Source organism: Haemaphysalis longicornis, unplaced genomic scaffold (assembly GCF_048455015.1).
Source record: "Haemaphysalis longicornis isolate Haplotype H1 unplaced genomic scaffold, Haemaphysalis longicornis Haplotype H1 scaffold_15, whole genome shotgun sequence".
Taxonomy (NCBI): Eukaryota; Metazoa; Arthropoda; class Arachnida; order Ixodida; family Ixodidae; genus Haemaphysalis; species Haemaphysalis longicornis.
The window spans coordinates 9,025,751-9,097,839 of record NW_027526257.1 but is presented as its reverse complement, the minus strand read 5'-3'; the positions used below and the strand labels follow the sequence as shown (position 1 = coordinate 9,097,839).

Genomic DNA, 72,089 nt, shown 5'->3' with positions numbered 1-72,089 from the left:
AACTCGTAAATTACAAAACGGTATTCTTAGCGATACAGACCTTCTCTATCAGCTAGCGCAGCCGGGGTCAGAAATTTAAAGTGTATAATATATAGCCAAATTAATTTTTTATTTATTTTAGCATTCTAGGCAGCTTACATTACCATTTCTTGAATAGCGCTCGTGCAGTGAGTGTCACCTAAGTTTCCACAAATATCTCACCTTTATATCGACTGCATTCTTTAGGCGGAAAAGCGTTCGCTGATGTGTGGTTATGCTGTTGACCACTTTGCTAGTCCCCGCACTTTGATTTTAGGTTGCACAATAAATGTTTTGGTTGATTTTAGTTCTTGGTATCTGTAATAACTTCACTTACTCTCCCGCCGCCTGCGATTGCCCTTACATGTTTCTACTAGCGTACGTGTCAGTAAAGTGTCGCATGTGCGCTTGTGGGGAGCGACTTGGACTTAAAGCTTGATACGGTCTGATAACTGACAAACTAAAGGTGCATGCTTCCAATCAAAAACATGTTATGGCTTAGTTTCAAAAGAGCGAACGAATTGGGACGACCCGGTGGTGGCAGGCTAAATAAACTCTGGGCTCACTGATTCTGTCGGAGGGACGGCGAGCAGTGCACTAGCCCAGTCAAGAAAAGCCTTCTCGTCTTGACGTCATACAAAACGTCGCAATATTAGAGCAAGGATGATGCAGAGAAGAGGACTGCATTTCGAATAGATTTTGCTACTGAATAAAATCGCCTAAACGCCACGAGAACAGTCGAAACATGGCCTCGATACTCCAGACTACAGTTTGTGCTTGTAATCCCGCAATGTTAAAAATCAATTCAGTGTCCGTTTAAAGCGCAACTGTCGTAAGGTGTCGAGGAGAAGATGGTTGTCGTGTCACACAGCCATCAGAATAACCACTTTAGGGGAAAATGTGCATAGGCACTTTGTAAGGGGGGTTAAGCCGTGGAGCTTTAAAGTGTGGTTGGCGGTTATTTGTGGCCTACTAATTTCTGTGTAATAGGAGGCCGGTGTTTGCCTCTTCGCCATTGCCACGTTAACCCTTCCCCGCTTGAGCCGCCGCCGCTCCGCCCCGCAGTTGTTGTTTCAGCTATGCTTCAATCAATATCTCGCGGCGCACGCTGTCTGATGCGACAGATTCATTTTCACTCCCTTCAACGTGCCGTTCCCACTTACCTGTATCGGTCAATGTGAGAGCGTAAAGCAGAAATGTGATGCATTGCAACGTCATGTACATAAACTCTGCCGATCTCTCTCCCCGTACTTGTGCCTCCGGTCCAAGCATGGTTTTTTGTGCATGCGCATGGGGTTATGCTAAAGGAGTTTTCGGCGTATCCGGGACAGTAGTAGTTTTCTTTGCCTAGCCATATAAAGGTTCGACGTACCGGTGATATGGAAATATTCATCTTACAACTGAAAGCCTCAGGTTTCCTATTTTACTGTGTGCTAAGCAATTTGTTATGGCAGTGCTTTCAGAAACGTGATTTGGTTTCATCCAACGTAATGTCTTTTTTTTTCTTTCTTTGTTGCAGGGTTCGTGGTTTGAAAGCGCTGCGCGTTGTGGATGCTTCCGTCATGCCACACATTGTAACCGCCAACTTAAACGCGGCCGTGTATATGATCGCGGAGAAGGCAGCTGCCATGATTATTGAAGACAACACCGTGCTGAAAAATGGCGGCTCGAAAATTCCAATTTTTTAAGCTTTCCGACCCTTGGCAACAAGACTACCTCCAACCAAGCGTGTCATGCTAAAAGTGCTACGAGATAGCACCTGTCACCCTAAAACAAATGAAAACGAATTAGTTGCTTCGCTGCAAGCGAAGACGATAGCGTTTCTGGCACCTGGGCAAAGAAAAGCCCATGCTCACCCTCCGTCTCGTTTATCACTTCTCGTACAAGTTTCGTCCGCACGTTTCCCTCCGCACTAACTGCTTAGTGAAGCCCACTCCGTCCCTGCGCGAGAGGCCACACACTGCTCGGTCGCTTTTCTCCTCAACAAAAACCGACATTTTTGCTGGATTAGGTGCTAGTTTCGGCTACACTGGACGCACAAGCTGATAACTAAGGTTCTCATTTATTTGATTTCATTCACCTCATTTATTTCATGTCCTTTATTATATGAAAGGCAAGAGGAAAAGCCACCCGGCGGCAGCTTGACACAGCGGCACCTCTACCGTAACATGGGCAACACTGAAGACAACATACACAACTGCGTTTACCTGTTAACTACAGTAAGCATGGCAGGTTTGTGTCCTTGGATACAAGGATCGCACCAACTGCACCCTAACCAATGTTTAGCAGCAACTGCTGCCTGGAAACACCTATTCTGGTGCGTTACGACCTGGATTAGGTCCTGCTGAGAAAAAGGACAACTGTTCACAAAGTACGTTTCAAAATATTTGGGATTAGGCTCCCAGGAAGTATAGCATCAGTACACAGCTGTCAGTCCCAAAAACGCAGTTTTTGTAGGGTATTTTCTTTAAATTGACAATAATGCAGGTCACACTTTGATCTAGCACGTAAGGATGTGCGAAAAGCACGAACTGTACTTCTTCGATTGCATCTGAATTTGATGCTGATTGCGGATTCTTCATTTTCTTACGTTTGTTGTTTCTGAAGTGACGAATTGGTGTTAATAGTTACGTACTTATGTGTTGCTTAATAAAAAATACGGAAGCTCTCTTTTTTGTACGTTTATGCCTTTCGAAAGACAACTTGCCCGTGGGACCAATTTCCCACACGCAGCTGTCTGTTCACCTCTTCGCATGATATTCCTGTTTCGGATAGACAATGACGGTATTTAGAAGCAGAGACAAGACGAACACAATTCTTCTCGGTTGCAATACAGTCACTAGAAAATTTGCGATTTTCTTTTTCTTCCTCGGGACAAAGGAAGGTATATGTCAAATTTAGATGTAATGCTAGCGGGTGGGGACCATAATAACCCTATTTTTAATGGTAAAGGCATTCACTTTTCTCCTTCTTGGAGCGTGCTTTGAGCTGCACAAAAAGGAGCGGGAGCCCAGGAACGCAAGCCTGAATGTGGAAACAGCAGTGCCAGAGAAGGGTTCTGACGAAAAGAAAAAAAACATGATAAAGCACGAACTGGGAAAGGGAAACAGGAGCGTCGCAGGAGGCTACGCCACTGCCGAACAAGCATTACGTTATGCCTTGAGATAGGGGAAAGGGTACCGGCGGTTGCGAAGAGGAGGCTCCCCCCCCCCCGCAATGGTGAGTGAGCACAGGAAGCTTCGCGACCGCTAAGCTGACCAGAACATTCAACAGAAGAACCAACAGTAGATGCAACGGGTCTTTCGGTTACACCTGAACCGTATACCTGTAATGGTTTTTCTTGGAAGGTGCACAAGAACTTCTTTGTTATGTGCTCAATTCGGTGTATGCAAATTAGATACTCAAACCGTAAACACTGATTTTGAAGAACATAAGTTCTTGTTGCGATACAACCGAATTATTATTAGCGCAGTAATTAGGCTAAACTATAAATTGGTGAACGAAAACAGGGCAAAATAAAAGCATGCATCTGGAATCCCGTCAACAGTAATACATAAGTTTTCATTGAGAAACTATGTCCTACACGAGGCCTCCATGCCCACCATGAAACGCACAGTAATAAAACAAACTTCCTCTGGTGATAAGGATGATCGTGAAAGCGCTTCGATAAACAGAACGCTTCCCGTGGATGGAATTCAACCTCGGTCACTCGCGTTATGAAGCGAAGGTCTATCCGGTTGAGCCATTCCCACACGTTGTTCTCTGTATTTCTATACATTGACAGAACAGATAACCAACAAATGGTATAACGATAAAACTGCAAGTCAAATCTTGCTCGCAGAAAGCAGTAATTTTGTTTGAAATTCATCAGGCCCTCTTTTACGGGCAGCCATTTTAGGACGGTCCGACTCAGCCCTCAAACTTCAGTCATGTTCGCATGGGATCAGAGAAGTATTTTTTAGTGCTTTTTGCCTCAGCATTACGATGGCGTATAACCATACGTGACTTCAAAATACCGTGCATGGCCAGAACCCTCACAACCTGTATGACACCCCGTCATCACTATCAAAGGGCAGGAACCGGATCCCATGTGCGCCCAGAGAGAAATTCATTTCCAAAGTTGTTAAGCATATTTCAGACAAAACACAGTCCGAAAAATCAAAGAAAACTTGTTCAACTGTGTGGTTTTCACATCGTTTGCAATTAACACCCCATAGGAGGTACAGAACTTTACCTTTTTGACAAGTTTCCGCTGGTACGACGCCCACGTGAAATTTTTTGAAAAACACCTTCACGTACGGTGGAACCGCAATTCGTTTAACTCTTTCAGTACATGTTTTCCTGGCACTGCACGTTACACAGATCTGTTAAGCGATACAGGTAATGTGCTGTCAAAAAGGTTATGATACATTCTTTTCCAGCTCATTCGGAATAAATACTATAGCGTGAACCTTGTAGGTGTAATCCTGGTGGTTTGCGACACTTTTCTTGTATAGCCTCTGGGTGCTCCACAGGGGAAAAAAACGTAGACGTAAGAAAAAAGCCAGGGAGCGCCCTAGACAACTTCTTTTGAAAAACAGTGCGCAAGAAAGGTCCATTCACGTCGCAGAGTAAAACAACTATTGACAATTGGTTGCAGAGACAAATGTCAACATTTAAGGTCCTCCAGGCGCACGTGCTGAAACGCTGACTCACAAGTATTCACGGCAAACACGCGATGTAGAACTAGCAATTTCTAACGCGAAAACCGTAGTACCTGAGGAACGTACCATAGTACACTCACAAAAAGATGTTACTCACTGAGGACCCAGCACACATTTAAATTCCACTGCTGTTCAATTTTTGCGCTTATACTCGCAGTTAAACAGCCTGCCTGCGCGACTGAGGATACTGTTGATTTTGTTTTCTAGCAGCACTCCCTAGCCTACGCTCGCATTGTCGGCCAGCTGGTACACTCGAACACATCCGTTGTACTATTTCACTGCCCATGCCAAAAACCCAACCTATTTGCCTGTTTACGCAACTGGCGCAGTATTTACACATAAACTTTAACATAAAGAGCAAAGCTGCACGCCATTGCAACTTACAACATCGTCAAAGTACTTGGATTTGGAGAGGGATGCGTGGACGCGTCAAATTATATAAAAGATAAGGAACTCCTGCCCCTACCACGACAAAGGTTGAACCGAAGTTTTCTTGGTGCGAAATCGACTGGAGAAGGGTTAAACTCAGAGCCGCTGCGATCAAAAGTCCAAACTGCGTGCGAGTCAACGTTATAGCTTAATGATTCAAAGACCAAACTCCGACGACCACCAAGGAATCCCTTACGAGAAACATCCGCTTTCAACCGCCCTCGTTGTAACACGAAAGAGTTATTAATTTTTCAGTTGTAGCATTTTGCAATGCAACATTCTAGGAAAGAAGCGCCATTATAACTCCTTTTTATTTAATGAAATTGAGTGTTTCACAAGCAAAAATATTTTAAAATGTTTTGTACGTTATACCCATCTGCTAGGAAAGGGTTGATAAATAACAGTAACTGCTTTAATAATATGCTAAATCAGAGGCATGATGGGAACCGACTTGATGCAACGCTTCCCTTGAAATAACATTCATTAGTCGCACACTAATTACTTTTCGCGGTTATTGTTTTTGGCACATTGCTCTCACAGGGAATCGAGACGTTGGCTTCGGTCGGTGACGAAACAATGGTCGTGGCTCGTGCGTCGGTGCTCTGACCGATCATTTAGTAACCGATGCGTGCCGGTGGTGCTTCCGTAGCTTCCGCGATACCGCAGGAAGTACTTTCTTCACCAGGCTTAATTTAAAGGCCAGTAAGACGCTACTGGGTGTTTCCTGGGATTTTAACACGAATAAAAATCTTAACCAAAGTATCATGAAGCATTTTACTTTGTGAAGGCGAAGCTTTCGTTCAAACTATACACAGCTAGTTCATTACGATGACCGAGGACAAGAGAAATTAAAAATGGTGAACAGAAGTATGTCTAGACGACAGGCATGGAGGAAGAAAAAATTAAGCAGAGACATGACATCGCAGAAGCAGCCTTCGCAAAGTCGTCTCTGTTGACGCCGTTCTCTGGCTGTTTCCCTTTCGAGAGCTGCCACAGTCGACCGAGCAGGTGTACTAAAAATGTATTTCTTGTATCGTAATCCCAGTGGTCGTTTTACGTGTATTAGGAGGAAAATAATCATACCTCATGCTCTCATATGGGGGTGGGGCAACGGGGTATAGTGGCGTCTGAAATGACTGTGATTGTACTTTTATCAATACAATTCAAGCTTGTGATTGTACTTTTATCAATACAATTCAAGCTTCTCAAGTTGCGGCATCTCCTAATAGTTTACTTCCCCCACGATGACGTGACGGGTGTTCCAAGGAGACGAAGGAGACTTGACGCGAAGCATTTGCAACGCCGACAAAAAGAGGGCGAGCGACCAAAGGGCATGACAACGATGCGCAGGCAGGCCGCCGAAGCTTGCAGTTCGGGGCACCAAGCGATGCTATTTAAGCACTACCGCTGGCCGGCTGGCCCTTGAGGGGCCACGAGGTTTCTGAAAATCGCATTGTCCAGTGTCAGGAGAGTTCCCCGCGAAAACAACAAGGACATACTTGGCTGTCGAACATTGATGAGGGAAGGCACGCGGCCGACGGCAGGCTTTGGAGCTCGACCCTAAAAATATCTAACAAGGGTTTCACAACAGCACCCCTGTCTCCAGACAATGAATAAGGTTGACGAGCGGCTCATGGCGGCTCGGCTGGAATGATGCGGGTAACCAACAGGTCCATACAGGGCTTGAGGCGGAGTTCTCCGAAGTGCGGCTTCCTTTCCGAGGCCTCCTGCATTAACCCACAGGAGGCACGTACACGTGGCTCTTGCATAAATGACGCGAACTCGACAGGACAACCATTGTCGATTCACACTCGATGAGGAAAGCGCCTTCTCAACACCTGAGAATAACCTACTCTTTCCTCAAAAAACCCTTCCGGATGCAGTTTGCGGAAATGCAGCTGCCACTTATGCCAACCTGCTCTCCTCATATGTTGCAAAGTACACTGCACAGTGTTAGGGGGAGGTCTTTGACACTGAAAAGGGAAACACGCGCATAGCGTGGGAACAGTACTCAACTGAAGAGAAGCATTGGACGCCGCACCATGACGAACGCGTCGGTCGTGAACACTCTCTCCCGTAAACGCCTTTCCCCTAACTCTCCGAGAATTCTAGCGGAACCTAGTCACCTCCTTCTCCCCTTTCTGACATAGTGCCTCTCGGCCTTTCTCACGGCTAGGACGCGGCCTCTTTCTTTTCCTCAGAAGTCTGAGTTTTCGTTTTGCTCTGCCGATTCTGGCCACCTTAGCCTTGAATGCTGCAAAGAGTGGCGGTTCACCTTCTTTCTTTGGCTTTTCAGCCTGATATTTTCTCGGTAGCCTCCCTTTCTTTCTTTAGGGAATCACGGCTCATTCGAACGGCAATGCACCGATCACAGGCGACTTGCAATCAAACTTCTGTGGAATGTAGCCATCACTGCTACTCTGTCTACCCGTGCCTACAAACCCTTCTAAGCGGGCATCGCCAAGTGTCATTTGCTGGGCCGCTGTTAGCGCTGTGTACTCTTGCGGGTCCGCCTGTGATCATGCGGGTCCGCCTCTTTTCCGCGTCTTTCTGCGGAAAACAACGAGCCTGGCAATAGCCCCTCTTGGTGATATGAGTCATCCCCAGCTTCTTCTGCCTCTAAAGTGAGGCCGTTGCCCATAACAATCAGGTGTGACCTAGGTTGCTTCGTGAACGCCCCGAGATCTACGGCTTCACTGGCCTTCCACTTCGGCAAACAGAGAGGGGTGCCAGTGGCATTTGTTTTGAATTGAGAGTGGCCATATCATCTTTTCCGGCCGGATTAGGTTAGAATAGCGAACGATTTTCGATTATCGCCGTTGTTCCGGGCGCGTCCAGCAGTCTGTCGCGCAATATTAACGCACATATTTCGTTCCTTTCATTGATGTAACACTTAATTTGCGTAAATAAATACATGGTAACGAGTGGTTGCGCGTCGTTGATGCCGCTGGCTGGCGCTTGTCGAGGACCACTGATTAGCCATGTTTATCACCGGGGAGAGTAAAAGGGAGCTGTTCGTGAAGGAGAAACCCATGCGGCTGAGGGACCAACTAGTTGTTCCGAGGCGTGGCCACCGCGATCGGCTACCTGCGGCACGCTGTTGCTCCAGCCGTCCCAATCGCCCGGAGGAAGCGCAAGTGGAAAACGGGGCGTGGCCGCATTTTTCGTCGCACTGCGGTGCGCGTACCCTAAGGTCATTTTCCCTGGCGCGGGCGGGTGCAGAGGACGAAAACTCGGCCTTCGCAGACTGTGTGCGACATTTAATAAAAATATTTACCCCACACCAATGCAAGAGAAAGATAGAAATAAGAAATAGTTACTGGTGCCTTTAGGGTAGTTACTGGTGCCTTTGAATTTTCGACGTAGACTATGCCCGGGGTGACGCATAAGTGAATTCGTTGCACAGCAGTTATTTTTTGTAGTCACACATGGTTCCAAAACGCAACACGTTTTCCGGTTTTATTTCTGAAAATCTCCTCATGTTGTTTGGAAGACACGGAACACATATACCTTGCGTTCCGAGCAAGAACCAAATTATGGGTATTCAACCGACCGAAATGCAACCATTAGTAAACACGAAAATACCCCGTATGTCGTTTCCTTTTTTCTCCTTTCAACGTGCGCTCTTTGACAGATAAAGTAGATGACATGGCAATACTACTTGAAACGTTTGGTACAACTTTAACCGCGATACTATTAACAGAGACGTGGTATACTTCAGCATCACAAGTGTATACTGTGCAAATGGTTATCGCTATATCTTCCGCAATAGGAAGGGTGAACGTGCTGGTTCCGTTTTTTGGGATGCATGCTTGCATATACAAACACACAGACGGACTTCCAGGCAAGCATAAATGGACGTGGTCTACGTAATGTCATAACAATCTTTACCTGAGTTACGATTGGTAGTTCTCCACATGATGTGTTTATTCACTAATATCCCGAGCAACTTACTTACAGCCGATGTGGTGCATACAGATATTTGTGATCACCTTAACTGCTCACTGAAAAAAATAATACCCTTAATATATTATGCAATAAATTATGTGCAGAATATTACCCCAGCATATTAAGAAATTCAGAAACAGTCTTTAGAAAAAATATGCATGTAGAGTCGATAGCAGGGTAAACGGCATCACGGAAAACCCGGATTTTTTCACTCACCGGAACTAATCTGGTAGTGAGATTGCAGTAGGTACTTAAATCCCCAAGCATATTAAAATAAAACGAAAAAAAATTGATTCATTCGTGCCTGTGGAAGGCTAACAGAATATGTGACTATCATAGTCGGCCGCCTGTAAACAATACACGAGAGCTTATCGGTATTAAGCTGTTTTCGCGCACGTGCGCGCTGTCGCACGCACGCATGCACACACACACACACACAAGCGCGCGCGCGTGCACTTACGTACGCTCACACACGCACGCGCACACAGGCTCCCACGCACAAACACACACACGCACACACAACGGGTACCTAAAGCGTTCGAAACAACTTAAAAGCAAAGAAGCATATTTTCGCGCTTCGATATCCCGCGAAAATAGTGTAACAGCGAAAGAAGAATTCACCACGCTGGCGTTCACTCTGCCCGAGATGACGAACCCCGGGCTATGGCATTCGCGTTTCAAACAAACGACCACTAAATCTGCGTGCAAAGGCAATCGTGTGTGTTAAACAACGTACGTTAAACAAGTTTGTACTTATAGGATCCAGTCAAAATCACGACCAACTTTTCTTTGGACCTGCCCAGCTAGCGGCGTTCTATGGGAGTGCTTGAGCCGAGTCTCGTTTCGCGCCAGGCCGCTACGGGCGCTTTTACGCACTGTTTGCCACTCTGGGCCGTTTTCTCCGCCACAAAATTTGTGAAAAAAGGTAGGCTGAACTTCTTCAGCCCGAGCTCAACCACTGGCCCCGCATGACTATCCGTTGAGCCGTCGTTGCTGAAAAGCTTGTTTTCCAGTGCAGCTGGTAGCATCGTCCTCACAAACAGTGCCATCGATGTTTTTGTAGAATATCGTAAGTTTTGCGAATGCTTGGGCCACTCTTTCCAGTGCACAGACAAATTCCAGGAACCGAAGCCTCGGATAAGATAGCCCACCCCGTCCAAATTGAAGATCACCGCAGTGGAAGGTCCGGATGAGCGAGGCGCCTTTAGCCGCTCCACGCAGAGTGAGCACCTAATGTGTTCCTCGACGGTTCTCTTACGAAAGCCCGCAATGAGGCCCAGTGTGCTGGCCTTGATGATTGGAACTGGATAACCTAAAAAACACCCATAAATTCGGTGTGAACATGAGAGGTATGCTCAGATGTAAAGCAGCGCACCGCTGCTCGTTCTATTTAACACCAATCGACCATATTAAAATACGATATGTATGCGCAGCGAAGCATGCTAGCTGCAACTTGTCGTGATCGGTTGAGCGATAAAGGGGATAATTACAAAATCAAGGACAATTGTGAAGAGGTAAAAATAAAAATAAAACAAAATAAAACAAAGAGTGTTCTCATTTTGTCATGACATTGTCTTCATCCATTTGTCTCAAACTTTGGTGACGGGGAACTCGTGAAAGGAAACATTTCTCACCTTACCTTCTTGAGATCTAGAATAAGGTACGAAAAAGTATACGATCGTGCTCCTTCCAAAAATAAACTCGCCTCAGAGCACTGAATTAGATACAGCAGACGCGACTTACGCTCCACGCCGCGTCTTCAATAGCGCGTTCTGCACGGCTGCGCCCACGCTTCTTGCGGCCGCGAGGAACGACATGGGGTAAGTAGCGCCACTCCCCTAGCAGCGGCGAAAATTATCCCTGCGAAGGCGGTGCTGGGGCCGCGCTCGCTGGGCAAGTCCGAAGTATAGTTGGTCGGGGTCAAAATACACAGACCACATATTTAGAGTTTTCTGGCACGAAGACGCGACAACGAAGGCTAATTTACAATCCAAAGCGCATGGAGTGTCGGCCAGACGAGCGTATCTTCAGCGTTAGGCTAAGGCCGCCACCTCGCGGAGGGAACAGGAGTTAATAAAATTACACCTCTCCGCCTGGCTCCGCGCCGAATGGGACGGCCGGAGCTACGGCGCGCCGCCGGCAGCCGATCGCGGAGGCCATGTCCGAGGGAGAAAGGCTCGAGGTACGAACAGTGAAAGTTGCTCGCTTTTAGGACTTTTTTTCTTAGAGTGCACAAGTGTGAAGATACATGCAGAGAGAGAGAGAGAGAGAGAGAGAGAGAGAGAGAGGTGTGTGTGTGTGTGTGTGTTTAAAACCTGATTCAAACAAAATAACGTAATTGTGTTACAGTCAAATAAACAGTTGGTCTCGAAATTGTGTGTACCTGTCCAAGAATTTATAAAAAGCGAATATGAAATGATTAAAATCGAATTCCAGCACGAAGGAAACAGATGTGTGCGTTAAATTAAACTTGCGCCCAATCGTCTCAAAACACTTTGCGTGGTGATCCTACAGAAGCTCGTCAGTAGACAAACGTCAGCATACATTAGATAGACTTTTAGAGTTTCTAGCTGCAATCGTAAACAGAAAAAGGTCAACATAAATTAAGTAGACTTTCTATATCCAACAGTCAATGGACGACTGCCAACAAACATTAAACCGACTTTTTACAGAAAACTATCAATAGGATGTGAGAGTTTGTAGGTTAGCAATAAAGTTGGTGGCATGGGAACAGAACGTCTACCGAATGTAAAGAAGCATTTATAAGGTTTATCATCGTTGGCATTTCGGCGCGATGTTGAAAAGCTATTGATAACATCATCCCTGGTGGTGGCGGCGCGCTGCGAGATAGCGGAAGAGGAGCGCACGCCGCCATGCGTTCACTCATCAAGCGATCACTTCCTAATATGCAGGACCAATGCTCATCGTGACCGAGAAGAGTGCACTTCGCGCTGCGCACAATTTTCGCATTTGGAAGTAAAGGAATCTCCAGAGTTTTTTATTTAACGTATACCTGCCAATGTTTCCATTCCGTGTTTTACGAGTAACAAGTTGAAATGTGAGGGATTAAGTTCGAGCGGCTATGCTTTATTTCATTGTTGCTTTTTCGCGCTGGTAAACGTAATAAAAGGCACCATTACCACCACGCAAGGGTATTTTTACCTACTCCGAAAGGAGGATCGCTTACTCGTCCCATTTACTAGCCCGGTTGGCCCTGATTACCAAGTGCTTTCTCTTAAATACAATTATTAAATGCCAATGAAGTAAACACTGTCGGAATCAGCAGTTGGATCAACCATTTATATTCGGACGCCTTGCAAGCTTTATGCCACAATGGTGTTATGTGTGCAGCCTCCTTGAGTTATTCCATTTTCAGCTACCTAATGCGGGCGACATTGTTCACATAGCTTGGGTAGTCCTCCTTGAGCTAGGCGGATTACCTAACAGAGTTATCTGAGGTATGATTATTGGACATTAGAAAAAACTTTGAGCAACAGCAACAATGAGTAATACTTGTCTTGATCGTTCAACAGTTAGGACTAACAATAGGAAGGCAGTTGGTGGGATATTGTAATTTAAAATCAATAAAATCCCTAATCTGAGTAGTGGTCGTATTCCGTACACCGTTTATTTTTTGTAAACAAAATAAAAAGGAATATTGTTTCGCAGCACCAAGGAGGTTTAGGGAGTTCATTCTTCCAAAAAGAGCAAAAACAGTGGTTTTTCTGCTCGTTGTAACAGAAACACATAAAAGTCGCAAAATTCGGTATGGAAATAAAAACGGTAAATGTTATCGCTGGAAGGTGTACTTTTGTGTTCTTCTTCCAGCCTCCCAGTACAAGGAATTACATCATCCAAACAAGGGTGACTGTAATTGTTTTTTGCTTGATCCCTATGACTGATGTGCTCAATGAGAACAAATTGTGGGTTAAGACGGTGGGAAGAAGCAGGCAAAGGTTACGATTGCCAAGTGGGTCTCCGTGTTGACCTCGACGTTTTTACTCCTCGCACGTGGCCGGTAATGTCGGAAGTGCTGTTTGAAACGTTACGGAGAGTGATGTCATTTATGCTGAGGTGCGTTTAGTAAATAGGCACAAATATGGTACTGCACAGTCACAATTATATACAAGCAAGGGCATACACCATACACACAAGGGCACCTTTTTACCAGTTTTCCGCACAACGACCGCACTTCCTTTCGTAATGCGTACTATGGGGTCACACCCTGCAAGGGATATAAGGCGCAGACGATGGAACGGGGTGAAAGTGCGGGGAAGTGAAGCGAGATCAGCAATTTATCATTGAAAGCAAAGATTAACGCCGCGGAGTTGAGCAAGGAAACGAAGCATAGGCCGAGTTACAATAGGGTGTTTTAAAGCAGTACAGATAATACCATAATAAAGAAACCAGCTTTAAGAAAGAGAGTATGTATGTACGCTGTATATTTTTATACCTAGTAGTAAGTCAGATATCCAAGGCGCGCCTCAACATTTCAGTTAGATTCAAGCGACCTAATTCGTCTATAGTGTGTTGAACCTTGTCCATGCTATCCCAAACAAGATTTTTGAATGGAACTGCGAAAAGGGGTCAAGTTGCGAATTCAGCCCCTTTCACCATTTTTTAAAATAAATACCAAGACATTCACGACCGTTATCACTCGGCGCCAACAGCGTGTATTGTTTATATGTCTGTGTTGTACGAAAGTTCACGAACAACAATTGTGAACATGGTCATTTCTCTAAACCGGGTTATTACTTAATAGACCGTGTTGTGCAGTGGTATTTCTGCGTCCAGTCATACCTCTCGCAGGAGCAGCAATTCTTTTAGGCTTTGGCTGATACTTCCCTGTGTGGTAACCGCAAATAAGGAAAACACCATTTCGCAGAATTGGAATAAATATTGTAACGCTACATAACTTGTTGAATTTTGTGCACAGTAGATGGCATTGACTATGTCACAGGCCAATCCCGCCGGCAAAAACGGCGGGGCGACGAAGAGAAGAACGAGGTGCTGGTTCGCGTATCCAGGGCTCGGACACAACGCTCAGCGACGGTCCTCACCCAGGTTTTTTAAATAAACCCTCAGCTCACCCCTCAGTGCCTGAGCGTCACCGTAACAGTTTTTGGTGAGAGGTGCGGGGTACGACGCCGCGGACAACAGAGTCCCTGGATCTGCGCCGAAGCCGTCGCGTTGCTGGCCTCCCGCCCATCCAAGAAACGATGGCTCCGCCTGCAGGCAGTTCCCAGACACCACCGACGGGCAGCTGGCAGCCCCATCGGGAACCCCGGTCATTTTCAGGGAAGGCCGGAGAAGACGTGGATGAATGGCTCGCTCATTATGAAAGAGTGAGTAAATATAACCGCTGGGACGCTGTGGCCCGACGCGCGAACGCCGAAATCTACTTGGACGAGACAGCAATGACGTGGTTTGAAAACCACGAGGCAGCGTTGACCACATGGGAACGGTTTGTTGAAGAAATTAGGAAGCAATTTGGTGACTCGATAGCGAAGAAGAAGAGGGCCGAGCAGACGCTTCTCCAGAGAGCGCAAGTGCCCGGGGAAACATGTACAACTTACATTGAGGAAATCCTCAAGCTGTGCCGGATCGTTGACGCCAGCATGCCAGAAGATGACAGAGTTGGGCATGTCCTCAAGGGGATCGCAGAAGACGTATATAATTTCCTTATCGGCAAGGACAACTTGAATACGGTCACCGATGTGATTCGCCACTGCCGTACGTTTGAAACTTTGAAGGCGCGTCGGATTACGCCCAAGTTTGGCCGACTGGCCAACGTCACAACGGTGGCCAGCGTGGATGCCAGCTCGTTTGCCGACCTTTCTGCGACTATCCGACAAATCGTTCGCGAGGAGCTCCTGCGGCATGGAGACGTAACTCGTTGCTGGACACCCTCCTCTCGCGACGGAAGCTTCCTCCGCGATGCTTCACCTACTTGTTGCTATTCAACAACACATTTTGGCTCCTCACGACCGTCGGTCAACGTTGCTGACATGGACGACTACCAGCGAAGGGGCGTGTACACTATGGCGCCCCACTACCAGCAACAGAAAGATTTTCGTCGTAATTCCCATCGTACACAGGGCGCCTACTACCCAGAAGAGCACCATCGCTCGAGTTTTCCAAGAAGGCCATTCTCGCCTGGTCAGCAGTATCCTCGTCGCGAACCACCCACGTGCTATCGATGTGGACTAGTCGGCCATATTTCGCGGTTTTGTCGCCGTCGGCGCCAAGGACCCAACGACGATCCCACGTTCACGTTTCCTCGGCCCAATAACTTCAACCCTGGCACTCGATGGTATCCACCACTGTCGTCAACACGTAACGACCAGCCGACCGGTCCACGCAATGGCTCCCCCGCTTCGGACAGAAGTTTGACTCCACCGCCTCTACGCCAGCGCCATTCTCCATCACCTCGGCGCCGTCCAATGTCGCCACCGCCGGGAAACTAGCCGGCGCGGCCGATGGAGGTGAGGTCGCCGGACAGCCTTTACGAAATATACCTCTGCCCGTTTACATGGTCAAAAATAAGATTGAAGTTTTAATTGATGGTGTGCCAACGATGGCTTTGGTTGACACTGGGGCAACAGTTTCTGTGATGAGTAAGGCATTTAAAGACAGCCTTGGGACTAAAGTAATGTTCAGCTGGGATCGAAGTGCCACATTTCGAGGCGTTGGTGGTGAACCGCTGTGGCCCCTTGGTACTTGTACAGTGGATGTGTCATTAGGGGGCAAAAGCTTCAAAGCAGAATTTGCGGTACTTCAGAAGTCTACACACGAAGTTATTCTCGGTATTGACTTCTTGCAAGAATGTGGTGCTAAGTTAGATTGTGCGACTGGCGAACTCTGTGTAAGCAGTGTTCTTTACTCTGCACTTGCCGAAGAACCTTCACGTTCGAGCGAACACGCTTTGGTTGTTTCGGAAGACATGGTTCTACCTCCCCGATCGGCGTCCTTTGAACCTGTCATGGCCTGCGGTGCTGTGGAGCCTTCCTTTTGTGCAATTGTTGAGCCCATTCTACCAAACTGCGTCAAGAAGGATGTTTTGTTGCCGCACTGTTTGATTTCCGTACACGGTGGGCGCAGTTCCATATGCACAGTTAACTGCTCAGCAGCTAGTACCGTTCTGCCGCTAGGGATGAAGCTTGCGCTATTTGAAAAGGATACCAGAGTACCCCTTGCAACAGTGAGTGACGAAACTTGCGATTCGAAGGGTGACTGCGCTACGCGTGACGAGCAGCTTTTGAAGATGATAAACAAAGGTCTTCCTTCTGCCGAGAGGGAGGCGTTAGCCCATGTCCTTTCAAGGCATGCGACAGTGTTTGACTTTTCCACCAGCCCCGGCAACAAGACCGAAATCCCGCCTTCTCGAACGCGGCACAGCATAGACACCGGAACCGCCCGCCCGCTCCGGCAAAAACCCTATCGGGTTTCTCCTGGCGAGAGGAAGGTCATCGCAGACAAGGTCAACGAGATGCTACGGAAGGGAGTGGTACAGGAATCAGCTAGCCCTTGGGCAGCGCCGGTAATCCTGGTGAAGAAGAAGGATGGTTCCTGGCGATTCTGTGTTGACTACAGACGCCTGAACGCAATTACAAAGAAGGACGTGTACCCTCTTCCTCGCATAGATGATGTCATTGACTGTCTGCACTCAGCCTCCTACTTTTCGTCAGTTGACTTAAGATCTGGTTACTGGCAAATTCCGATGGATCCGGCCCACAAAGAGAAGACGGCTTTTGTGACTCCTGACGGGCTATTTGAGTTTAACGTCATGCCGTTTGGCCTTTGTAACGCCACAGCTACATTTAAAACGTTCATGGACACAATTTTGCGCGGTTTAAAGTGGGAGATTTGTCTGTGCTACCTCGACGACGTAGTAATTTTTGGACGCACTTTTCAAGAGCACAACACCCGCCTTGACATGGTCCTGAACTGCCTGGAAAAAGCCGGCCTTGTGCTAAATTCAAAAAAATGCCGTTTCGGCGAGCGCCAGACCTTAGTGTTGGGGCATCTAGTCGACAAAGATGGCGTTAGACCTGATCCACAAAAGATTGAAGCCGTGAGTCAGTTTAAGCAGCCAAAGTCTGTGCGCGACCTACGAAGTTTCCTGGGGCTATGCTCCTACTTTCGTCGGTTTGTACCAAACTTTGCAGAGCTCACTTATTAGTGATCGTGGCCGCCAATTTATTGCGGATGTTGTAGAGGAGCTACTTCGCCTTTGCACCTCACAGTTTCGTCATGCTACACCATATCATCCGCAGACCAACGGACTTGTTGAACGCACAAATCGAACACTTCTCAACATGATTTCAATGTACGTGGCATCAGACCACAAAAACTGGGATGAAGTATTGCCTTTCATAACTTACGCATACAACACGGCCAAGCACGAAACAACCGGCTACAGTCCCTTCTACCTCGTCTACGCACGCAATCCTCGTACTCCTCTGGACACTATCCTGCCATTCTCGTTGCACGACGAGGAGTCAGTTGCCAAGACTCTGTGCCTGGCCGAAGAGTCCCGCCAATTAGCTCGCCTGCGCACCCTTGCATCACAGTCCCGGTCTAAACAGAGATACGACGTTCGCCACCGCAGTGTATCATTCTGTAAAGGTGATTTGGTGTGGTTATGGACTCCCTTTAGGAAACGCGGACTGTGTAGCAAGTTTTTGTCGCGTTACACTGGCCCATTCGTTATTCTCGACCGTGTAAGCGACGTGACCTACGTCATTTCGCGTCTCACAACACATGGTCGCCGGTCCAGCAAGACACTACTTGTGCACGTCGCGCGGCTAAAGACTTATCACCCTCGTGCTACTGAGTGACTCACCCGGCGGGTTTCGTCTGCGGAGGGGGGAAATGTAACGCTACATAACTTGTTGAATTTTGTGCACAGTAGATGGCATTGACTATGTCACAGGCCAATCCCGCCGGCAAAAACGGCGGGGCGACGAAGAGAAGAACGAGGTGCTGGTTCGCGTATCCAGGGCTCGGACACAACGCTCAGCGACGGTCCTCACCCAGGTTTTTTAAATAAACCCTCAGCTCACCGCTCAGTGCCTGAGCGTCACCGTAACAATATGATATTTTAACCTAATGAGACCCTACCCTGGCTGTCTTGGTTCAACAGGACAAATAGCTGATCCTAAAGACACGATAATTTTTTCCTCACCGTTCTTTCTTCCGTACCATTCAACCCAACTGCACAGTTAGTCACTTTCACAATTTCATTTTACCACAGTGGGGTCTAATGCTTCATAGACATCTGAGAATTGGTCTTGGTGTAGAGAAATATCACACCTAGGTGGTTAGATTTTAGGCGAGTTTTTAAAAAAAATCGCACCTAGTTCTGGTAGTTTTGCCACAATTAAGGTATAGAGGCTTGCAGCTTCTATTCTTAAATATATCAGGTAATTCACATGGTGATTTGTCGTCAGGACCTTAGTAAAGTCTTTATTTCCTAAACGTGAAAAATCGTCCCCTCGCAATTTTTCCTAATGTCCTAACAAAGTTCCGGTTATCATCAATTAATACACATTGTTTAGAGCACTTACTGTCGAAAATAATCCAGATAATGCGAAGGCAAAATATTAGTTTGAATTAGGTGTTTGTGAGGGCACGCGACGAACGTCTTCTCGAGATGTAGATTATATTGCTAACCAGATGGAATTACTTAAAAATACTGAATTTTTTTTTAAATTATGGGTTTGATCCGGTGAAATAAGTGGATAAGTGGGCTGTATATCAAAGGTGTAGTGGGAACAGACAAATAAAATTCGTCGTGGAAAAAAGAATGGTTCTAATCCACGCTGTGAAGGTGGTTGGAGAGCAAAGCTTGAAACGACACCCACAAAAATTGCCCATGCGACATCCCTTGATTTCACACAACGTGGCTCTACAAAGAGGGAAACCGGAGATTCCGCAAGCCGTTACCTCGATTTTGCGGGGGCGGCATCCCGCACGCAGCCGCAGCGTCTGCCATGGCCGGGCTAGAGCGGCGGACGCCGCCGCTCCAGCCAGGCCGTGAGTCGGGAGCAAGAAAACGGAGGGGAGCGTCTTTCAAAGGGTGAGACAGCATAACCTAGCCATCCTGATGTGCTAGCTTAGGGCTACACCTCCGCGCGAAACAAGCACAGACACGGAAACAATTCGGCATGTAAGGTTAGTGATTCCGATTTATACAGATTTGGACTAGTTTGTTTAGTAAGATTGAGAATTCTGAGAAAGCTGAGGCAACTTTAGAATCGCTATTTATAAGGACCAGTTGCTACTTTCGCCTGTTGTAATACCCCTTAAAGCCCAAACGAATCAACGTATGTTTGCCGTATGGCCACTTAATTCCGTCGGGTGCGGGTTACCCTGGAGGGGCTGCAGAACAAGTTAAACAAGCTGTGCGATGGCAGCGCGCAGTTGACGCTATTGTGCTAGAGCGCCGGGCCCCAAATTCATTGCACGGGGTTGCGCGCCAACAGCGGGGCCGATTCACGCCTCGTGCAAACCGGACTAAACCAACCGCTGCCGACGGGCCCAGACTTTGAGTGCTGCAGAGACGCCTCTTTTTTTTGCGCCGCGTCGGCGCTGCCGAATGGTGCATGGGGTGAGCGACCGGCAACCGACAGGCCACCAACCGCCTCGAGGCGGCATCGCGGAGACAGCGTGGGTGTCGCCCTCCCTTTCGCCATCATGGCGGCTCGGCTGACGCAGCCCCCTCACCTCCAATCGTCGGATTTCAAACATCGGCCAGCGAGTGCCTGATTGGAGCGCTTCGAATTTCTCGGGGCGAGAGCGGACTTCCGGGGGTAGAAGACAAGCCCGGAGGCACCTATCGTTGGCATTCTGCGGTGGCATTCTTCGGCGGCACTTTTCAGAGGCACCGAGTGGAGATGTGCTGGTTTGAATGAAGATTTTATTACTGCAAAACATACATATATACAAAGAATAAACGCCACAGTCATCACTTCAAATTTCACAATCTACCATCTGAAAAGATCAAGGCGCACCGACAACCAAACATTTTATAGATATTCACACCGCACGTGTGCTGACCCGAAAGGCGCCACACACTTTATCAACCCTGATTTAAAAAGGCATACTCAGTGTCAGACAGCAGGACCGATGGTTGGCTGACACATACATTCCCTTCCTTCTTTATACGGAAAGCTTCTATTATTTCTCTTGTCAGCCGTGTTTTGTGTTTATCAACAATTATCGTATCTCGCAGTTTTGGGTGGCATTTGCAGTCTTTGCAATGAACGGCTAAATGTGAATACGGTGACCCTTTTAACGAGTTCTGATGTTCGCGAAGGCGTACGTTCAGGCATCGGCCGGTCTGCCCTACGTATTTCTTTCCACACGTTAATGGAATACTGTATACTACGTCTTTTTTGCACTCCAAAAACTTTGTGCCGTGTTTCCTACCACAACCCTTCTTCCTTGTTGGTTTCTTTTCTGCCACCCTTTGCACCGCTGGGCAAATTTTCGCCAGTTTGTTTTTAGCTGAAAACACCACGCGCACCCCATATCTCGACGCTATCTTCTTTAGGCGATTAGACGTGCCATGAAGGTACGGAATCACCGCTATCTTCTCTTTGCTGGAATCCGCTTCTTTTGCCCTGCTCTGATCGGTGCTCCCTGGCCTTTTAACCTCTCGGCGATTCCTCTCGCACGCCAACAGAACACACTCATCTGGAAACCCGGCCGCTCTTAACCGGTCTACCTGAGCGGCGACACTTTGTTCCACCAAATGTTCGCAGGATTTTGTTAACGCAGATCTGATGCAGGAAATGGCGACGCCATTTTTTACTAGCTTTGAATGGGCCGATTCGTAGCTTATCAAACTCTTGGTGGACCTAGGGTGGTACATCCAGCAAGTGTGGGTGGGGAAAAACCTAATCAAGATGTCTAAAAATTGAAGCTCGCGTTGCTTTGTTACCTCGAACGTGTACTCAAGGCCAAGCCCTTTTTTCTTGAAAATCTTCATGACATCTATGAGCGTATTTGTAACCGCGGTGTTTCTGAGCAAAACAAGATAATCGTCAACAAACCTAAACAACTTCAGATTCATGCCCTCCAGTTCAGTTTCAATTGTTCTGTCAACTTTGCTCAGAAAAATATTGCAAAGGACTGGGGCAACACGAGAACCAATGCAAATGCCTGCTTTCTGTACGTATATTTTCCCTCCCCACGCGACCAGTGTCGATCTTAGGTATAGCGCAAGCAACTCTAGGAAACCTTCGACAGAAATCCCACAAGCATTACGGAACGCAACTTCGTCATTATCATTGGTGATGCACTCTTTCACACTTTGTAGCAAAGGTGCATGCGGAATGGAATAGTACAGGTCAACAACATCTACACTGAAGGCATCAGAAACCCTCACACCATCGGTTCGCAGGTAATCTACAACATCGGTGGAATTGCGAACCAGAAACGGATCCGACAGGCGAAGCGAATCTAAATGCCTCTGCAGATAACCCGAAACAATGTGCGGCCATGAACCCTTTTCCGAGACAATTGTGCGGAACGGGTACTCGGGCTTATGGGTTTTTACGGTGAAGAACGCTTCTAACGTCAGGCCTTTCTCACTTTTAACTGCAGAGGACAACCGGCCCAAATTCAAATCGCCAAGCAATTTCACCGCGCGCCGCTTAACGACAGTGGCCTTTTCCTTTACCTCACGAAAATTCTTCTTGATGGCGCTCTTAGCCTTCTCAACGAACATTCCTTCTGGCAAAACAACAAAAAAACCCTCCTTATCGGAAACTGCCACACGAGAGCCACTGTTTGCCAGAAACCTTATCAATGGCCCGAAACTACCGGTTACCGTTTGTCTTACATTACGAGAGGCAAACACCTTAACGCATTCCGTAACACACCTTGGTTTTTCTTCCTCCTTCACTTGGCGGGCCACCCTCCTGGACAGCTCTACCTTTTCGGCGGGCATCAAAACAGGTTCGACGCAGAACTTGGGTCCACGTTGCAGAAGGTCCCTATGTCCGTCTGGCAGCTGAAGATCCCCTAGGACCAATACTGTGCCATCCTTTTTCCTTTGTCTCTTCTTCTTCGGTAAATTCGGTCGTACCTGGTTCCACAAGGTTTCCGTAGCACTCTCCGATATCCTTGTCCATTCCTGGAAGCAGCGGTAGCCGTTCCCACCTTGTCCGTGGCAGGCCACACGCAGGCGATCCTTGAGGAATCGAACGTGAAAGCCCCACTCCGAGGCCAGCTTTTGGCATATCCGCCTACTGTTTCCACGTGTGGGAGCGAAAAGCCCGCACAAAGCCTGCACCTCAGGAGGGCAAAGCGAGGCTCGATTGTACCACGATGCTACCCGGATCTTGCAGATGTAGATGGCAATCAACGTAGTGATGGTGGCGGGGTTAGAGAAGAAGGTGTTGTTGACACACGGAGAAAGGCCCTTTGTACTAGAGATGACATTCAGAAGAACTGCGAGCTGGGCGTGTTGGTACATGTTCCAGGTGGGATAAGCGCTACAGTAACAAGGACAAGTGAGTACACGGGACAAAGCGCTACTAGCAAATCTCATGAGTTGGAGATGTGCTGTCGACTTTGTGCGAGTCATGTAACGTTTGCTTACCCTTGCACATACTGTATATAAATGTTACTTCTACTTTTCGTCGGCTCGATAACTTCACCACTCTGCTCTGCGCTGTGTCGATAGCGGACGGAGCAAGGCAGCGACACGACACCGGTGGCTGCGCTCGGATGGCCAGTCGCAATAGTGGTGGCTGCGGTGAGTGGGCCCAGTCCCACGAGTGGTGACCGCGTCGGGATGGCTGATTCCCAACATTGGCGACAAGCTGGGTGCGAATCACAACATTGGTACCGGCGTTGGGAAGGTCATTCCCAAAAGTGGTAGCAACGATGAGATCAACAGGCAAAGGCTACTACCTAGTGTTGTAAGCGCTCAACGTTTTCTCTCGGTTCACTAGACTTATCTAGCACAGGTTATGGTAGTTTAGATCAGGGCTGTGTGAATCACTGTGAAAGCTTTGATTAATTAAAGACTGGAGAAAGTTTGTTGAAACCAGAGGTAGTGCCGAGAGTGTAAACAAAGTAGCGTAAAGAAATAGTTGCTCGTGCTTTACTAGTAGCTCGATTGTATAGGAACGGCAAGGGAATTCTAACTTGTGCAAGCAGGACGAGACCACTGCAAACGATGGAGGACCTTACAGTGAAGGAAGTAATCAAAATTTGCGAGGAGCTGGGCCTTGACCTAGGCCGTGCGAAATGAAAGCATGCGATCTTTGAGATAATGCGGAACGAGAACGTAACTGCTGAAGAAGACAATGAGGCCAGGGCTGAAATCAAACAGCGCCGTTCGCGCGAGGAAGCCGAAAAGTAAAAGCGCCGTGCGCGCGATGAAGCTGAAAGAAAAGAGCGACGTGACCGAGAAGCTGCAGAATGGCAGAAGCGGACGCAGGAAGCGGAAAGGCAGGAAGGGAGGGAGAAAGCCTAAAGGTAGAAACGGAGGGAGGAAGCCGAAAGGCAGCAACGGAGAGAGCTGCCGAAATACAGCTTGAGTTGATGACGCTAGAGATGAAGCTTCAGGAGCGCTCTCCGATGTATAGCCTGACTTCTCCAATACTTCAGGCGAGCGATCAGAGAAGTCGGGACCAACGGCTGCCGTTCGTTGTTGAGAGGTCAGGGCTGGAAGACGGAGCGTCCCAGGGCAAACGCGAAGCGACCGCACTGGTATTCTAGAACAGAAAAGCGAGCCAGGAAAACGAGAAGGAAGCAGAGGGCTCGCAATATTTGCTTTAATATTGAGTGCATTAGCTTCACTTGGTTAGAATACAGATGAAAGTTAGAACTATGCACTACCTGGATTGCATGCCACTATCAAGGACTGGGGACAATGTCGAGTTCGCCTCGCACGGCGCGACCAGCTTATTTTGTTCGCCGATGGGGATAACGCAACCAGCTTCGGCCGTCGGCGGCTCCACTAAGCTACTGCCAGAGCGTTCGGTACTCTCGCCACACGGGCTTCATTGCTCGCGCGTCTTTCGTGTCCCGCTCACAGGCTATGCCACAACCTCGCCCCAGTTAGAGCTCCCACCCGAAGGAACGCCTCTTTCGCGGGGCTCATTCGGCTTCGTCTGGCTAGCCTCCCCGATCTCTTTTGCGAAACCTGGTTACCGCGAGCACTGTGTGCGCTCCGTTTGGAAGCAGTTTCCAAGGCCTCTAATTCTGAGCATTCTGCCGAGATCGCCGAACCCAAAGCCGACACATGAATGCTATGAACGGACATGTACGGCCCTCTGTCGGACGTCTCAGCAAGTGCGTTTTCTTGTTGAGGTACCCCTTTGCTCTCCGAGACGGCGGTACTCTCTCAGTTAACGTCAGTCGCTACGACCTTACTGGATTTCTCTATCGACAGCGCTTCGACCTTGAACTCGTTTTCGCGCAACAGCTGATCAGACACCGGGGCCAACGTACTCTTCGTGTCGCCCGGTTGCGTTTCTCCGCCGAAGGGTTTCACTCAACCCGCTTCAGCCGCTGGCGGCGCGACTACGCCACCACGAGTTCTTCGTTGCCTCGTAGTTCGGCCTACGCCTTTCGGCACCTTTTTGCGTTTGGGTGGTGGTGGTGGTGATGTTTATTCACGGGTGAACCTAGCCTTGCGTGGTATGCCGGCAATTGCTCACCCGATCAGCACCTCTTACCGCTATGCCCGGGAATTCACCAAGATTCGCTGAGGCTTGCAACCCTTAAAAGTTGCAGGATCAAATGAAAGATGTCCCTCCTCGATATCCAATGGCCTTCCGGAAAAATTAAATCGTGCAAAGAGGCATACGGGGCGGTTTTCCTTTCAGTTCTTTAAACAAAGCTAACCGCTTCTCCGCATGCTCTCGGCAGTCCATAATAAAATGACCAATGTCGCCTGTAGCCCCACACGTTCCGCACAGGGGTGAAGATATAATTTTCAGCTTATGAAGCCGCGCCGGTGTCCACGCTGAGTTTGTTGCGGTTGCCAAAGAGAGCGGAAATGATCTTGTATGATTGCTTTTAAAATGCGCCGTTCATCTGGGGCCACCTTCAAAAAAACGAGTGCACGATTTCGCTTCCCGAGCCATCTGGTCCGCAGCTTCGTTTCCAAGGACTCCTACGTGGGAAGGTACCCACTAGCAGCGAACGCTAAATCCGTTTTCCTTTATCAGCGGCAGAAGACGCAGGGAGCGTTGGCAAGTTTTATCTGCGGGAAATCCAGGATGCAAGAGTTGTAAGGCCGACTTGGAATCCGTGATAATTACCGCATGCTGCACCCGAAGCGATTTGATCTTTTTCAAGGCCGCCTCCATCGCTATGCACTCTGCCGTTATTGATGACGTCAACTGGTCAATGCGAGCTGCCCAGGAAACGTTCATGCGGGAATCACAAATGCCTGTGCGCTGGTATCTGCTTCTCTGTCGACAGATCCGTCCGTAAACACATGAACACAATCTCTGTGCGACCGGTCCAAGTGCTCAAGTACTAGCATTCTCTCTTCCGCCACTGGTGTATATCTCTTCGAGCGGATGCCCGGGATGGTGAGAAGACACTCCGAAGTGTTGGAACACCACGGTGAATCCAACCGATGTTGGTTCTTCTGCTGTTGTGGGTACAGAATGCTGAGAGTGTTGAGCGCCGCGTGTATGCGAGATTCTACCCTTAGGCGGAGACGCCTGAGCAAGGCCTTTCCGGCTGCGGACTCTCCAAGCCGGAAAAGCTGGAAGAGCAACCGCTGAGACGCCAGCAAGCGAAGAGGTGGAAAATGGGACTCTTTCAGGACTTTTTTGTTTGCCGCCGCCTGGGGAACTCCTGGGGATATCTTAACGGCCTGTTGGTGTAGCGCGTCCAGACGAACATACTGGGACTTCGAGGGAGACAAGACAGGTTGTTTGTAAAGAACCCGATTCAAGATGAGCGCCGATTGAAGCCTAAGCATAGATGATAGGTGTCTCCCCCAGTTAGATCCACCAATTCGTCGAAGCGCATTCAGGCGGGAAACCATGGACGTGACTAGATAACCTACGGCCTGCCTCCAGAATAATTTATAGTCGATGGTGATGCAGAGAAACTCCGCACGAGTAGCTTGCCGGATTGGCAAGCCACGTAAAGTTAACTTTGCTCGCTGGGGAAGAGTCAGGTTTCTGCGAGAGCTTCACCGCTTGCGAACTCGCGAATCTCATGCGCTGGTCGCTACTCGCGGACTGTCCACGCGTTCCAAAATCCTCATTTCGAAGCGGCTCATCTGCCCCTGCGCTGTTCTCGTCATTTGAAACGAGTTCTCTTCCCCCGGTCATATACAAGCCTCGCACGACTGACGCCCGTAATCTCGCGCGCAGCTGACTTCAAGGCCAACATAGCGGTCGGCATGCGTGCCTCCTAATCGGTTTTCGCCCCCAAAAAACAGACAGCTCTCAACTCTCCCTTTCGCACTGGTTTCGCTTTCGCACTCACTCTAACTTTCGCTTTCGCTTTCGCGAAGCTGCGGCAAAACAGGCCCAAGACAATCGTCGCTAAAGCTGACGACACAGCCGTTGTGCCGACGCCGCCACCTGTGAGCAGGCAATTCCACGCAGGGAACGCTGGGGGAATTTTCCGCGCCATTTGCAGCGTGGTCCGCAAATGAAACTCACCGACCCCCGCTCCCTGCGTCACCCCCCCCCCCCCGCTTCCGCCTCCGCAGCGTTGTGAGTTTGTTTTCCCGAACGCCACGAAAGAACTGTTGGGTGGTAGAGCTATAAATAAATTTTTGTAAACGAAATAAAGAGAGCCGTGATTTATTTTGCGTGTCGCCATGGTTGAGCGTTCGATGCTGAACTGCGCGAGGGCCGAGCCCCCACGCGCGAGCTGTCAGGTGAGCCTGTGGGTCACAAGGAGCTGTTTTTCTTGTCGTCTTCACGATTCGCGGAAACATGGAAATTTTCAATTCCACAGAGCTACAGCGTTTCTAAAACCGTCCACCTACCAAAAAAAATATATTAATGGCCGTCCCATTTAAACAAACTTAAAACCTGCAAAACCAATGAATGAAGGTTGTCGAGAAAACAGAAAAAGTACAACAAAATATCATAAGGATAGTGGCACCATCCTCGACCGCTTGTGGTTTATAAAGTCTACTTGGCCGAAAAAACCACCAGTAACAATGAAGAACATTGTGTTTTACCTTAGCGGAGCACATATGAACCCACGCCTCAAACCAGGGTCAGTCAACAGCCCGGCACACGTATACTACCCGGACACGCCCTCCGGCGATAATACCTGGCGCCGCAGTACTCAGTAAGGTACCTTCTTCTCTTTGGTTGGAATACACGTAAAATTTGTTGCAAGATAAAAGCATTTTTTTTCGCTGGGGTAGATACAGCACATTGGAACTTCTTCTGCAACACCATGGCATTACGCAAATTAAAGAGGATGCGAAGTTTCCAATACAGACCGGATTTTTTATGTGTTTCTACCAGCTCCATAACGCCATCTACAAAATGCATCAATGCAAATATTCTCATTTGTAGGATAATGGGTATTTTTTGCGATGCGGAGAAAACTTGCAGCAAAACATCTTTTTCACTAATTTTAAAAAGAAACCGGGTGTAACCCTGTAGTATTATACCTTTTTACCGACACAAACAAATATGTATTGGTCTCTCAGGCTCCTGTATCGAGACTCCTAGCTTTAATTATTTGGATTGAGTAGTTCGCGTTGCTTTTTGCTCGTAAAAAAGTTCCATGTGTAGAGAAGTGAAATAGGTCTGCAGCAGACGCACGGTTGCCAAAACGGGCTTTAGCTATTGTTCTAACAAAATTTTCGAAATAATATCTATATTACCAATTTTGGAATAGTGATACTGCTCTGAAGTTCATAGTCAAATTAATTTATTTGTTACACCGCAATAAATGAGTTTCCACTTGTGTTAGAAATAGAGTTAAAGCGGGGTAGTTTGCTAAACAGTTTGCTTAATAACGTACATTCCCAACATGACATGGCAATTGCTATTTTTTAGTTGACTCTAAGTATTTAGAAGCGTATGTTCACCAGGCTTACGAACTTCGTCATATCACAAAACAGGCAACTTAGTGCCATTTCCTTTTGTTAAGGTGGTTTGATTCCTCAAAAATGTGCACGTCAGTGTTTAGATGGCATGTTGCTAATACTTGCCGTCTTACTCCGGTTTGGAGAAACGCAGGCATCATGGAAACGTGGTTTTTATTTTTAGTTCAGCGTTCTAGGCTTACGAAATGTATGTTTATGCCACACATATTAAACGTTGGTTTCCTCTACTTTCGTGACCTTACTTGTACAGGAATACTTTTGCATTGATGACGGACACTAGGCTGCTTGTGAGGCTTTGTCTTTCAGACAGGGCAGTACCGGTAATGGCCGCTGCGCGATTCCAGCGATAAGCCCTGCTGCTGATTGCATACGATTACTTCATCAAACACCAACCGGGGAAAGACAAGGTTTCAGCAGATGCCCTCAGCCGGCTCCCCACGTCAGCGGCTTCCCAGCCAGAGATGCACGAAGAAACTGAAGACGGTATGTCTTGCTCACGGAAACCCTCAATGATGGCGTCATGTCCGCAAAGCAACTGGCCACTCTCACTGCGATCGGTGACGAGTTAGCACCGGCGCAATAATGGGTGCAGGGGGTGGCCAAGAAATTTGGGTGCTGGATAGCAGACTCGATGCAAACTTCAACCGGAAGGCTGATTTAACGAGGAGTGGCGGGTTGTTTTACTGGGGTCATAATGTGGTCCTCACTAAGAGTGCCACAGCAGTAATGTTGCGTCTGCTGCATGATATCCAACGAGATATTTGCTCGATGAAGCGGATAGGCTCGCCCCTTGCTTTGGTACCCCTGGATCGATAATCACATTGAGCCCATGATTCGGTCCCGCCACAGCTGCACCCGAGCTGCCTCTATGCCCCCCAACAAAACCCCTGTTGCATTGAGCGCGTGAGCGTTGGTCGAGGCAGCATATAGACTTACGGGGCCGATGGACTTCGTCCCGCTACTGATTGTAGTGTATTTACACAGTCAATAGATAGAAGCGATAGCCCTGAAGAGTTCCGCCACGCTGGCTACAATAAAGACTTTGCGCACCTGGTTCAGTACAATCGGCTTGCCCCGGAATCTCGTATTCGATAAAGGCCCGCAGTTTAGAAGTTGGGAACTTCTTAATTTACGAAGCTGACTAACATACTACACGTCCAAACAGCACCGTATCACCCAATGTTCAATAGGATCGCAGAGCGGGCTGTTAGAAATGCCAAGTATTCTTTGAGAAAAATTAGCAAGGGTCGCTGAAAACCAGCCTGTCAAGTATTGTGCACAGGTAACGCAGGACCGCGCAGACCCGGGGCCTTAATAAGCCACGACTAATGAGCCTAATAAGCCACGCCTAATGCCTAATGAGCCATGATCTTCGCTCCAGGCTGGACAACGCAGTGTCCGTTCTGGCCCCGCTAGTTGTCCTTTCCACCTTTTATTATATTCTGGCCCGGTGATCCAGTCTGGGTGAACACCTCTGGGCGAGGTGAGCCGTCGCCTTGAGCCAGCATTACATCGGCGGAAGGAGCCCTCCTGGGGAATGGCGTTGGACCTGAGGGAGAAACCATTCAGCGCCACCGCCACCGGGTGATGCCGCGGGAGTGGGAACAGGACCACGGGGACGCAACAGGTGACTCTGAGTTCCAGAAAACTGCCGGCGGACCCTTAGCAGGAACAACACTGAGGCTAGATCCCCGAAAGGAGCGAGGCTGCCGGGAGCAGCCCGATGGGAATGACCTTCCAAGCGCTGCTCCAAGGGTGTGGCTCGGATCCAGCTCGTCGCTGATGTTCGGAATCAGCCATTCCGACGCTGTCACTGCTGTTGGGACTGGGCCCTCTCACCGCAGCCTCCAGTGTTGCGACTGGCCACCCGAGCACAGTCACCGGTGTAGCGACGTTGCCTTGCTCCGTCCGGTATCCACATGGCGCAGAGCAGAGCGATGAAGTTGTCGAGCCGACGAAAAGTTGAAGCAACATTTATATACAGTATGTACAAGGGTAAGCAAACGTTACATCGGTCGCACAAAGGCGACAGCACCTCTCCATTCGGTGCCTCCGAAACGAGGCGCCGAAGAATGCCCCCGGAGAAAACCTACAATACTTTATCCGGACGGGTTTTATACCCCCGCAAGGTTGTTGGAGCCCCGAGAAGTTTGAATCGCACCACTCATTGCTCTTGCTGGCTGAAGTTTGAAATCCGACGAATGGTAGCGAAGCGGTGAGTCAGCCGCGCCGCCAAGATGCTGAAAACCAGGGCGACGCCCACGCCGTCTCCGTGACCTCGCCTGCAGGCGAGCAGCGACATGCCCGTGTTGGGTCATTCACCCGATCCAGGATCTGGCCGAGCCGCCGCGACGTAATAGGAGAGGTGCCTCTGCGGCGGTGCGTGTTTCAGCTTGTCCACGGCGGGCGGTTTGGTGGGGTTTGGACGAGGCATGAATCGGCTCCGCTGTCGGCGCGGCATCCCGTGCAACGCATTTGGGCTGGCCGCTCTGGCAAAAGAACCCCAACTCCGGTATTGCGTCGGCCAGAACGACAACGCGAGCCTTCAGACGGTTACTCACGATAGGAGGTACGAGATCATGCATCCCTAACGTCCCGCCAGCCGAAGCCACCGTTATCACCGTTGTTCCTTCTCCTCCGCTACTTCTTAAGCCCTCTCGAATAAGGGTACAGTAACCAGCGCTATCGCAATAAACCCTTTGTTTTCGCCCAGCCACTGCTCCGGCGTGTTCATTTCAGTTAAGAATATTCTCTAGTAATTGACTATTGTTGTGTCCTGCAGTGCGATAGACACTAGTCAGGATTCTTGATAACTAAGAAACACGTGAACTGCTTTGAAATGTCAATTAGACCAGCAGAAGAAGATGAAGCTATAGCATTTGTTAGAACTTTTAGAAAAATTTGAAACATTCCAATAGAACTGGGTGTAATTGAAGTAAAGATACTTAGGTTATAAAGTTACCAGATTGAATTCATATTGTAAGGGCTTTTTTCCTTCTGCGGTTGTTGCAGTCCGCCTATTTATGTAATTTATTTTGAATCCTGTGGAAATGAATATTATGCCGCATCGAAGTTGTGATTTCCTGACGTGAGACCTGAACTAAAATCAAGGGCAGGTGTTAGACTACGTTCTGAATTGGCCTCCTAGCAACGTTTGTCTCCAGTACTAGTCGTGAGGGCGCTATCCATGTCTGTGGTGGCTGGCATGGATATGTTAGTTAGGTTGGCGTTCTTTGGCGCACATCCCCTGGACTTATTCAGACTACAACATCTTCGTGTTTTTCTGAGTATAAGTATTTCCGGTTTAAACAGGTGGTCGTTCATTATCACCCAATTTAGCTCTCCTGTCATATGGTGGCGGTATCAGGCGCTTTTGTTTGCCATGCTTTTTTCGTATTGCGGATGACTTGTGGCATGACCCCAGGCCACATTAAAGTAGCGCTGTTTCTCCTCCTTTGCTGCGGGTTTATTTATTAATTTTTATTTATTTACAATACATTCAGTGCTTAGACCCACTACAGAAAGCAGTGGGCGGGTGCGGACCTATGACAATGAACAGTGGTAGTACATATCTGGAACAACATAGTAATAAAACACACTTTTAAAGATGACATTTTGTAGTGCAGCTTTGACTTTTCAGCTTTCAGAGATGACCGCAGTTTACCCGGGGAGGTGGTTCCAGTCAACACTGGTTCTTAAGATAAAAGAATCATGATATGGGTTAATCCTACAAGAAGGAACCCTAAATTTGTTGACATGGTCTGTGTTTCATGCGCGGCATGCGCGCTGAAATGGAGCGACCAAACCCTTGGTTTGCAAGTGGGAAACTGTTTATTAGCCGCTACCGCGCGCGCTCGTCTCCCCCGCCCAGGGTTGCCAGGAGGGGCAGATCCCCGGGCTGTGTCTGGTGGATCCCCGGGTGGTACATCCTCCTTTCTCTTTAGGTCACGTAGTCCGCGAAGCGTGCCGGTGCCCTGCGTGTCCTCGTCGTTCTTCGAGGAAGTGGGTCGGCTCTTTGTGGCGCATGGTGTGGCGATACCTGCGGCTGGTCAGTCACCACACACGGGTCTTCGGTGGGCGATGCACCATAGGTGACACTGGTGCAGCTGGACTGCCTGGTGCTGCGTCTGGTGCAGGGTGCGGACTCGCTAATGTACGTCCGGTAGGTAGCAGAATTGTTGGTGAGGCTTCGTAGCCCTCTTTCGCTGTGAAGGCACATAGCTCGAAGGGTTCGGAAGTCTTGATGAGATGCTGGCGGTTCCTTCGGTAGCGCTGACCTTTTTCGGTGTAGACGATGTATGACCGAGGGCCAATGCAGCGCTCAACTCTGGCCTTAGGGTGCCATACTTTGTCATTTGGTATTCTAACAATGTCTCCTTGGGCGAGTGGTGTGAGGGACTGACCCTTGCCGAGGCTTTGTGTGTGCTTCTTGACCAACTGTGTTGGATTTGCTGAGAAGTCTGGGAGTCTTCCCTGAGGGACCGTTCATTGATTGATTGTGGGGTTTAACGCGCTGACGCAACGCAGGCGATGAGGCGCGCCGTAGTGGAGGGCTCCGGATTAATTTTGACCACCTGGGGATCTTTATCGTGCGCCGAAATCTCGTACACACGGGCGTTTTTGCTTTTCGCCTCCATCAGAAAAGCGGCCACCGCGGCCGGGAATCGAACCCGCGACCTCGTGCTCAGCAGCGCAACGCCTTAGCCACTGAGCCACCGCGGCGGGTCCTGAGGGACCGTCCCATGAGGAGTTGGCTAGGGGAGCGTCCATCCACCAGGGGCGACATGCGGTAATTTAGGAGAGCCACACTAAAGTCCTCGCCAGCGTGCTCCGTTTTTTTCAGCAAGCGTTTCACCACTTGAACACTTTTTTCCGCTGGCCCATTTGCCCTGGGGAATTTCGGGCTAGAGATGGTATGAGTGAAGTCACATTTAGCGCCAAACTGTTTGAATTCGCAAGATGTGAACTGAGGCCCTCCCTTTGGACAGACCTCCATGGGTATTCCGTGGCGGCAAAACATCATCGCTAACTTGTCCACTACCACTGGACTGGTAGTCTGATATAAACGTTCCACTTCTGGGTAGTTAGAGTATGCGCAGTAGGCGACCAAGTAACACTTGCCCCCATACTCAAACAGGTCGACTCCAATTCGCTGCCACGGATGAGCTGGCACCTGCCTCGGCAACAAAGGCTCCGGAGGTTGACGATAGGCGAACTGACGGCATGTAGCACATTGGCCAACAAGTGATGTCATATCAGAGTTTATTCCAGGCCAATACATTAGGAGGCGTGCTCTAGCCTCACACTTGTTGAGTCCGAAATGACCTTCATGTATGCGCCGTAGCATGTCTTTTCGAAGACTCTTTGGGATGACCACCCTGCTGCCTCGTAGAAGCACACCGTCAACATATGACAGTTCCGCTGAGAAGGGTGCAAGTTCTAACGAGACCGGTCGCCCTTCCTGGAGGGACTCCGCTACTTGGCTGAGGTATGGATCATCTAAGGTGGCGGAAGCCAGTTCAGTCTTCGTGTTCTCACCTACTATGCTGGTCAGCACGCTGGTCGCATGGATGGACACGTCTTGTTCACACTCTGGGCTGCACGGTTGAGTCCCCTGAATCCTTGACAGTGTGTCTGCCAAGAGCAGCTGCCTCCCAGGAACATACTGTAACGTAATATCAAAGGGCATTAGTCTTAAAAAGTATCGTTGTAAGCGTGGGGGCATTTCACTCAAGTTCTTCTGCGAAATGGCAAGCAAAGGTCGGTGGCCCGTTTCGACAATCACAGGCAACCCGACAACGAATTCTCTAAAGCGCTCACATGCAAGCGTCACAGCGAAAACCTCCTTTTCGATTTGTGCATATCTTGTTTCAGCACTTGAGAGCACCCTTGATGCATAAGCCACTGGGCGCCAATCTTGAGCGTGAAGCTGAAACAGTGCAGCACCTACAGCAAAGCTTGACGTATCAGCTGACAGTTTCGTTTGCCTCGACGGGTCGAAAATTGCAAGAAATGGAGCTGACGTCAAAGCCCGAATAAGCTCCTTCCATTCCTTGTCATGATTAGCCTGCCATACAAACGCAACATCAATCTTTATTAATGACCTTAGAGCCTCAGTTCGCCTTGAAAGATGGGGTATGAATTTGCCAAAGTAGTTCGCGACACCCCAAAAACTCTTGGACTTCCTGCTTGCACGATGGCCGTGGCATGTCAGCTACACATTTGATTAGACCTTCATCGGGCTTTATCCCGTCTTTGCTGATTCAGTCCCCCAAGAATTTTACTTCAGTTGTGGCGAAAATGCATTTTTCTTTGTTTAGTGTCAGACGTGCTTTTCTCGCTGCAGTTAACGCTGCACGTAGGCGTTCATCGTGCTCTTCCTTCGATGAGCCCCGGACCAGAATGTCGTCCACGTATACAAGCGTGCCTGGCAGGGCTTCGAAAACCTTATTCATCGCCTTCTGAAATACTTCAGGTGCTGACGCGATCCCAAATGGAAGGCGCAAAAATCGGTACCCCCCGAATGGTGTGCTGAAGGTGCACATCTTGGATGTTTTCTCGTCTAGCGGGATCTGGTAAAAACCACAATTTGCGTCAAGCTTGCTGAACCCCGCAGCCCCTGCAAGTTCTGCCTCTATTTATTCACGACACGGTAGTTGGTAGTGCTGTCGTTTGAGGCTTCGGGTAATGTACCGAGGGTCCATGCATATTCGCAGACGACCATATTTTTCTCGAACAATTACAAGAGGGCTCACCCAGTCTGAAGCCTCTTCCATCCTGCATATGATTCCTTCGGTGTCCATCCGGGCCAGCTCCCCCCGAAGTGGGCGCCGAAGTGCATGCTGCACTTTTCTCGGTGGCGTAACGGTGGGCGGGGTGTCGTCTTTCATTGCAAGACTGTACGGTTTCCGTATGCAACCTAGTCCCTTGAACAGTTCTGGGAACTCTGCCAAAAAGTCAGTGTCGCCAGTTCAGGCCGCCGACGAGGCCACGTCGTGTACTCGAGCAATCGACCCGAAGCGCTCGGACGACTCCAACCCGAGCAAGACTTGCTTGCCTTTCTTCAGTACAAAAAACTTTACGTCGTGTTGCTTTTCTCCTATTCGCAGTGGCAAGGTAATGGTGCCGAGATGCAGTATCTTACTCCCTTCGTAGCTCGTGAGTACTGTACTCCACGGCTGCAAGCGGCTTTGGATGCGCATCCTGCGAAAATACGAGTACGGCAGGACATTCGCCTGTGCCCCTTTGTCGACTTTCATTTCTGTTGCGTGCCCAGCTCACGGTCCAGACCTGCCCTTTGGAAACGTTGCCGATTTGCACGGCTAGGATTTGGAAATCCTTATCCGAAGCGTCCGAGGTCTGGTCCGATGCCGCTGCCTTTGTAGCGGCGCCTACCTCATGTACACCCCTCTTGCTCCTGCAGCAAGACGCAAAGTGGTTCCTCTTAATGCAGGGTGTGCATGTTTTTCCCCAAGCTGGGCACTGTCTCGGTTCATGACTCCTGCCCTAGTAGCCGCAGCGTCGACGGTGACCTCCCGCGTGAGATTGTCCAGCAGCGCTTGTCGTTTTTTCAACCCTCTGCACCATAGCTTTGCTTTCTAGGGAGCGGTTCTGTGCGGCCGCCACTTCCGCTGCTTTGCAGAACTCGACTGCCGTTTCCAAAGTTAAGTCCTTGTCACGCAGTATTCGTGCGCGTAACGTTTTGTCGGCCATTCCACACACTATATGATCTCTGACCATAGAGTCCCTTAGTTCGACGAAATTACACGGCTGTGCTTTCAATTGTATGTCGCGCAAAAACTGTTCGAATGGTTCGCCATCTTGTTGTGTAGAGCGCAGTACGTACCGCTCGAAGGTCTCGTTGCACCGTGGCGTGCAGTACTCTTCGAAAGCCTTGACGATAGCATCGTAGTCCTCTCGTTGCTCTGCCGTTAATCTGAATGTGTTAAAAACGTCAATTGCTTCTTGCCCGGTGAAGTGAAGAAAAATGGCAGCCTTCTGGGCTGACGTTCGTTATTTGTCCGGCGCGGTAGCTCTGAAGTAGAGTTCAATACGCTTGCGGAACGTCTTCCAGTTCTCCGCTGCTCCTTCCGACAATACCAGCCGCTCGGGGGGAGGCCGAAGGTCCATCTTGTACGCTTAGTCCGACAGGCTATGCACTTCTGACACCATGTTTCATGCGCGGCATGCTCGCTGAAATGGACCGACCACACCCTTGGTTTGCAAGTGGGAAACTGTCTATTAGCCGCTACCGCGCGCGCTCGTCTCCCCCGCCCAGGGTTGCCAGGAGGGGCAGATCGCCGCGCTGTGTCTGGTGGATCCCCGTGTGGTACAGTTTGTGTAGGATAAAATATATGCAGGTGGAAGCATTACCTGTTTTTTCAGGTGAGCGATGTGGAAAAACATTTTTCGAAAAGGCAAAGACGATGATATTATCTGGGCCGACAAGTCAGAAAGGGCAAGAACATGTTTTATTAAGGTTGCTTTGGCATTACGGCTACCGGTCGCTAAGATAAAATGAGTGGCACAAGTACAGATGGCTTGGGTGAGCGTGATTTTTTCTGTGCCGCAAAGAGCACGGGCGGGCTATAATTTTGAACAAACGAGTGACTCAGTACGTTGTAATTTACCAGCGGAAGGCACGAAGTTCAACTTCCTGCATAAATATCCATGCATGCTGTTGGTGAGATGCAAATTCCAAGTCAGATCTGTCGTGATAAGAACCCCGAGATAACTGTAGCGGCCAACGGTACACAAGGGAGAAATATATAATGATACGCATGCGTGTTGTTTTGCCGCCGAGATAGTCGCATGGGTTTGCACTCAGGGATAATTATTTTCTGACCTATTTCTCGCACAAAATAGTACCGCGGTCAACATTGTTCTGGAGTTAATGCAGATCATTTCGGCAGGTAATTTTGGGGTGTATACCATAGTCATCTGCAAAGGTTTAATGGATGAGAGAGTGACGCAGATAGAAAGGACGTTAAACGGGGGGGGGGGCACGGACACAAAAATATTGTATCTTGTTTTTTGCGATAGGTAGCTAATAATCTATTGATCACGTGGGGAAACCTCATTTGTTCCATCGCCCGACAGTTGTTTACTACGAGACGTTTTTATGTGTCCAGTCAAAGTGTCGATTTCAGTGGGAGCCGCAAAAGGTTGGATATTGCATAAACAAATGTGTCCACGTGACTGACTGTCGGACGGATATCACAAAACAGGGTTGCCGTAGCACTGTTGTGGCAGCTTATGATGTAGCGCCACCATCATCATCTTCTTAAGCGCCACCACCATCATCAGCAGATTAGCCAGCTGGCACAGCGGAACACACTCAGCACTCGACAGACCTCTGGAACGGCACCCTCGCTCTACGCGCCTCGTCCTGTCTATGGCACACCCAACTCAACCACAATAAACGTGGGCTCTTCCGCACCACCTCATCGGCCGCCTACAATTTGGTGAACCGACAAGCGGCTTTGCCATGGCTTTGCAACGCTGCTTCTCCAGCCACAACGCGAACGACGGGCACTCCAAGAACGTTGCCTGCCCTCCGAGACTTTCCCATGCTGATCCCGTTTGCTTCCATCTCAAACCACGCTGCATGGTTCGTCATCTTGGAGAGCCATTTTTATGTGAATGACATCTGCTCCCCAGAAATCAGGTACCTCGCGACACTACAGAGGCTACCGTAAAAACCCGCGTATAATACGGACCTGCGTATAATACGAGGTGTGATTCGGGGACAGCAAAATCAGAAAAAAAGTTTTCATCCGCATATAATGCGAGGTAAAGAGCACAGAAAACATTTATTTTCACTGCAGTTACCGTTCAGTCATTGTCTGTTTTCGCTGGCACTGTCTCCCGACGTCCGTCCAGTCATCGTCAGGTTCGCTACCGCTGTCTCCTGAAGTCGCCTTGTCGGAAATGTCTTCCCACAAAGTGGTCCTCAGTGCCATCAAGGGCGTTCGAGATGCCGCATTTCTTAAAATAGCGACTGACGAGCTCCTCTGGGATGCTGGCCCACGCATCCGCGATCCAGCCACAAAGCACCGCTGGAGAAACCCGCGTCAGCCATTCGGTAGCTGTCACTTACGGGTCTCCTGACCTCATCCACTCTTGGTAGCAGGACCTGATGCTGTCTTTGAAGGGCTTGTTGATGCAAACGTCTAGCGGTTGCAGCTGGGGTGTCATTCCTCCTGTCATGACAATGAGTTCGGTGCGGGGTTCGCGCAGCAACTTCATGGAATCGGCCAGGTGTCAGCGAAAGGCGTCCAACACGAGCACTGACGGGAATCCCCAACAGTGCTCCAGGCCGCCGACACCACACAGACTTTATCCAGTCAAGCACCAGTTGCTTTCTCCACCCACGAATGCTGCCTTCGGTGACGCCGAACTGCCGTCCTGCGGCGCAATTCCTGATGGTCTCGGCACATAAAATAACTTTTCTTTTAATTGCAGCCGAATACTCTTTTCGTGCACCCGACATCGCGATAGACTTGCGGTGAACGTGCCGAGATCCTTCGCGTGGTCAAAACAATCAAAATGGTGCCGACTTAGAGAAGAAGCAGCCAGCTAGCGCCACCGCAAGATGGCGCACCCTCCGCTGAAACCGAAAGTGCAAATTTTCGCCTGAAAACTTTGGGATCCACATATAATACGAGGAACGAATTTTACATAGAAAAATTTGGAAAAAAATCTCGTATTATACGCGGGTTTTTACGGTACGTGCTGACCTCGTTGAGCAGATCCAGCTGCTGACCCCAGGACCCGGTGCGAATGACGACTTGAAGGCCGCTGTCCTAAACCACTACGGTATAGGAACGCCTTTGTCCACACCACCACGCCTTCAGACGGCATCCGTGGATTACACGTCGCCGGCAGGTCCACCCTCGCCTGACCAACAAGCGCGAGCCGCGACTACGACTTGCGGCACTCCTGAATTGGCGTTTCACTTAGCCAACTCGACACCACACCATGGCGCGGTCCCACACGTTGTTGCGTCTCCTGCACAAACCCACCCGTGTGTTGACTGCTCGGCCGCTAACAACTGGGACACTTCGCCACATTCGCCGCACGGCACGGGTGAGAAGGATCTTTCAGACCCTTTCCCTCACAGCACACGCAAGACCTCTTCCCCGTCACCGGTGAAACAGCTTCCAGCAGTACACAGCTCGAGATCCTCGGAAGTTCAACTCATACTCGAAGCTGATCAGACTGCCCCCGACAGTCCTTACACCCTGGCTATGATGAAGACACCGGAGAAACAATTGCGGGACAAACGTGCCAACAAACGTCGCCGAATGTCTTTTTCTTATGCAGTCAGACGCGCCACGAAATGGTCACCCCACCTCGACCGATTTCCTGCTACAGGAGCGTATTCGGTTTACGGTGTAACAGGCGTTCTGCTCTCCGACCCCGGAAGAAACCAGCGCGAGTGCACTGCACGTCAGGAAGCCGACACACCGGTGGTTCGAGAGACGCTCGTCATTGGCGCCCTCCGCTGCTCCGTCTCTCACGGGGCGTGCACAAGTTGCCCAGACAGCGACAAATCCCCAGAGCTCACACCACAGCACAGTCAAGGCACTCCGGTCGTCAATCTGCCGCACCACGCTTCGCCTTGTCACTGTCCTTCCAGTTACGCCTCCCGTTCGCGCCACCATCAATTGCAGTAGCCGCTTCGCACCCCGCAATGCGTCCGCGGCCGCACTCCCAGCCTCGTCCACCAGAGGTTTCCCCACATCCCGGACGCTACCTCGCCCATGACCAGGACCGTGCTGTTAGTCAACCTGCTGCCACTTGACCACTGACTGCCCAAGGACTCTTCCTGACTACGGACAAATTGTACATACCTGTACATAGTGCACAGTGTATTTTCCTGCATTGTCATTTACTTTTCTCACTTTAACGCGCATCACGCAAGGGGGGAGCCCTGTAGCGCCACCATCATCATCTTCTTAAGCGCCACCATCATCATCAGCAGATTGGCCTGCTGGCACAGCGGAACACACTCAGCACTCGACACACCTCTGGAACGGCACCCTCGTTCTACGCGCCTCGTCCTGTCTATGGCACAGCCAACTCAACCACAATAAACGTGGGCTCGGCCGCACCACCTCATCGGCCGCCTACAATGATAATGCCCCTACATGCTTATCACGCCTTCCACTTAAATAAAAAGTGACCGTGGACCTTATGCAGGCGGTGCGAGTGAAAATTTCTGCCGCGGCTATAGAGTACGACTCACGATGCTCGAGGCAGTAGGTGTGAAGACGCGCCCTGTGAGCAGCCAGCCGGTCTTCCTGCTGGTGTCCCTACAGATGTTAGGTATAAAACTGCGGCGAATGTTCGACTGCCGCCCTAGTAAGCGGTTGAGATCCCAATTTTTAAGGCCATTTTCTACCAGATAATTGCTTGTTTTCTAGTACGTGTTGCTTCGTTTGAGCCTAAGTCCCATATAGAGCAGCGGTAACAAGCTATCCCTCGAGCTACCTACGCCTGCCTACGCCCCAGCGCTGACGCGGCCGCCACGCCCACAGCGATGGTGCTGGAGGTATACGCGGCTACCTCAGGGAGCCTGTCATGTTCCCTGTGCGTTTTCGCGTCTACTGTAATAAAAAACAATACAAATACAGTGCCTGGAGCCACTGTGGAACTTAGGTCGCGGCCAACAGACCGATGAGCCAACGTATTCCTGGCGCATCCACCGCCAACGATCTGATCGTCAGGAGCTCTGATCATAGGGGTGAGCCGGAGAGACACGCCGGCAGCACGGGCGCGGCCAACACAAACTTGTTACATGTTTAGATGTTGTTTGTTTACTCCACATGCAAGTAGATGTCGATCTCGTGATGGCCTTCGGTGGTTTCTCGGTTGCGTTAAGCTCGTTTGAAAATTGATTGTAAATGTGGTCTAGGCTGTATTCCTGATAAGGTACTGCGTGTAACATGTATCCATAATAGGAAGTCGTACACCTCTGGCTAGAGTAAACACGCACTGTTCCAAACGCATTTCTGGAAGCAAGGGCACGGTTGCACTGTGCGCTACTTTTCACTGCCCAAGAAGGATATCTCTTCGTATGTATAGCATGAGGTGTGCAAGCTGAGGCAAGCGAGTTCCCAAATTCACTTCCACGAGTATTACTTCTGCGGTGTGTGGCGCTAGGACGACTTCTTGTGCGGCACTACGTAAATGGCGATAAAATTAAATTTTACCTACAGGAGAGTTCGAGTTTTCACCGCAAGGTTTTTGCATTTTCTGAAAACTGATGTGCGTATGGGATGCAGAAGCAAAGTTCCAAATGAAATGCCTGCGTGAGGGCACGTAATTGAACATTGCGTGCCCCTGTGGCTGGCTGAGCCAAGCTGTGTTCTGGAAGAGCGTTAGGAACAAAAAAAAATCGGCTTCAGTGTCATATTGCTCATTTCATTTGCTCTGCATAATTCAGCAGTGCATTTGTTTAGCTGTGTCAGAAAATGGGACTTCTGAGCAGTGATGACAAGAAACGTTGCTGCAGGGTTTTATTTCTAATTCAGTCTGCTTTCCTTCTGTCTGGCTATCTGCTGCCTTATACAGAAACTAGGGTAAAAGCGGCAGCAACTCCGTGGATAATGGCGAGGGTGTGGAGTACGGGACTTGAAATGACGTCCAAGTTGCGCCCCGACCAATATTCGAATTGTGCCGTTAGTTGCACGTGGATTATTCCCTAAATTAAACTGCAAATCACGGATCAAATTAAATTGCGGTTGAATTTCGCTTGATGGTGGTGTGCGCACGGATGGATGCGGACGGACATTGGGACGTCCTGAGGTACTCCGCACCGTTACAGGCGAGGGAGTTAGCCGTTTGACTCTGGGGCACTAACTTACGGTCGTAGCCAATGGGTAAGACGACTGCCACTACCTCTGTGCGGTCCATTGTACACAGGCTCGGATCCTACCGGTGCCTGTGTGATTTTTGGCTATTGTAAATTTTATGCGCACGTACGCGGACGGACATTGTGAGGTCCTGAGGTGCGCTGCACCCAATAGGTTTTATGTGTTGTGTAATCCACTGGATAAAATTTTGAAGCCTGATGTTAACAAAAACAATTCCCAAAGATTTGGAAAATGAAACCTAGATGTTGATATTGCCGCGAACCATACATTGGGTTTGTTTATTTGTGTTTTGCTTTAACCTCCCGGCTGCGCCGGTCTGTGTTATCTCTGCGCCAAGGGAAGCACGTGTTCCATTCTTTCTTTCTGTGCCGCATGTGTTATCTGTTGTGATAGGGAGAGCATTCCCATCTAACGTGAACAGCCCAGAATAATCTTCTTGGATCTACTATGTTCTCGATGCGAATCGACGTTTCGAGAACCACGCGCGCCAAAAGATAAAAAGCCTGCAGTGCGGACGCCGGGGCATTCGATTCGACAACACTCGCCTGTGCAAGTCTCTATGTTGACCGCTGCTTCGCCGCCTCTGTATTATTTTGAGTTGTTAGGGGAGCACAAGTTCGCTCCAATAAACGTGTTTCTCATTCAAGACAACTGCATCGTCCTTGTCTTCGTGACATCTGGTGGAGGTGCTGGGTAGCACCCTTCATGCCCACTACAACCTCGGGAAGCCGCCAAGCCAGTCCAACAAGAGCCAGCCTCCGCCTGCAAGATTTACCACCCGAGTTCGGTTTGATGCCAGAAGGGCCGAAGAAAAGGAACGCTGCAACCAACACCATGATGCAAGAAACAAGGTCGCCAATCGTCCTGCAGCAGCCCCGGGAACCGCCATCGTTCCGGTAGGCCCCCGCTGAAGACCCCGAAGAATGGTTGGAGAAGCTGGAGCACGTCCGCATCTTCAACAGGTGGGACGACGAAGAAACTTTCCGGCATGTCTTCTTTTACTTAGAAGATGCTGCTCGAACTTGGTTCGAGAACCATGAGAGTTCTTTGACCGACTGGACTCACTTCAAAAGGGAGTTCCTTAAGACATTCACTAGCGTTGTGAGAAAAGAGCGAGCTGCACTTATGCTTGAAACTCGGACACAACACCCCAACGAAGGGGTCGTGATCTTCGTTGAGGAGATGAAGCAACTATTTCGCCGCGCGGACCCCGAAATGACGGAAGAAAAGAAGTTACGTTTCTTGATGCGCGGTGTGAAGGAGGAGCTGTTTGCTGGACTTGTCCGCAACCCGCCCAAAACCATCGCTGATTTCGTGACCGAAGCCAGCACGATTGAGAAGGCTCTCGAAATGCGTGCTAAGCAGTATGACCGGAACTTTGTTGGCGCGGCCAGTGCGAACTACGTCGACAACATGCGGATTCCGGCTGATAGCCTACGCGAGACCATCCGCGCAGTAGTGAGAGAGGAGCTGCGGAAACTTTTTCCGACGACGCCGCAACCCCAAGTCGCTTGCCTAACTGACGTGATCCGGGAAGAAGTTCAAAACGCTTTGGGAACTTCTGTGGCATCCGAAGTACACTGCGAGCCCCAAGCTATGACGTACTCCGCGGCTGTTCACCGACCCCGCCCTACTCCAACACGTCGTCAAGAGGCACGTCGTCAAGAGGCCCCGCCCTACCGCCGCCCACTGTCGCCCGCCCGACCCCCGGTAGCACAAACCCAGACGCCGAGGAAGACTGACGTATGGCGAACACCGGATAATCGTCCTCTGTGCTACCACTGCGGAGAGGCCGATCACATCTACCGTCGCTGCCCATACAAGAGACTCGGACTACGTGGTTTCTCCGTCGACGCACCACGCCCCCGACCCGGCCAGCACCCATCTGAGATTGAAGAATACCTGTCGAACACCTGCCGTGGACCAGCCCGTTTCAACCGTTCGCCGTCGCCCTACCCGTACCAGTCGTTGGCCCGCCGTAGCAGTGCTGACTTCGCACGTGGAAGGTCTCCCAGCCCACGCGGGGGAAACTAAACGCGGCAACTTCTGGAGGTGAAGTTGCTCTACGGCGAAAAACTGGAAACCCTCCAACGACGCAAGGACGCGCTGAAGACAGTGATTCACGACATGCCCTCATCCCGACGACCCGGCCTAACCCTGACGAGACTCCCGAACACGACGACAGCTACACGGCGCGACGCGTACCCGACCTGACCGAGACGTCCGTTAAGAAGACGACGACAACGACGATGCACAGTGCCCGACGATCAACACGTACAAGCAGAGATACGACGCCCCGACGAACCCGGAACTCGAGAAAGACTGCATCTGACGTCAAGGTGTCCATCGACGGCTTTGACGTAGTCGCCCTCGTAGACACGGGAGCTGACTATTCAGTAATGATCGGACCATTTGCGTCTAAACTGAAGAAAGTTATGACCAGATGGGACGGTCCGCACATACGCACAGCAGGAGGCCACCTCGTGACGCCAAGTGGAACGTGCACATCGCGCGTCACCATAGACGGCACAACGTACCCTGCGGCGTTCGTCGTTCTGCCTAACTGCTCCCGCGACGTAATTTTTGGAATGGACTTTGTGATGGACAACGGTGCAATAATCGATCTGCAGACTAAGTCAATAACTTTTTCCCCCCATCACTCCATGACGCCGGAACCGAACCCCGAACGACGTGCTGCTGTAAGGATTGCCGATGATCATGTCACCCTGCCACCCCGCGCAAGCTTGATGGTCGCAGTCTACTGTGAAGATGCTGCTCCTGACGTCGACGCTATCGTAGACACTGATCAAAGGGTGCTTCTCGACCGTCGTGTGTCTGTCGCAAGAGGCATTGCGCGCTTCAAGGAACACCAATCCCACATTTTGGTTACTAATTTCACCGAGGAGTACCAGCATTTAAACAAGGGCGCGGCAATTGCATTCCTCGAAGAAACGCAAGCAAGTGACGTGATCGCGGTCGCCGATTTTGAACGCACACCCGTAGAAACCTTCAAGCTCCCGCAGGCATTCGACGTGAATCCGGCGCTACCGCAAGAACAACGGAAAAAATTACTGGCTTTGCTGCGTCGCTATCGCGAATGTTTTTCGTCGAGCGCAAAAGTACGTCAGACCCCTCTAGCGAAGCACCGAATTATAACCGAAGATGGAGCCCGACCTACCCGACAGTCACCGTACCGCGTCTCTTCACACGAACGGGAAGCCATCCGGACTCAAGTCGACGACATGCTCAGCGACGACATTATACAGCCATCGAAAAGCCCCTGGGCTGCGCCAGTCGTACTCGTAAAGAAAAAAAGACGGCACATTAAGGTTTTGCGTTGACTACCGGCGCCTGAACAAAATCACGAAAAAGGACGTGTACCCCCTCCCCCGAATCGACGACGCCCTCGACCACCTCTGCCACGCGAAGTACTTCTCATCGATGGACCTGAAGACCGGCTTTTGGCAAATTGAAGTGGCCGAGAGAGACCGAGAGAAGACTGCATTTATAACCCCAGACGGCCTATACGAGTTCAAGGTGATGCCGTTTGGGCTGTGCACAGCACCAGCGACGTTTCAAAGAGTCATGGACACTGTGCTAGCTGGCCTTAAGTGGCACACCTGCCTCGTATACCTCGACGACGTAGTGGTATTCGCCCGGACTTTCGACGAACACCTTGAAAGGTTGGAGTCTGTACTCGAGGCCATTCGTACGTCGGGGTTGACGCTGAAGCCTGAAAAGTGCCGTTTCGCATACGGGGAACTCAAGTTTTTGGGCCACGTCATCAACGCCGCGGGAGTCCTGCCTGACCCGGCAAAAACTTCAGCCATTGCGAACTTCCCAAGGCCAAAAGACAAGAAGGGCGTGCGAAGATTTCTCGGACTGTGCGCATACTACCGGCGCTTCGTCGCAAACTTCGCACGCATTGCAGAGCCACTCACGCGCTTGACGAAAGATAGCACCCCTTTCAGCTGGGAAAACGACCAAGAAAAAGCATTCTGCGAGCTGCAAAAACGCCTGCAAAGCCCACCCGTGCTCGCTCATTTCGACGAAAATGCCGAAACGGAAATGCACACGGACGCCAGTGATATAGGCTTGAATGCCGTCCTTGTCCAAAAGCAAAGCGGCTGCGAAAGGGTAATCGCCTATGCCAGCCGTGGTCTGTCGAAGGAGGAGAAAAACTATTCTGCCTCTGAGAAAGAGTGCCTGGCTATTATATGGGCGATTTCAAAATTTCGCCCACACGTGTATGGAAGGCCATTCAAGGTAGTAACAGACCACCATGCGGTGTTTTGGGTCGCCAATTTGAAGGACCCCTCTGGCCGTCTTGGGCGGTGGAGCTTGCGCCTGCAGGAGTTCGACGTTACAGTCGTTTATAAATCCGGCAGGAAACACTCCGACGCCGACTGCATGTCCCGCGCCCCCGTCGACCCACCACCACAAGACGCTGATGAAGACAGCGCGTTCTTCGGGATCGTTACGGAGAGCGACCTAGCCGCCCAGCAGCGTGCCGACCCCGACTTACGCGTCATAATCGAGTACCTCGAGGGATGCAACGTTGCCGTTCCAAGGACCTTCAAACGCAGCTTACCAGCATTCAGCCTGAGAAACTCCGTCCTTGTGAAGAAGAATTTCAGCCCCAGAACAAGAGCGAATTACCTTCTCGTCATCCCCGCGGACCTTCGTGACGAAATTTTGGAAGCGTGCCACGACGACCCGTCTTCCGGACATCTGGGCACAGCCTGCAGTATTGGAAAAATCAAGGCGAGGTACTACTGGCCCGGCCTTACCTCTGACGTCACCCACTACGTCCGGAGCTGCCGTGACTGCCAACGACGAAAAACGCCGCCGACAAGACCCGCCGGACTTCTGCAATCGATCGCCGTCCCATCGAGTCCATTTCAACAGATTGGAATGGACCTTTTAGGCCCGTTCCCTACGTCACAATCACAGAACAAGTGGATTGTCGTAGCGACAGACTACACGACGCGCTACGCAGAGACCGCCGCTCTTCCGAGGGGGACTGCACAAGAAGTGGCAAAGTTCTTTATAAGCCAAGTTGTGCTGCGACATTGAGCCCCGGAAGTCCTAATCACAGACCGCGGAACGGCATTTACTGCGGAGCTGATGCAAGGAGTATTACGCTACAGCAACACGGATCACCGAAGAACGACGGCGTACCACCCCCAAACGAACGGACTAACAGAACGTCTCATCAAGACAATCGCAGATATGCTGTCAATGTACGTTGACGTTGAACATAAGACTTGGGACGAAGTGCTCCCGTATGTCATGTTTGCGTACAACACGGCTATCCAGGAGACGACGCAGCTGACGCCGTTCGAGCTTGTCTACGGTAGAAGGCCGACAACGATGCTCGACGCCATACTTCCGCACGTAGAAGACGACGACCTCAACGCCGACGTCCACGGATACCTTCAACGTGCGGAGGAGGCCCGCCAGCTCGCTCAAGTTCGTATAACGGACCAGCAGCTGGTGGATGCGGGCCGCTACAACCTCCGACGCCGAGACGCCGAGTACCGCCCAGGGGACCGTGTGTGGGTTTGGACTCCCATCCGACGACGCGGACTCAGTGAGAAGCTCCTGAGACGGTATTTCGGACTCTACAAGATTCTACGACGTGTCGGCCAACTCACCTACGAAGTGATCCCCGATGGTGACTCCGGCACATCACGACAACGCACGCGGCCTGAAGTCGTCCACGTGGTTCGCTTAAAACCTTTCTACAGACGATGACGAACTTTTATTTTCATTTGTTCGGACTGTCGCTTCTGTTAGCATGGGGTCGATGCACTCTTAGAGGGGGGTAATACCGCGAACCATACATTGGGTTTGTTTATTTGTGTTTTGCTTTAACCGCCCGGCTGCGCCGGTCTGTGTTATCTCTGCGCCAAGGGAAGCGCGTGTTCCATTCTATCTTTCTGTGCCGCATGTGTTATCTGTTGTGATAGGGAGAGCATTCTCATCTAACGTGAACAGCCCAGTATAATCTTCTTGGATCTACTATGTTCTCGATGCGAATCGACGTTTCGAGAACCACGCGCGCCAAAAGATAAAAAAACTCCCAAGCATTTCCCCGAGGGAGAACATGGTTAAGTGCGAATGCACGGGGTGATGCTATGAGGGGGAGTAAAGTTAAAATCCGTTGGCATTCGCCCGTGAGCGCGCGCGAGCCGACCCGCGGAGGTCTGGCAGTTTATCGCTGCATATATAGGGGGGTACGCCGCGCCGAGCGCGCCGAGCGCGTCGAGCCAGGTGGCTGAGAGAGGAGGCGAGCGCAAGGGGAGAGGGACAGCGGCGCACGGCAGCTGCAGCCAAGTGAGGGGGAGAGGAGAGAGTGTGACGTCACGGTGGAGAGAGAGGCGCGCGGCAGCTGCTGGAGAGAGGAGGCGCGCTGTGACGTCATACCATGACGTCACGGCGCGAGGAGCGGTGCGGGGAGCGGCGCGCACCTGCGCAGCCACGGCGAGGAGGCGGAGCGAGCGCGGTCACGTGGTGAAGTGACGTCACCGCGCCGTTGCTACCGACGCTCCTCTCCGCTCCACGCCGTTGCTAGGGAGAGGAGGACTGCGGACGCCGCCGCCGCCGCCGGCGGTGGAAGGTTTGGGGTCGGTTATAAAGTGCATTCGCACTTAAAAGCCTGCAGTGCGGACGCCGGGGCATTCGATTCGACGACACTAGCCTGTGCAAGTCTCTTTGTTGACCGCTGCTTCGCCGCCTCTGTATTCTTTTGAGTTGTTAGGGGAGCACAAGTTCGCTCCAATAAACGCGTTTCTCATTCAAGACAACTGCATCGTCCTTGTCTTCGTGACAATATCTATCTATCCTTGCATATATGGGATCAATTTTATGTAGCACATATTTGGCAAGATAATTATTTCTTCCTGAACATATGATCCGGACATATGAGCGCACGAATGGGTCACATGAACAAGATGCTCCAATGGTTGATCATATTATATATGTGTATTTCCATGCATCCACTCAATCGACATTTCATGCGTCAACCAGTGCAGATAATTTTTCATAGTACAGATTACTAAGCAGGGCCGCAAACGTACTTCACTGTCTGATTTGCATAGGGCATGAGTTGATGTGTATATATGTACACACATCAAGGGATGTATACTATGTATGCCTGTCGCGTTGTGAACAGCGCTGTGGCAAGCAGCAGCTTACTGTTCGGGTTGGCATCCACGATGCTGAGCACTGCGGCAGCAGCGAGCTTCTCGCTCCAGCAGGTACTTGTGACACAACAGTGAGAATGTGTATTACATCATACCTCATAAAAATCAACATATTTTCCATCCCGAATGCCCTATTTCGGATTTGCAGCACGTGCATGCATTTAACCATTGCAGCTACCGCCTCTTAAGTTACATAAAAAGAAGGGGGGCAGTGCCTATATAGCTTCAACAGACCACATCTCTCAAATAAGGCTTTATTTGGTGCACGAAGTACATGCTCATTTGTTGGAAAAGCTGAAAGATGGCTTATTTGATTTCAGGGCTTGGTTTCATGTCGACATACATTGTTGCAGCTGGGCAAACCGGTCACTATCGCGAAGCACAGCTCATTCACGTAGCATAAGTGAGACTATGTTGTTGGAAAAGCTGAAATATGGCTTATTTGATTTCAGGGCTTGGTTTCATGTCGACATACATTGTTGCAGCTGGGCATACCGGTCACTATCGCGAAGCACAGCTTATTCACGTAGCATAAGTGAGACTATGAAATTGAATACACAGTGTTATTGATCACGTTTACTCTATAAAATCACATACAATGGAAACTAAAACCACCCCCCTAGTTGCATTTACTTCACAAAAAATGTTTGGTCGAAAAAAATGGCAAAGCATTCCGATAAAAAAGAACAGGCGACGAAAAGTTACCATTCGAAATTAACAGATGGAACAATAGAATCCCAGCGCAACCGAGGATTAAAATAGAGAAGGGGGCAGGTGTTAATGTCACAAAGCTAAGCTACAGATCATACGAATTAGGGGTCACAATAGCGAAACTTCAGCTTTTATTTGGCGACTTGATCACAATTTTGGCGAATACGGTTGTGCCCCAGCACCGTCTTTCCAAACGCTTCGGTGCACAGAGCACACGCGTGACATGTGTGATGTCACTCCGCGCGCTATTCTTTTGAGTGCCTGCTAAAACGGGACCACCGTTCGGGCTCTGTTGCCGCGATGTAGAATGCTGAATGCTGGCGTTGACGGCTTCGTTTCGAGCCGCAGCAGGTGTGGATCTTAGTTTTTCTATTGCTTATATTTTTTTTTCTAAATTTGAGCTTTTTTTTGTAAACTGAAATCAACGCGTTATTTTCTTTAATAATGGCGATTTGATATGTTTAAGGTTGTTTTGGTTTGGGTCGCAGCCAAGGACAACGTTGAATTACCGTTCTCCATCGCGCAAACAGACATGTCCCGTGCGCGCTCTGTGCAGCCAAGCGTTGGAAATACGCCGCCCAGCAGGGACGGCGACACATGTCTAGACATGCTCTAGACATGTCTAGACATGTCTAGCCATGCTTGGGCTGCCTCCTTTGTTCGACCAGATCTCCAACATTCGCCATAGCTTGTATGCCGATAGCATTACGGTGTGGAGGGTAGGTGGTAGTGGTGCGGAGATACAGGAACGCCTGCAAGCAGCCACTGATGTACATGTGCACGTACACGACAGAGGATTGGAATTTTCCCTGCATGAATGGGATATCCTTCTATACAACGCCACAAGAAAAACAGGCAACCATCATCTACTCCAGTCATTCAAGTGTTCCTCCAAGGAAACGCCATTCCCGCAACTGGCTGAATTTACGTTCTGGGCTGGCGGGTGCACAAGAAAGGAACCAACACCGAAAGTATTCAAGCATTGCGCAATGCATCCACCCAGGTTAGCAGATTAATAAGTAGGATCGCAAACAAGCAGCATGCACTCAAGGTGCTCTACGACCTCTGCCCGATGCAAACCTTTATCATCAGTGCAAAAACATACTTCGCCCCATATCTGAAACACAGCAGAGCGGAAATGAAAAAGATATATTCGAATAATTCGAAAACCACCAAGGCAGGAGCCGGCATCCCTATCAGCGCCACCAGAGACCGGCTGCTAGAGATGGGCTTTCATAACACCTTACAAAAGGTCAATGAAGCCGAACGTACAGCCCAATACAATCGCTTAGCAGCTACCATCACCAGTAGAACCACTCTAGAATCCTTGCGCGTTCCTTACGCCTATCAAAATTGACACAACACCACATTACACCTGGAAATCCGGGAGCACATCATTAAGGCAGCGATCCCCCCGCAACGTGCATCCATCACACGACCAGGAGCGCAGACAAGCAAGGCCTATGGAGCTGCACAAGTTCTACCCCTGTAATGCAGAGGTTTGCTACATAGACACGGCGAGCTATTCTGGCTGAAGCGCGGTAACGACAGTGGTGGTTGCCCACCAAAGTAATGGGGTATTCTCATTACTTGTTTTGTCTTCATCTTCCCTTTGTCCCGTGCTTCTCGCTGTTTTGTTAAAGGTATCCTCATGTTCAGTCAACGCGTCCCGCCCAGATACAGGAGAAGTGGCCATCGCCCTCACCATCACGGGTACACGGGCCGGCATAATCACATCGGATTCTAAGACTGCCCTGAGCAACTACGCATGGGCGGAGTTTCTACGGAAGCGGCGCATATACTACACACCCGCTCTGACACAACAGCAAGACAAGTCCGTCTGGTTTGGACACAAGCGCACGCGTCAATCCAGGGGAACGAGATTGCACACAAGGCAGGGTGATGATTGTGCAACAAGGCTGACCGCGAGTCCAAAAACGTGGCGTCTGACACGGGGGGAGGAATAGGCTCTAGACATAGGAAATATCCCGATCGCAAATCCCAGCATAAATTCTGCTGGGAAATCAGGTGGGCATCCTGGGAAATCAGGTGGGCATGGTGATCAATACTGGAAACTTACCTGGGCAACGTTTATAAAGCTGGGAGTAGGTGGGAATAATGGCGGTAGGTTAGGTGGGCACGTCGGCTATCCTGGGCAATACTGGTGGCCTTACTGGTCAACGTGACCCACCACAACCATGCTGGCGTTAATAGTGTTGCCTGATCGTCTGCGATGGGAACGCCCTTTTTTCTCCTTGGCAATGCCCACCGTCGTTTTCCGTTAAAATGCGCTAACAGTGAAGGGCGCCATGGGCGTTCGAAAAAAGCGGTATAGACATCGACAGCGCGCATGCAATTTGTTGTGAGCACAGCATGTTTATATTCGCACGTACAGTATTTGGAAGCTTAGCCAGTGATATACCTCCAGGCCTAGAAACGAAGCTTCACTTGAGTGGGCCGGCCTGCGTGCGCACAGGCGTGCATAACGCAAACTTATCTAATATATGAACTACAAAATGACATGCCGGGCTCTGCATATATATAAAAAGATGCAACACAACGAAGCCAGCCAGGAAACCACCACCGTCGTTCCTAGCCATTGTCGCCTGCAGCCCCGTCACGCCATGAAATTGCTCATGGAACACGTACTGTTTGCTTACAGAACAGGCTCTCAAGTCCTGCTGGATGTAAGTGGCACCTGACCTTACCGTTCACCGACAGCATAGGCGTCCATGACAATGCTAGAGTTTTATTAATTTTTAACGCGTTTTGAACGGCGCGCGTCACACGACTCAGTTGGCCGCCGGCAGGGGGGCAGCGCGACACAAGACGACGGCGGCGACGTTTCGGCGGCTCGCTCGGCTCCCACCGTCATGGCTGCCTGCAGTGGTTCTACGACTCGGTAAATGCTCAGCGGCGTGAAATTTCTGGTTACGTGACGACTATGGATTTATCTACCCGACGAACAATTACGGCTGGGCAGTTAAGGTAAGTGAAACGTCATTTATTAGTCCTGTGTATTAGTCCTGTGTCGAGCCGGTGCCGGCCCTTAGGACTGACGTTCTGTGTGTGCAACGTATCGCTCGCGTTGGTGTGCGATGTCTATCATATCGGCGTTACGCAGATTTGGCATTTGACAAGCGACCTTTTCCGTCTTGTCACGCATGTAAGCAGCACTTGCTCCAAAGTTTGCGCCTTGGGTTGTGCGAAGTAGAATCATGTGTCATTAGTCAAACTGACCGCACCGAAAACGCTACCGCCTTGTTCTTCGCTATGAGACACCCAAAAATACCACTTCCCTCCAACCTCCAGGTTATAAAAATAATGTCTAGATTCGTCTAGAGCAGGGTATTGGAGTATATTTAGGGCCCCTAGCACGCACCGCACTATGAATGTTTCAGCAATAATGTGTTCAATTATGAGCGTGAATAGTGTTGTGCGTCCGTCAGCCGCCTCGGGAATATGCATTTATACAAATTTTTATGCGACCACGTTGAAACATTGCGCTTATCGTGCCTCGTATAGACGTTGGCGTGCTACGGACGGATAAACAGCGTTGTTGTAACGAGGTGGCCGCTGCCTTGCGCGTGCTGTAAAGGTCGAAACTTTTTGTAAATGGCAATAAAATGTGGGTTCAGACTCTCCATGTCGAAAGGTGTTTGCCTTCTCGTTCTCACATGCCCATCCAAAGTATCATATTCCCCGCGACGCACTCCTTTCATTTCATTCCTTATTGTGAAAAGTTAGTTACCTTGCAGAAGCGCAAGTGTTTAAAAGAGCATGCCTGTTTTATGTGCGCTGGCTTTTTCGGTAGTGATCCGCGGCAATTGCAGTTCTTCTGATAGATACAAAAAAGAAAAGCAGTAGTGTAGATATTTCAGGCCATTTTACGAAACCAGGGTGGTTTAAATTGGGAGGATCCCTCAAATTCGCGCATCCCCTAGTCTAAGTGCACATTCAGTGCGTGGAACCCCCAAACTAAAAAAAGGGGTTCTCAGTTCTTTTTCATGTAAATAAATGAGCAGCTGCTAAATGTCTTGTGCATTCCATCTGGGAACGTTTTACCTTCAGACAAACTTCCCTGAACTGTAAAGCCCAAGTATTGCACCCCTGTTTACAACACTTGTCTGAACAGACCACATTCCCGCATGCCTCTACACATCTTTCGAGTGGCGTAGCTTCTGAATGCGCAGAGCGTGTGCATTTCAGCATAAATGTTTGCCTTATAATTTTATTTTTTGTGCTATCATTACGGTAAATGTTACTGTTCTTACCAATAATTCTCAGAGAAAAATTAGAAGGATCTTTTGAAATATTGATTGCTGATATCCATGCCCCGTGGTTTTTGTCGGTTACGGCATGTTTACGCACAGCCTAATGTTGTATAGGAGTGATTTTCATAATCTACCCTACAGTGGGCAAGGCAGCCTGGTGATCTCTGTGATTCTGCATTTTGGGTGCACCAGGTTCGAGGAAAAATGACTGCGTCTGGCATGTTGGTTGATAATAATCGGCATTTTGCAGGCCATTTTCCGCTTGCAGGCAGAGAAGTTGCTTTGAAGATAAAGAACGGGCACGACATACTCCCAGGCCATGGACGAGACTTCTCGTGGGACATCGAGTGTGTCCGAGCCTAGTAAAAAAATGGTGACCACATTGCTTTTCTGCAGTTCTGAATTTTCTTGCATTATGTGCCATGTTCAATTTCACTAAGCTGAATTTGCCTATTTCAGTTTAAGGATTGTTTTGAAAAGCATTTGAGCCTTAGCAGTGTTACTACTTCGCTTATAATGTTTTGACACAGATTAGGTTGACCGATCAGATGGCTAGGTAACATAACGAAGTCTAATTTCCAAACTTGCACCATCTTCGCACGAATCTAGATAAGTTATCACTGCTTTCATCATATTGCTGCCTAGAACTGTTTCAGCTTGTAATTAAACGTAACGAGGCTTGGTGTTGGATTTCGGCTAGCATGATGGTGTCTGCCTATTTACTTCGGGGTTTGTTCTTATGTTTTGGCACATCTTACAGCTTTTTAAGCCTGCAACACTGGTTGAGCAAAATAGTGAGCTTGGTGTGCTCAATTTATTGTTAGTTTTGTTACCCTGTGAACAGTTTTGTTCCACCATGAACATGCACATAGTTTAACCGCATTTTGAAACAGAAATATAAGATGTTACAAGTGTCAAGTAAAAAAGATGGAGGTAGTCTTGTAGTAGTTTTCTTTATCCAAAAAACGAGGAGGGGACCCTTCACGATACCACATCCTGAATTGGGAGGCTAAGAGGTGTTGGCGTACCTAACTAGCTTGTAATTAATATGGAGCTATAACTGCAAATTAGTTTTATGCATGACTAGGATGGCATGCACTAATTATGGCTAAACGACGTTATCTTTACCATTTTTCTTCATGTGTACGACCGCAAGCCTTTGAACTATAGAGAACAAGTTGCCAGTGGGTTATTCAGGATTAAGTGTTGCAGGTTTCAGATTCACATTTCAACTGATGGGAACTGAGGGGCTCTTGGCCATGGCACGTTTTCCTATTTTTTCAAAACAAGGCTTCTTTGGGCTTCAAAATCACCCACGGCAACTTAAAATACTAATGTGGATGTGTGCCCCCTCTCATTGAATGATTAGTCTAGCAGCAGACATCACATCTGGAATTGCGGTGAAGCGTGGTGATGGTGATGAAGAGTAGAAAAGGAAAAAAAAACATCAGATGGCCCGCCATATTTTTTTTTCTACTGGGCCTCTCTTCATTAATTCATTCTGAAGGAGCAGCGCAAACTAGACAGGACAAAGGGTAGGACACAACACGAGCGGTCGTGTTGTGTCCTACCCTTTGTCCTGTCTAGTTTGCGCTGCTCCTTCAGAATGAATTTATACCAACTGGCCGAGTTCTCGACCCTGTTGCACTTCTCTTCATTAATGTTCTCCACGTGTGCTCTGCTGGTTCGTTATGTCACGGTGACGTGGGCATCTAAGCAAACATGCGGATTCTCATCTCAGTGCTTAGAAAGCTTCTGCTGCTTTCCAGCTCTGCACTTTTTCTGCCCACTTGTTTGGAAGCTCCAGTTAATTTGTACATGTGGACATAAAAGAAAGCTTGCGAAGAATCAGACAAACATATTTGACGCTGACCACGCTGCAATGAAATGGTTACCAATGAGGGAGTAGAGGAAAATAACCTTTGCCGGCTGCAGGCTAGTCTCGAGAATGTGCACCTGCTTACAGGGCTTTCTCGCAAAACAAATCGTTGGCAGATGAGCGGTGACAGTAGAATATGCTACTAACCATCCACTGCACTTCTGTCCTGGTAATTAGTGCCTTCTGTTGCACAATGCAACAATTATTGCCCATAAAAGCATTGCTTGGAGCAGCCAGCTAACCACACGGCTGACCATTTTTCTTAGGAACCTACGTGGACTTTCAATGCATCGCATTGGGCCTTTATGTTTGTATTTGAACTGGTTCAGTATATTGAGCCTGATTCTCATTTGTATCTGCTTTTAGCAGTTACTAAAAGCAGATACACCACCACCAGCTTCGCTTGCTGGAGGAAAAGTGTTGCTGGAACTGTGGTGTCCCCTCTTCCCTTCCTCCCTGAGCCAGTTTTGAAAATTTTTGCACCTGTAGATGGGCAGGTAAGCAGAATTTTTTCCCTTGTCGTTGCTGCACCCTAATGAAGGTACCCTAATTGCTGCTGTACCCTAATGTACCCTCATAAGGAGCCAAAAAAACCTGAATTCAGCCTGCAATTTAAATCTCGGCAGCACTTTTCTTTTAACTTACAACTTCAGGTCGATGCATGCGCAGCACTCAAGAGCAAAGTTCAATGAACAGTTATTTCTTAGAAATGATTGGTTCTTATCCAACTGCACTTTAATTTTTGGCCATGTAAGAATGCTGTTTAATAGTCGACATAAAAAGAACGGTAGCGTCAACAACTGGTTTAATACCTCATTGCACACAGCACAGACTGTCCAATAAATTGGGGTTTTGGGAAACGAAACTGAGAACGGCAGCCGCTCCCGACACCCTGCAGATGCGTGCCGGAAGTGGCTCATGTCGCACTTTTCTTCCTATGGAAGAACAATACTTTGTCGTGGCTAATTATGTCCAGTGAAAAAGCAGTGAAAACGTGTACTGTAAGAAGTGTAACGTGTTCCTACCACACAAGTCGCAGTAGACAATGTGGCCTGTGTGCTAGCCGTGGCGCTTCGATTTTACGAATAATGGCCTGATTGTAGCAGCTTTTTGTAAGAGGTGAATGACCTGGTTTCCATCGTGTACGCATAAAAATAACCCGCAAGAAGCAGTAATAGAGCACTCCAGAGTTTTACCGCCACGCATTTCAATAGCTGTCCTGCAAAAGCTATTCTATAAACGCTGTTTTCTCAGTTGCACGTGCTCGGTTATGGATTACTTCAAAAGCATTAAATAAAAATTTTGGGTAGATTAGAATATATTTTAAGAAGCAGATTTGGTTGTTGCAGATGCGACTTGCTACAATATTGTGTACGCGTAAGCCCCACCAGAAGTGGGAGCGCTGAAGACCAGCCGTCCAGGTGGGCAGTCGTGTTTGATTAGCTATTTCATACTCGTGGTAACGATGGCACTGATGACGATGATGGTGCTGGTACAAGACTTCCCCACTGGTGCACAGTGTGATAAATAGAAATGAAAACACGCGATGGTCAATCTACCAGTAGATACTGATAGACACCGGAATGCTGGGCTACGGACTGGCTTTCATGCAGCATTTTTCTCCCGTGCGTGCTGTTTGAACAGTGCAAATGTTGTAGCTGGCTGTAAAGTGTGGCGCTAATTCGTTTAAAATACCCAAAAAATTCCGAGTGCTCGTGAGCGTGTGCCTCGAGCAACCGCCTACCAACTCCCGCATGCACAGTGCCTTTAGCGAAAAAAGAGGCAAAATGTTGGAGGAGTGCCTCGGGTTGCCTGGCGACCAGCAACGCCACAGTTGCTAAACACTTGCTCCATGGAACCTCGACAGAAATCGAGGAAAGTAGCGCATGCGTCGTGCATGTGAGCGCACCACTGCGCCCCAGCTGTTGTCAAGTGGCGCATGCAGTGCTCGTCAAAAGGACCACGACGATATTTTTGCACATGATGACTACTACTACCACACTGCAAAGCATCGACGGAACATGTAAACAGACAATTTCAAACTTGTACAAACGTGTGCTGCCGGGTTCTTCAGCGTTCATGTAGAAAGAAATCCTGCAGCTTCACTATGGCTCAATCCTTGTTTGACTTAGTGCACTGAAAGAAGCCAAATGTCGGTGAAACATTAACAGTAATCAACTTATTTAGCATCCCAGACACCAGACCACACAGCCAAATGGTTGAGAGCAAAGGAGTTCAAAAAGTTTTTTAGCAAATTATTGTCCCTCTGTGCTCTCCATTACCCTTCGAGCTGCATTAATTGATTGTATGGTGTATTCGCTGACACTACAAAGGCGATGAGGAACGCTGTAGTGGAGCGCTCCAGATTAATTTTGACCACCTGGGGATCTTTATTGTGTGCCCAAATATTGAACATGCACGCACTTATGCTTTCACCTCCAATTAAAAAAGTGGCCACCGCACACATTGGGCTTCATTGCAGAGTTGGTTGGCACGCATACGTTGTACATTCTTTCATCACTGAGTGGTCATTCCTCTTTTGGGGTCTAGCGACGACACCAAGCAAAAAAAAAAGGTTCCAATCCACGCTTTAACGGTGGTTCGAAAGCAAAGCTGTAAACGACACCCACAACAATTGCCCATGCCGTCACTTCAATTCACAAACGTGGCAGTGCAAAGAGTGAAACCACATATACTTCCAGCCGTTATCTGTAATTCACGGGGGCGGCGTCCCCATTACAGCAGTGTTGGTCATGGCCGGGCTAGAGCGCCGGACGCCGCCGCTGTATCCCGGTCGTGCGTCAGAAGAAAACGGTGACGAGCGTCTTTCTAGGGGTGATACAGCGGAACAACGTCATCCTGATGAGCTAAGCTAGAGGCTACACCACCGCAATACACAAGCGCAGACACCGAAGCAATTCGGCATGTGAGCTTAGTGATTCCCATTTATACCGATAACTTGTTAGCTTAGTAAGGTTGAGAATTGCAAGAAAGCTGAGAGAACTTTTATAATCGCTATTTATCAGATCCTGTTGATTCTTTTGCCTTGTGTAATGCCTGTTAAAACACAACCAAATTTATATTCCGTAATTTAGAGAACAGAGTCCCTTTCGTGCAAGCACTGCGCAAAAGGTAGCGTTTCTCTAGTGACCAGATGTCTGTAAAGGGGTCTGTACATTTTGTTTTCCTGCTCTCCAAACCAATCCTTAACGCATCTTTGGTGTATGGCCACTAAACTCCGTCGGGTCTGGGTTACCCAGGAGGTGATGTAGAGCAAGTTAAAAAAGTCGTGTGAAGGAAGCGCGCAATGTACGCGAAGCTGCACAAGAACAGGCCCAAACAACCGTCGCTTAAGCAGATGACAAAGCCAACGGATTGGTCCTACCAACGTGCCCGCCGGGGCGCACAGCTCCGAAAGCAACTCCGGCGTTCGGGGAACGCTGGGTAATAGCGCTCTTCGCCGCTCCATCTACACAGGGCTCCATGAGTGAAAAGGGCCCTCCTCCTCCTGAGCCACGTTGGGAGTTTCTTGTTGCGCACTCCACGAAGGAACCGTTGGCTGGTAGAGGCAGAAAGCTTTCTTTAAAACTTGTCCGCATTTCAAAACAACTACACGTGATACTTGGCCGAGATTCCAAGCATAACCAGCATAATATCAGTTGAACCAAAAATAAGGTAGGTGGGGCGGCCAGCTTTGCTCTTTGCCCATCTACGCGCCGACAGTGTAAAATTGGCCGGGAATCCAACCCGTGCCCTTGTGCTCGGCAGCGCAACGCCTTAGCCACTGAGCCACTGCGGCGGGTGTGTGTTATCTTTTGGCCTACCAAAACCTTAATAGTATAGCAGTGCAGTGGTTCGCAGCCATGACTGCCCCAAGGACCCCTTCTTGGCTTGCGAAACAGTGGGGACCCCATGATTGAGCATTTGTTGATCAGTGTCATTATGTCAAACAATGTGTACTTGTATCTACAAGTCTTTGAACACTAAATCTTGCCTTAGGTAGGCATTTTTATCTCTTGTCATAGCTGGCCTGTTGTGCGCAAAGGTGGTGTTAAAATATGCACTACGCAGAGAAACTAAACATACATGTAATGCAGCGAGGCCACCTTTCTGCATAGCAAGAAAGTTCTGACAAAATCGAGAAAACAGTGGCAGGGGAAAAGTTTTAAAAGAGGCTTCACGGACCCCTGAAGTGCTCTCGCAGACCCCTTTGGAACTGTCGTATAGCATGTTGCAGAGCACGACAACACTTATTTGATCAAAGCTTTGGATTTATGTGACCAGTAAAGGTTGGGTACATGATTTAGCTTTCTAATAAAGTAAGGTACAACCTCAACACAGGATATAGTACTTATACCTGATTCAAACAGCGCAAGTTGATCAGTTGGGAGTTTAAAATTAATTGCTTTGTTTTCTAATTGCAAGTGCAGATTGGTCCAAATGTGGATGTGCCTGACGCGAAATGGACGTGGCTGATGCGGAACACGTCATATGGAGAATTCTGCCTGGATCTGGCAACCGTACAGAAGCGGCGGTACAGGATGTGACGGGGCAGACCTTCCACAACATGGAATGGGCGATAGAGAAGACAGCATCTTTGTTAATGTGGAACTTGAAAAAGTATGTGAACCTGGATATTGTTACCGTGCGCTTTTTAAAAAAATAAGTCAAGATTATATTGTCGATTTATGTAATATTTAGAGCATATAAGATCTTTTCAACTGGCTGACACGCAAGTTTTGAGTTGGTATTTTTACTGGGGAATAGCTATTATTACAGAAAAAAACCCGTTCCCAGCTCTTCAACCTGAGTTCAGGCTGAGGGGTAGTTTTTAGTTAAAAAATGGGAGGGGACCTAAGACATTTATGATTGTGAGAAACAACACGCTGGAAAAAAACAGGACAACAAAAAGGGGCACAACACTAGTCCTGACTCGAACTAGTGTTTATTAGGCAACAGAAAGAATGCGCATATACATGCAACTACGCACCTGCACAGGGGCAGAAGAAAAGACTGATGAAGCTGTGCATAGGATAATGCGCTAAAAAGACAAGAAGTTGAAAGAAAAGGTGTGTGGAGAGGGGCTGACAAGTCACATGAGCATATCGCCAACTAGCTTGGCTTTTTTGTGTTAAGTTAATCGAGGTCTGGCTTACGCAGTCACCTTTATAGACCATAATTGCCTGGCTCTCCCTGGGCGCTGGCATTTTTCCGTGATCAGTGTGCTGCCATGCAAGCGCTTTGTGGGGGAATGTGGGCACGCCAGCTGCCGCCCCCGCAGCGTGCCAACGCTCGTATCGTGGACTGGATATCGTGCGTCTCGTGGGGCATGAAACTTGGTAAGTGCCTTCCTATTTGATGTATACTGCCACAGTTAGCTTGTTCACCAAAGAGCACATTCAAGGAAAACGAGAAATAATTCTTATGCGAGGTTTGACCATGCTGCACAGATTATGAATGCAGTGTGTGGCACGTTGTTTTCGACAAAATCATGACTTATGTGACTTTATTTTGTAGTGCGAGACTTTTTGATGCCCACTGTTGCACCCGGGTTATTACAGCCGCTTGCTTTCTTTTTAAATCCCACCTCCAAGTCACCATGCCCTGCGTGAAATTCACTATATATGGAAGCTACCCGTTCAAGCATGACTGCGCTGCTGTTGACTGCACTAACAACCAACACAACTGCAAAGTCTTCACGCAAGAATTAACCCACAGAAATAGGCGTACAGATAATGTACCATTGTGCAAACACACAGAAGCATAAGAAAGAAAAGACACAGAGCTGGCATGTTTTTCCTTCCTTCTGTCTGTGTGTTTGCACTGTTTGTATGAATGAAGTTACACCAACTTCCCCAATTTACTACACAGAAGCATAAGAATAGAAAGACAGACATCACTTGCGTATTTTTCCTTACTTCACTCCAAGTGTGTAACTCCTACTTTACTCCTATATGAAGTCTAATCACCCTATAAATTTTCCTGGGGCTCACAGTGCTGCACCCAGGGGTCATCACACTGAACTAAAAACACTGAATCCAGCAGTTTGGCTCAAACAGCGAAATAGTGTGGTTGCATGTTTCTTCTAAAACCTGTTACTGACACCATTGACGTCCATTGCTGACTTTGGGTATTCACAAGTCCTTCCTATCCAGCAGCTTGGCACGAGCAGCAAAAAGGAAAAAGAAAAGGTGTGGCACGCCAGTTTAGAAAGCCCGTTTATGGACCTCCATGACGCTTGCAGTCAGAAACTCCGGTTTTTTAGAAGTCAGCTGTATTTATTTCACGAGGCCAAGGTCTGCGAAAATCAACCCTTTGCTTGCGTTGCAGCACGGGTATGTGAGAAGGGCGAGTGTGCAGCTAATCCTTCGGGTATGGGGAAGTCACCTACAGTAATTGACCACAAAATGGTAGTGCAGCAAAGTAGATCCTCACAGGCCACAATTCGAGCGAGAATGATTGACAGCATGCTTGTGAATATCCAAAGTCAGCAATGGACGTCAAGGGTGTCAGTAACAGGTTTTAGAAGAAACGTGCAACCACACTATTTCTCTGTTTGAGCCAAACTGCTTGATTCAGTGTTTTAAGTTCAGTGTGATGACCTCTTGGTGCAGCACTGTGAGCCCCAGGAAAATTTATAGGGTGATTAGACTTCATATAGGAGTAAAGTAGGAGTTACACACATGGAGTGAAGTAAGGAAAAATATGCAAGCGATGTTTGTCTTTCTATTCTTATGCTTCTGTGTGTTTGTGTCATTGTATGTCTATAGGCTTATTTCTTCGGGATATTTTTGCACTAATATTTTGCGCTTGCATTGCTTGTTAGTGCAGTCAACAGCGGCGCTGTCACGCTCGAACAGATGGCCTCTGTGCATGTGAATTTCTCTCTGAGCATGGGACTTGAACGTGGGAATTGAAAAGACGCCAATAGCTGTAAACACCTAGGTTTAACAATGCACATTAGAAAGACTGGCACTACAAATTGTGGGCTAACGTACGATATAACAGGACCCCGGCTATCTTAGTAGAGAATGTGCTACGCGCCGTACACTAGCCCTGAGGAATCCGAAGACCCGCGCACGGGTTCGGGTTGTCGGAAGTTTTATTGCCCGGCAGATACGGGGCATATACCAGACAACATGTCTATCGCTTTTTGGTACACAGAGGCTCTGTTTGCTCGCTCAAGCCGCGGTACCCAGACCTTGATAACCGTTATCACCGCTGCGGGAGCAGGGGAGGCATCTGTGCGACCGATCAGGGCAGAATCTCTGCAGAGTACGTGGAACAAACTGGGTTCCCGTCATCGGGGCGTAGCCAAACAATTCCGACCAAATCGCCCAGTCGACTCCCTGCGGAGCGCTCGTTCGTCCTGCACGTCAGCATGGTGGGGAGAGCAGGTCTTCCCTTGGTCGAGGAGAGGGTGGCGCGAAGGAAGGTGACAAACTGGTCCACCTTCCCCCGTGCCCTCGCGCACAGATTCACAGCGAGCCGGTTCGGCGCGTCGCATGGGGTCACGAAGGGGTCATGGCTCACGCGATGTGCCGGCTGCCCAAAACGGCGGCTCCCGGTTCGCAAAAGCATGTGCAGGCGAGGCGTAGGGAAACACGGGTCCCCACAAAATCGAACCACACAGTTCGTGATTTCGACGAGAACGCGCAACACCCTTCATTCACGACATGCGACACACTGTGACACACTGCATCTGTGTGCAGTGTGGTCAAGCCTGGCATAAGAATTAGTTCTCGTTTTCTATGAATGTGCTTTCAGGCAGTAAGCTGTGGCATGATGACACATCAAATGAAAAGGCATTTACACAATTTCACTCCATACGAGACGCACAAAATGCGTTCCAACTTGAGCGGTTGCATTCGGCTGGGGCAGCGGCTGGTCTGCCCGCAGTAGCCACAGGAAGCAGCCGGACGGTGCAGCCCAAGGAGTGCCGGGATATTTTGGTTTATAAAAGGTAATGTTGAAGGCTTCTACTATATTACTATATTATAAGCATCCGATTTCTATGCTGGAAGAGCCCCTCATTATCACCGAATCGAGGTTTGCATGCACACTTTTTTTCACTGTGCGGGTAAATTTGCATATGTGTGATGTTTTATCGTCTGTGGGTGCTCTTCTTTTCAGCAGCTCCCATCTGCCCCACGTACACTGTTATGCAAGAGAGCAGTATCTGGTAAACGACACGTCTTTTACAAGGCACAAAAGCACGCGTGTGCTTGACTTTGGAAGTTGTAAAACTGAAGTTATGTGGACGCTTTTTGTTCACCAACGAACAAAGCCTGCCTATTTTGTTTTTAGCTGAGAAAAGGATTTGCACACCATATCGAGACCCCACATTTTTCAGCCCTTGTGCCATCTTGTGCATGTACGGCATGACCGCACGTTTCACGAGTTCCTTTACTGAGTTCTTTTGCTTGCCGTACATGCACAAAACGGCACGCAGGCAAAATATGTGGGGTCCCTATATAGTATGCAACCCTTTTCCTCAGCTAAGAACAAAATAGGTCGGCTTTATTTTTTTCATTGGTGAACAACAGAAAACGTTTACATGGTGTAAACACACGCGTGGTTTTTGCCTTGTAAAATGTGTGCCGTTCGCCCAATACCGCTGTATTGTGAAGGAGAGTACATGGGGCTGATGGGGCCCTTCTTAAATGTAAGACCGAAGCGCACTTAGGGACTATAAAAGATCGCACGTACGCAATTTTACCTGTGACTTGCAAAAAGTGTGGGTGCAAACCCTTTTTGGATGATAGCAAGGGGCACTTCGAGCATAGAAATGTAATGGTTAGGGAGATACCAGAAGCCTTTTACGTGAACATTTAAAAGGCTGACTGCGTAAGCCACACCTTGATTATGCTCCACAAAAAAAAGAAGCCAAGATTGTCGGCCATATGCTCAAGTGATTTGTCAGCCCCCTCTACACAAGCTTTATCCTGTGTTTTCTTGTTTTTCAGTGCAATATTGTTTGCAGAGATGCATCAATATTTTCTTCTCTCTCTGCGCATGCGCGCAGCTGTGTGTGTTTTTCCATTTTGCTAATACAGGTTGTGGGTCAACGCTTGTGTTAGGCCTCTTACTGTTATCCCATTCCTTTCCACGCCCTGCGGTTTCAGTATGTTAATGAAAGTCAGAAAACATTTTGGGTGAGAACCATATTTGCCAGTAGTTTTTTTTTCATGTTAATGGTTTTAACTCGTTCATCCTTAGACCAGGCTGAGTTCATGCATCAGAAATAGAAGGCGACTTAAAATGTTAATAAGGGGAGAAAACGTTTTATTGAGAACATAAAATGGAAGGTCTGTGTGAATTTTCTTGATGACATATGTGGCCTGCCTTCTACTTTCGGAATCCCCTGGTGAAATGTGCGTCAACTATGCCCTCAAGTACCCGTGGAGGTTATTTACAGAGGCGACCCCCCGTGAAAAGAGGGTCTGTGCACAATAAAATGAAGCTGTGGTGTGAGCGCACGGTTTCGCATTACTTCTTCCACATTAAGCAGCAAAAGTGTCCCCGCAGCCACGCATACATCTATGCATATTTTGTCAATACGGCTGCCATTCCAGAAAAATTTGCGACACACTATTCACCCTGTGACGCCTATTCCCGCTATACGGGTATGCCGCCATCTGTACTACCATGCCCCCCATAGCGGCGTGCCCGATAGTGCCCGCCATTTGTCATGGCGGTGTCTCCACTACAATAATCCACTATTTTGACCGGCAGCAGCTTCCGCTATGCCCGGCGTGGCGGGATGTCGGAGAGTGATTACTAAGCACTGTAGGTTGAGTCGTCTTAAACTTCCGGCAGCTCACAGAATCCTCACAAGATGAAACCCAGGAGTGTGGCGTAGGCTGCAGACATTCAATTTCCCCACCCCGCCCTATGCCATCAACAGTAACCAGAAAGGTTCCACGACACATGCAATGGTGTGGACTGTAAGCGGCTTCACTCATACATGGTTTGGGCCTGCTATCTCGAACCCCAGTCCCCCAACCCCGGATTCCACATCAGTAATTCTGAACAGTGGGAGGCCGGGCTGTTCAGCTGCATTCCCGAAGTACAAGTTGCAGTCGTCCAGCTTGAGGAAGACGCCACCACGGGCCATGGTCTCCTGCCGCCGCCTGACGAAGCGCCCATTCCGATCCCCCCTCTCGGGTGACTACGCTCAGCAAAGATGAGAAATAAAGTTTTATAAGGTCTCTTATAAAGAAGAAGGTCTCTCTCCCACGGGGATAGAGGAAAGGGACCAAACAGGTAGGAAACGCAAAGGCATTCAGTAGTCATTTCAGTAATAGTGCAGAACCTTTTCCGGTTATGTTAAAGTCTTAGTAGGTCTTAGGTGAACCCACAGTTGTTTACATGGATGCAGTCCCGTAAGTGTGGAACTGCACAGTGGGCACAAGAAGGAGTACCAGCAGCAAAGTTACCTGAAGTGCTTGTACGAGAACAGCCAAGTTCATTTACTAAGATATTTGAGCAGGCCTCCTTAAAAATAAAATATATGTCACATAAAGAAGCGCTAAAATTAACTGTTTTAAAATAAACAATGATAAAAAAAACGTTTTTGCATTCGTTTTTTGCGGAATAAAATAATTGTCCACTAAGTATGCTCTTTGTGGGAGAGTAAACACTCTAAAAATATTTTGCAAATGTTGTTTATATATTACAACAAATTTCCTATTAAGTTCTCTTGGTAGACCCATTTTTAGTACAAATATTAAAATAATTTTGTTTGAGCACCTTTCTCGACACTGTGAACCTTACTATTAGACCAGTAGGAATTTTATTGTGTTCTAATTCGATTGAAGATTGGTAAATGAGGTGCTTTTCGATACCGAGCCTGCTGATCAAGTGGTGTGGGTATCGTGTGCACAGAATTAAAAACAGCAAGAAAGTGCTGAGAGCTCGTCCACGCATACCTCGAGCGCAAGTTCGTAACGCTAAGCTTACCCACTTAGGGAGATTGGCCAAATTTGTTTAAAAAAAAAACTTCATTTTTCGCCCCGTTTCTCGAACGCACGCTAGTCACTCCAAGCATACCCACCTAGGTATATTGGCAAACATTCACCACAAAAAGCCCCAGCCTTCGCGCTTGCTCGTACAGAGACGCACACGTTATAGCGTACACCCATGGTTCGTTGGTCCTCGTGCCGTCGTGCGCATGAGCTTTGTACCGTATAAAAGCCGCGACTAGAATGTCGAAGCTTCTGTAGGAGAACATGAATTCCACATGGCACGGCCGACGATAGTTTTCCCTGGCCGAGGTACAGGCTACGCTTCGAGAGGCAGGCGTACAAAGCATCCGCTAGAGACGACATGTCGTGCATTCAGAGGGGCGTACAAACACGTCGACCGAAACAACTAGCTCACTCTGGCTTTGCTCAACATAAGAACATGGAAATATAATGACGCTGTCGTCGACGATACCAAATCTCAACTTTGTGTTCGTCAATGATCACCTACAAGAACTTCGCCATTCAAGTCTCGCGCGTGAGTGCAAGCTTCCATTAATTTTTGTCAATCAACAATGCCTCTTGGTAGTCGGCTTATTGCAAGCGCATGCACTGCGTAAGAGCGCCGCCACGGCTTCACACGATTTGGAGGGGAGGTGCAACCTGCCATTTTGGCAGCAATCGCCGTCAGCGTGTTTATACGCTTTGGAGATAGACCCTTTTCACTGACTTATAGGCAGTCATGAAGTGTGCGCTTCGAATAGCGTGCTTTGAATAACATTTTTTTCTGTTATCCATCTATTGAGGTTACTCTCCTCATTCTATACTCCCCTCTCCTGAGCCATTCAACTCACCCTTCGTATATGGAGGAGAAAAAAACTCGCCGCAATAGTGTGTCTTTCTGGCATTATTTTTGGTGTATGAGAGTTATTGACGGTATTTGTGTGTGGATGTTGCCAAGAATTGGATGTTTTGCCGGTGAATCGTTCCTTTGTTATTTCGGCGTGCACACTTGTTTAGAGGTTGGTTCTTTTCGTATCTGTTTAGATCTCAACTTAGAAGTAACAGAGTTCACAGAGCAGTGTTGGGATGAGAGTTTTACGCTTTTAATAACGGTCGACGCAGACTAACAGTGATAATCCGAAACGTTTTTACGCGACTGCCAATTGCCGGTATGCCAGTGGGGAGCATTTTTCCTTACCTTTCGTCAAGTGCAACTTGTCCAAGAAAAAAAGCTGATTTTCTTTATCGTCGCATTCTAGTTTTCCGTAGACGTATTGCACTACGTCGTATTCCCTACTACCGTTTATTGCGTGAGAACTCAGGTAAGCTGCGAACGAATTTTCGTGGCCCAGTCCGAATGTGAGGTTCAGATAACCATGTCATAGGCAAAAGCAAACTTGAGGAGCGTGAAATCGGGCAGGAAGCAGCGGCAGGAAGGGAGGAAGCACGGACACGTGTGATATTAGGCCGTTCTAATGCATCCAGATTATTAGACCTCTAGAAAAAATAGCGTTGTAATGGTATAGGTTGTCAAAAATAGATTGTAGAGCGACGCTATTGACTGAAAAGGAGCTCCACAAATCAGAGAACGAGATCAACAGTAAAATTAAATGAATTAAATTAAATTAAATGAATTGAATTATGTTGATGGTAATGCCATGAAACGATAGCTCTGCGGAACATCTTTGAAAGACAGCGAATTTAAAGTGAACTGACTGCAAGTAAGATTGTGGGGTGTAATTGCCAAATTTCGGGCAAGAAACGAAGTTTGGCCTGCACAGGTACGGAGGGGCTCAAGTTGCAGGCGTCACCCTTGTCCTCCTCTGGATGCAAAGAAGCCGAAGAGAAACAATGTCATGATTATAAGAGAGATCTGTGACATATATTCTTACTTTGCGGAGCGCGACTATAACTATGGTTACGCTCACTGCTACAGCATAATACCTACAGATTTCAAAAAAAAGCTTTTCCACATTTTAGTGTCACCTCCAATATTTGATACAAAAAAAACCGCAAAACTTGAAACCATCAAAGAAAAATAAAGAAATTTGCGGGGAATCATTCGACATAGTTCCCGCCACCCACGCTATAAAACGTTCTTTTGACAGTAAATGCCAAAAATGCGGTGATCTTTGGATGTGTTTGCGGCATTCAATCTGTTTCCTCAGCTTATTCCTTAGGCGGCCACAGCCATCTTAGGCAGCGGATTTAGAAGTGTACTAAAAATGTGGTAGTACTTCTTTTTACATGTAATAAAGTTCGGAAAGCCCGCCTCAAAGAGATGTTTCTTTCTAAGGGCCTAATTTACAAAATCGCCGTTTAACGCGGCAGCAGTGGGCTGATCGGTACGTCATTACTTATACGCCGTGGAGAAGAGATGCTTCCTACATTGGCTGACCTATTGTGCTTTATATAGTTATTGTTTGAGACGGGAACTTCGTCAACGGAGACGGAGAGAGGGAGTAAGAGATAAAACGTGCAGATGAAAGGAGTCCAGTGGTCGGTTTTCTCAGTTAAGAGCACAATTGAGGAGTCCTGCCTTCTCTGCTATATTGATCAGCTGAAGCTGATTATCTTTGGTCGAACTTGGCAATCTCCATACCACTACTCACACGGGCGTTAGAAATCGGAGAAAGTAGTCCTATTACTAACAGCGGCATGTAAAGTATGTTTTATTTAAATCATTTAATTTAAAGTCCCTTACGGGAGTCAGATAGGGGTGGTGGGGGGAAAACACATTAGTACATAGTAAATAGCCCACTAATCGTACTACAAATGCGAACACATTCATATTTAAATGCATAGTTGCACAATTAGGGTATACACAAACGTCCGAAATATTTATCTAAAGTTAACTAGTCTGCGCACATGTTCAAAAATTATATATAAACATTAAAAATGATTTATACATTCAGTAATAGCTGTCACTATTTCAGGAATGAGTCGGGGTTAATGAGGGGTGACGATGTCACCTGGCCTGGGAGCTGATTCGATTGATGAATTGCGAGTAAGTGTGGCAAGAAGGAAAATAGGTTAGTAAATGCAAATATTGGTTGGACCTTGAATGCATGGTCCGGAAGAAAAAAACGCGAATAGCGGCTTTTATGTGCAAGGCAGAGAAATGAGGCTGGTTGTGGTATACCTGTGAAGTAGCGATGAAATACAATGGAGCCGGGCTTGTTGTAGAGGTGGGCAGTTCAGGGATTTTGTCATTTCTCTTATACTTGAGTTGCGTAAGTTGTTCCTGAGTATGTATCGGGTAGGTTTGTAGTGGAGTGCTCCAAGTTTATTTACGAGATACGACTGATGGGGTTGCACGTCAGTGTACCATATTCTATCTTTGAGTTTCGTAGGTCTAGTGTTTAGAAGGCCAGAACATTTCAAGCGAAGTGAAGAGATGCGTAGGCATTTTTTTCTTTGTTTTGCCGCTGGCTCCGCTGTTTGAAGGATTGGGAAAGTGCTAGCTAAATCCGTGTGTTTTTTCCCTGCTCTATCTCTTCAATCTTTGCACGAATTCGCTTCGCGCTGTGGTTTTCATTAACTTTACTTCCCCTTGGTTCAGTGAACTCCCAGCCGCATCCCTCCAAGGCTGCCATGTTCGCTACCCACAATCGCCTGCAGTGGTGGTCGCCCCAGAAGTTGCTCGACTTAACCCAAGACTACGGGTAATGTTGTTCGTCTCGGGTGGATTTTCTTTTCATTGGTTGTATGAAAAATCAAGCAAATGTTCCCACGATGTCCCGCATAAGCGAGCATGCGTCCTAACCGAGTTCGTCTTAAGGGGACTTCACTGTATAAAATTTTCGCAATACATTTTCTTAGGAAGCAATCTGTGCAAACTTGAGCCTAATAAACAAAACATACTTATGGGAACACATTGAAGGATCCCCCTTGGAGCATAAAGGGTTCGCGAGCCCGAACCCGCCCGACGAAGTAACGCCGATCCGCATGAGAACAAATCACCGGTTTATTCCGGGAAAACCAAGGTAGGAAAAAACAAACAAAGCAAGTTGGGAGCAATATAAAAAGAGTACAGCAAGCAAGCGCGGAAAGCCCGTAAAAAAAATATTGCGGCGGTTGATGCCTTGCTTGTCCAGAAAGTTACAGCATGGTGCTGTACACTCACGACGACGTCTTCCATCAGTTGGGCCGACGACGGGTAAAGAGCGTCCGCCGCGGACGCTGGTTGCTCCTCGCTGTCCGGGCGTCATTAGAGAGTTTTAGCTGACCGTTTTTCGCGGTCCGCTCCGCTCGGATAACAAGCGGGAGCGCCATTGCACATGCGTGGCGCGCTTGGCGGCAAACGGCATTGGCTCCGGTTGTGCAGAGCGGGCCGCCGATAGCGGAGCAGACCGTAGAAAACGGTCAGCTAAAACTCTCTTTTGCTGTGGCTGGCCGCCCGTCGGTCCCATCCGCAGCCCGCGGTAGCAGCCGCTCTCGCGTGTGCCCCGGTGCGCACTCCCCCCCGGCGCTCCTGTGAGCGCCGCTTTTAAGCCACTCCGTTGGTTGTGCGCATGTTCCGGGTTGTATGCGCATTACACGTATTTGTCCCGTCTCACTGTTCATCACACGCGCGCACGGGCTCATGACGCACTGACGCCACTATCACTGTTCGACGCGTGCACTTCACCGTAATCACCCTGCGCGGGCGCTCGTAGGGGCTGCGTGCCTACACTCCGCCTCCCGCAAAACCGGACAACTCCCCAGTTGTCCGAGAAGCGCTGGGGCTGTGGTAGAGGAAGACTTCTCCAGTGGATTTGATTTGAATGCGGGTTTAGAAGGGTCTCCGCGCTCGAGCCATGTTGCAGTATCGTTCAGCGGGTAGGGCATCCTGAAAGAATATGAACAAGATTATATTTCTTCTTCCGAGTGCCGTTCGTAATATCTCTTAAGGTCGTCAATGTGTACGGGGCCCGTATGCCGTCCTCCGTTTAGGTTGCGAAGGCGATACGTCAGCCGAGATTGGCGCTTTGTTACCTCATAAGGGCCTTCCCATCGGT

At 48.8% G+C, this 72,089-nt stretch overlaps 2 protein-coding genes across 2 annotated transcripts in view; both read left to right on the top strand.

The window, feature by feature from the left end:
* LOC144165793 (glucose dehydrogenase [FAD, quinone]-like) overlaps window positions 1-2,688 on the top strand; it is a 105,482-nt gene extending 102,794 nt beyond the window's left edge. Inside the window, exon 11 of the mRNA XM_077695568.1 lies at window positions 1,538-2,688. Within this exon, the coding sequence (XP_077551694.1) occupies window positions 1,538-1,706 (169 nt within the window). The 3' untranslated portion in view covers window positions 1,707-2,688. The remainder of the gene's footprint in view (window positions 1-1,537) is intronic.
* Window positions 2,689-14,180: 11,492 nt separating this feature from the next.
* LOC144165852 (uncharacterized) lies at window positions 14,181-66,293 on the top strand. Its single transcript, XM_077695616.1, has 2 exons — window positions 14,181-14,986; window positions 66,120-66,293. The coding sequence occupies exons 1-2, from the start codon at window positions 14,318-14,320 to the stop codon at window positions 66,291-66,293; spliced, it is 843 nt and encodes a 280-aa protein (XP_077551742.1). The 5' UTR covers window positions 14,181-14,317.
* The last annotated feature ends 5,796 nt before the right edge of the window (window positions 66,294-72,089 follow it).

Coding starts and splice junctions, on each gene's coding strand:
- LOC144165852 (XM_077695616.1), top strand. CDS start 14,318: ATGGCTCCGCCTGCAGGCAGTTCCCAGACACCACCGACGGGCAGCTGG. Junction 14,987..66,119: donor AGCTCCTGCGGCATGGAGAC/GTAACTCGTTGC, acceptor CTCGAACCCCAG/TCCCCCAACCCCGGATTCCA.